The 60,948-nt window shown below is 45.6% G+C and overlaps 1 protein-coding gene across 3 annotated transcripts; it reads right to left on the reverse strand.

The window, feature by feature from the left end:
- Positions 1 to 2,423: 2,423 nt before the first annotated feature.
- Positions 2,424 to 60,736, reverse strand: XPNPEP1 (X-prolyl aminopeptidase 1). Of its 3 annotated transcripts, XM_047825671.1 has the most exons (22): positions 60,581 to 60,660; positions 57,400 to 57,511; positions 49,748 to 49,836; positions 42,460 to 42,584; positions 31,160 to 31,223; positions 29,657 to 29,761; positions 27,156 to 27,248; positions 26,673 to 26,816; positions 24,841 to 24,936; positions 21,760 to 21,841; positions 20,049 to 20,259; positions 18,163 to 18,252; positions 17,596 to 17,646; positions 15,975 to 16,033; positions 15,768 to 15,845; positions 13,789 to 13,860; positions 11,510 to 11,570; positions 9,951 to 10,020; positions 8,892 to 9,065; positions 7,894 to 7,970; positions 6,619 to 6,717; positions 2,424 to 2,977 (listed from the first exon to the last, which is right to left on the reverse strand). In XM_047825671.1, exons 2-22 carry the CDS (start codon positions 57,411 to 57,413, stop codon positions 2,849 to 2,851), a joined length of 1,983 nt encoding a protein of 660 aa, XP_047681627.1. In that variant the 5' UTR covers positions 57,414 to 57,511; positions 60,581 to 60,660; the 3' UTR covers positions 2,424 to 2,848. The 3 variants fall into 3 exon arrangements, with proteins under 3 accessions (XP_047681627.1, XP_047681626.1, XP_047681628.1); XM_047825670.1 differs by lacking the exon at positions 57,400 to 57,511 and having other exon boundaries at positions 60,581 to 60,736; XM_047825672.1 differs by lacking the exons at positions 49,748 to 49,836; positions 57,400 to 57,511 and having other exon boundaries at positions 60,581 to 60,706.
- Between the last annotated feature and the right edge of the window lie 212 nt (positions 60,737 to 60,948).

A 60,948-nucleotide genomic window follows, 5' to 3' on the forward strand; every position in this document is an offset into this window, starting at 1 on the left:
TGTCTCTTGGACTTAATGCCAAGACATGAAGATCCAGGCAGGACGCTCCAGGCACCCGGCACCAGGAAACTTTGCTTCTTGGGCTCGAGCCAATTAAATCAAACTTTGCTCTGAGGCTGCTTTGGGAAGTGACAGGCTTAACAGCCCAATGAACAAACGGTGGAGTTGCCATCACACTTGAGTTACGGTCTGTTTAAACTCTAACTCAACTGCAATTCACAGCTCCCACTTCCTGAGAGAGGGAAACCTTCAGGGTCTCGGAGGAGACGACAGTCTGAGTCCTAAAGGGGAGGTCTTCTGACTTTTACAGGGATGATGGAGGAGAAACATGATTAATACATCCTATCGTTTAAGGAGAAACTTCTTCCAAGTCCAATCCTATGGGACATAGAAATAGGAGTTTGTATGTGTGAAACAAACACAATTAAGAGTTGATCTTTGGTGGATCAAAATACATCCTGTTACTGGTAAGCCACATCACAAATACAACCTGAGAACTAGCCATGTATCTTGCTTTTTCCCACATTGCACGTTGGAATCAATGGTCCTCGAGAGAAAAGACGGGAGGAGGGACACTGGAAATGTTGGCAAGTGTTTTCAGACATTCTGTCAATTTCGGCCCATCCTATCAGTGAAACTTCCTAGGCTGGCACCCTGGTTCTGAATGGTAAAAATAGATTAGCTCATTTCATTTTCTGTTTCCCCAGCTGGAGAAAGTAACAGACATTGCCAACCACGCTTTGGTGAAATGTCCGAAATATGCTTATATTTATTCATCTTTCAAAGCCATCCAAATCCAAGATATGGTTTAAGATTTAATGAAACTAGTTTTAAAAAGAACCAGCCATACAATGACATAATCAAAACTAATCAGATGTATGTGCACTAATATGGAAAAACAATTTGGATATACTCCCAAGTTAAAAAAGCAAATTGTACAATAGGTATAGAATGACCCAATGTTTGTGCATGATGTGTGTATGTGTGCATATGCGTGCATATACATTTTCTTTCTTATGATTAAGGAGGTTAATTATAACATTTCTCAGATATTAAAATCATAAATTCATAAGCAGAAAATATTCACATATTAAAAAAACTTTCCTCAGTTTCAGAGAACTTAAATTCGAGTTTTGGATTGATAATCTCATCTTGATAGTAGAGAAGAGGAAGACATACTTTTGGAAGTTACTAATTAATCCATCAAAACAAACACAACTTCAATTTTCTAACAGATTAAAAACTACATTTAGGTTGTATGTACACAACACTGTCAATTCAAAAGGTTTCCATTTCTAATGTTCAGTGTTAAATTCAGACTGGAAACAGTTATCTCTTTTTTTCACTTGTTTTTAAATGAAGTATAATTGACACACAGTTATGTTAGTTTCTGGATACATATTCTTACATACACATATATTCATCCTACATGTTACTGAGTACTGAGCACAAAGAAAGAAGTTGGAGGAAATATAGAGCAGATTAGTAGCTGTATCTCCAGCCTATGTCTTAAGTTGTTCCTTCAAACAGCAGGCCCTAAGACAAGGGCATGCATGTCAATGGTTTATTGGGGGATGGCCCCAGGAAATGCTGGTGGGAGAAAGGGAAAGTCAAACCAAAGGAAAGGAAGAAAATAAAGGGTCCTAGAACAAGTTACCATGGTGGGAAGTGGGGCTTCATCCCGCTGAGCAACCCCATAACAGTATAGACGACACCCCAGACATCCCAGCCAAGGGTTGAAGAAGTCTATCCTCCCATGCCCAACCACGATGGTCTGAGGCCCTGGGGGCATTAGCTCTGCAGACTTTGGGAAGCTTGCCCCACACAGGAGAAAGCCCAACTGGGGCACCAGGGTGGCTCCGTCGGTTGAGCGTCAGACTTCAGCTCAGGTCGTGATTTCACGGTTCGTGGGTTCGAGCCCTGTGTGGGGCTCTGTGCTGACAGCTCGGAGCCTGGAGTCTGTTTCAGATGCTGTGTTTCCCTCTCTCTCTGTCCCTCCTCTGCTTGCACTCTGTCTCTCTCTCTCTCTCTCTCAAAAATAAATAAAAATTTTTTTGAAAAAAGAGAGAGAGAGATAGCCCAAGGACGGGGAGTTGCAGGCACTTGCCACAGAACACTGTGAACAAGTGACGAGACATGAGGACTGAGGCGCTATGGGGGAGACACCACACAACGTATGCTACAGGGTAGACCATGGAAGACTCACTTTCGACAGTATACTCACCAAAACACTGGATTTCCTAGAGAAAAGCAAGAGAGGCTTACAATTAAGTCAGACAATATGTGCGGAGGCCAGGGATCACTCCTCAAAGGGGACCGTCTATCTGGAAAACGCCTGCCCCAAAGGCCACCAGCCCTGGAGATGAGCTCGCCTAACACGCAGCGTGGACAGTGCTGTGAGGAAAGAGCCAGCCGAGACGAAGCACATTTTGACATTTTATTCACTGATCATAAATACAGTCTCATGAATCAAGGTGATCATGAATAATGTACTAGCACCTGAAACTTGGCCACCCCAGAGCAAGCGCTCAGTGCTTCACCATCACTGGCCAGACAACTCACTGCGGCTGATCAGGGCATCTCCCCGCATCGGCGTTTGGCTTTGTGCGGATCCTCCTTCTGGTGCAGCAATTTTATTCTCGGCTCGTTCTCAACAATTTAAAAAATCATAAAAGATTGAGTGTTTGCAAGAAAATATCAAAGAGGATCAGAAGATTTTCAGTTCTTCTTAGAATCTCAAAGTAAAAAGGGGAACTAAGGAAGGAGAGGGAAGGGGACAGATGGCAGGGATCCGCCAGGTTTCTTCCCTTCCTCAGAGCATTTTACAAAAACAAAAACCAGGGAGGCATTAACGCTGTTTGGAGATGGGTTGCGTCTCTCTGATGAGCCACTCGAGGGCTTCCTGGCGGCCCTGTTTCTGCAATTCCTTCCCGATCACATCCCTGCAGGTCAGGTGGTAGTTGTTGAGCCAGTCGCACTGCAAGAGGGGAGAAAGAAGAATGTGGTATTCACCATCACACCTCTCCCAGAGGCTAAACGGGCAAACGGAGAGGCGTGGCCCATGTGCGGAGATCACAAGTTGAGAGCAGAGATGCACAAAACTCCCCCCCACCCCGTTCAGGGACAAGTGACTTCTTTGTGCTCTATTTCCCTGGAAATCGACAGGACAAGGCCACATCGCTTATGGTAAAATGCGCCTAGAACAGTCTACATACAGCATGTGGACAATGACTGAAGGAACGGTAAACACCTGAGAGCAAGTCACGGCCTTGGCTTCCCTGAGTGCAGAGTAACCTGTAACCAGGTATCCTCTCAACAGGACCCCTGGAAGCCATACGCGCAGGACATCATAAGAAGGATGGGCAGGGGGGTCTGGTGGGTCCTTCACTCACCCATGTGGCCTCATTCCCGTACACCTGGGCCACCTCTGGGTGGCAGCGGAGGAGAAGGGTGCTTACCCTAGATGGCTGCTAAGATTCCTGCTAAGAGACACACGTGAAGGTGTCCCACCAACACACGGGCTTTCCTGTCCTAAGTCCGCTGACAAAGCTGAATAAACTAGAATCAGCTGAGCCCACGTGGGTCTTGTGAGCGTGGCTGTCTAGATGAACCCAAAACCTTGGGTGGCCAAGGACTGTGGTGCCACAGGGTGGGGTGGGGAGCTCAACTTTCCAACACTCAACTGAATGTGGCCACCGCCTCAGGAGATTTTTTAAAAGACGTAAGGAGGAAGGAGGTCTGATCCACAAGACCTGAGGGCCAAAGTTCTGCAGCCACACAAGGGTGAACTCTCCCCTCTGGGGCAGGGCGGTGCGAAGGCTGGAGGGAAGCAAGTTCTACCCAGAGGACAGCCACGCATTCTCTCCACTGTCCAGGAAGTGGGTCTGACCAGACGCAGCAAGGCTGGAGAGACTACCACCACCACCATGCAGTTGTTGTAATGAGCCAAACACCACCTGGGGAGGCAGTGGTGTTACAGAAGCACAGGCGTCAGGGACTACAGTCTGCACCAGGTACCAAACACCAGCTCAGGGTCGAGATGGGCACACAGATGCAGTGGTATTGCCACCTGGCTTTGACCCCTCCAGGGCTCCACTCCCCACCGATAAGAATCTACTAGCTCCTGCTGGAGCTGGGGAGCGGGGGAGGGTGTCAACAGCCAGCCAACTGCTATGGGTCAGCAGTGAGGCCGGGCAGGGCTACAAGACAGCCCGCAGTCCAAAGCGGCCAACCCCGGGGCCAGGAGGAAACTCCCAAAACCCTTTCAGCACACAGCCTCCGTGAGGCCTGACCAACTTCCCTAAGGCCCTGAAAACCTGCCGCTGCCCACGTTCACGAGCAAAGTCCTCAGCTGCCATCTGGTGACAAGTGATGGGAATGCAAGACCGAACCCAAAAAGCCCCTAAAGTAATTGTTAAGACAGTCTGTTTGGGAGACGGGAAAGGGCGTGACCAAGTATTTTAAAAGCCAAATGGACAGAATCTGGTTGTGGGGTACTACTGTGCCTTCAGACAGAACGAAGCCCCAGATTCATTAAGTGGTATATGGAAAGACGTTCTTTGGCCAAAAGAGATAATAAATGTACTCTGCCTGGTATGTTAAGTACATCTACTGTTATCTGTAGAAACTTGCTTATGATCTAAGGGTAAGAAGATATTATCTGCCCTATAAAAATTGACAGAAGAAACAGTTCAGTGAATTGGCTATGCAAGGTATGGTAATGAACCACAGATTAAGACAGAGCCACTGGGGGCGCCTGAGTGGCTCAGTCGGTTATATGTCCGACTCTTGATTTCGGCTCAGGTCAGGATCTCACGGTTTGTGAGATCAAGCACCAGATCAGGCTCTGAGCTGACAGCATGGAGCCTGCTTGGCATTCTCTCTCTCCCTCTCTTTCTGCCCCTGCCCCGCTCATGTGCACACACGCATGCACTCTAATAAATAAACATTAAAAAAAAAAAAAAAAAACCCACTGGTCTACGTCCAATGTCATGGGGTGGACTGTGAGGTTAACAAAACTCTTTCTCCCTCAAAGAAGAATGGTCTCACTCAACCTTCTTCATGCACTATTTCCCTGGATAAAGCAGAATGTCATTGGGAGAAATGCCTCCTGATTAGTTCATTTTATCTAGACAGCAAGGATTGCAAACCCTGGGTACAGGGTAGGAAGCCACGGCCTTGGTCTTCCAAGAGAGTAAAGTGACTTATTACTGAACAGTCCCTCGCTAAGACCCTGGAAGCGGTACCCAAGGCCACGGTAAGAGACAGTGGCTCCTGTGGTCACAAAGGATTTAAGCAGGGTAGCTTCCATGCCCACCTAGTGTTCTTGTCCCCTTTCACATTAGCCATCCCCTGCAGAGGCTGGAAAAGACCCCTGCAATGCTGGAGGGACTCTTCCCGCCACAGACACAGCTGACATTGCTGCTAACAGGCTATGTCCTGTCCAGCACCCTCTACAACCACATCAGTAGGACTCGTTTAGGTGCTGCGAGTGGGAATGTCTGGCGGGTCAAGGGCACTGACAGTTAAGCACAGATGTCCACACTAAGCAGGAGGTAGATGACATTTTCTGTCACCCATCTGTGAGCTGGATGAGGCAGAAGAGGCTTCTAGCTGCAGGAATTCCATCCCACAGTCTAATAGAAGGGGCCTCCTCAAGCCTGAGGCACTTTTCTCCAGGGCCGAGCATGAGGCCTAGGTGTGCACCACTGAGGATGCCTAAAGAGGCACTTCCAGGTCCCTGGAGTGGGGTCAGTGGCTGCTTTGAGTGATAAAAACATATTCCTATAGAACCTACCACACTTGTCCTGACTTTGGCTCCCATCAGTCATCTGCCTTTGCAGGGACTTCTGACCACCTACCCTGCTCTGGAACTTGTGTCCTTCTGACTTCTGTCTTCCTGGCTTGGGAGCAGTTTTGTCTGTCCAGTGTTGACCATTCCTGCCCTGTCTCTGACCCCTCTCTGCTCTGATGTTGATCACCTGGCCTGATCCCTCAAGGCTTACTCCAGGTCCTGGTGCCTGTTACCTCACCTGGCCGTGTGGGCCTGGGGACCCACCAGCGGACTTGAAGGGGTTTCAAGACCTGTTTCCTTCTGAGCTTGATAGGTGAGCACTATTGTGCTCCTAGCTTTGTGAAGTTTCACAGCCCAGAGTGACCGGAATAGTAGCTACCACCTCTCTCCTTTCTGTGTGGAAACTGGGCATATGATAATAGATTTTGCTTTTCATGCCCTTAATGTTTCATTCAACATTAGAAAACAATCTGGTATGCGCAATGGCCAACAGGCCCTTCCACCCATCTGGCTTCTCATAGGGGAGACACATGGCCCATGGTTTGCTAAACACGCCTCAGCGCAGATATGGCTCCTGCCCTCATGGAAAGCAATGGCAAATTATTCCCGCTCACGAAACCTTACAGCCCCACAATAGTGCAGGGAGGACCCCTACCTGGAGAGCCAACAAATACAGGAAAAACACCTACAGATCATAGGAGACCTAGAATCTTCAGACTCAGGTGGCACAGACCTCTAAATTAAAAAGTGAGAACAGACTAGAGAGCATAAGGTAGCTCCCCACCCCCACTTCCACTCTGTCACCTCCAAGCCACCCTCATTACCTCTTTGTCTGTAAGAGAATCCACATCTATCATTTTGGTCTGTATCGGAACCAAAGTTAAAGGTTCAAAGGTCAGGCTTCCCCGGTTATTGAAGTTGTACTGTTGGAAAAAGAAGAAAACAAAAGCTTTTACATCTCCCTCTCACAATGAACCACCATGAGGTCATTCCCACCAGCCAGGACCACCCCTCAGGGCCAGGTGTGACTGGGAACCAAGAAGGGGTCAGAGCATTTTCAATCGGCCCAGGAGGCACGATGAACCCAGCTGACGTGACTGTCCAAAAGCTGCTCCGCCGTGCAAACAGCAGCCATCAGAAGCCGAGGGGCTCTCAGCAGCAGGTCCACAGGCTAATGTCCACGGTGATGGAGAAGTAAGGAAACAACATGGCAGTGTCTGGATGAGGGGCATCACTGGTTTTGGTTCTCAAGACTCTACGGCGTATAAGTGCCCGACACCACTTTTATTTAACAGTTAACCGCGTGGCCTGTCCTGACCTGCTAGTCTCATCAGGTGACACATAACAGGTTTGTCCATCCTACATAGTATGGAACGGCCACGGCACCTGAGGGCATGCTGGGTCTCTGTTCCTGGCAAGGCCTCTGGGAGTGAGAAGAGAGGTCACTCTCACAGACAGTGACTTCAACATGCAGATCCCTGCAGGCCTAAGAAGCCACTTCTCTCCAACTGTTTGATTTCCAGTCACTCACAGAAGAGGAGTAAGCAGGTCTTCTAGGTAAAGCCTAGCACCTAGCATCCTCTTGTAACAGTGATGGGGAGAAGGAGGAGCCCGTCCTCTGCAGGGCACCGGACCTATCTTCTCGCCAGTCTGTGGGGCCTGACCCACAGTATAACTCATGGCTCCTCAGGTTTACCCAATAAAAATCATCTAGGGAATTTGTTGAAAATATAGTTTCCCGGCCCCAGCTCTGGGTCTGGGGTCTGGGAGGGGCCTTTAAATAAGCACCTCCCCCACCCCCTGCCCCTGTAGAGGAAGCATCATGACAAGAAGCTGCCTCTAGCAAACTCAGACCCAAATCACATCCAGCAGGGGCCTGCCTGGAGCTCCATGCATTCCAGTTCTGGGTCCCAGTTCATGAAGAATTTTCTTTTTGGCTTTGCAGAGGAGAGTGATTTCTAGGAAACTCTCCACTATGGGAAGGAAGCTCCATTTCAGCTCCAAAATGGCACACTCTTGGCTCCAAAAACAAACATCTTTATCTTCCCTCATTAGGAAATAATGAAAATTTTACAATAAATAAATACATAACTACCTACCTTGGTCTTCACAGGGACCACCAGGACAACATTTTCAATGCGAATTCCAAAAGCCCCATCTTCATAATACCCTGGCTCTAAAAGACACCAAACCCAGAAATGAGAAGCAGCCCATGATGAACGTGCACATGACCACTCCTGGGATGACAGCCCCACCCTGGAGGGGGAGAGGAAACAGGTGAACAGTCCCCTCAATCCAGGCCCAAGAGCCCAGAGATGCCTCCTCCTCCCACATGGCCACTTTCAATAGGTCTTCGAGGAACAGAAAGGAAGGTTCTGAAGTCCCTGAGTACAATAACAGGATCCACCACAGAGATCACAGCACATATTCATAAGCCATAATGATGCACGCATTACAATATATTCACAGAGATCTGTTAATGACGTGGGAAAAGGAAGTACATTAAGAAAGCAGAATACAAACACTATGTCCAGTATAATCTGAATGATTAGAAAAAAGATATATACACATATGAAAGACCAAAAGCTAATACATCAAAATGTTAAGTAGCATTTCCTATGGATGGCTGGATTACAAATGATTTTCATTTTCTTCCATATGCTGTTCCACTGTCTCACTTTTTCTAATTTTTTTTTTTAACGTTTATTTATTTTTGAGAGAGAGACAGAGACAGAGTGTGAGCAGGGAAGGGGCAGAGAGAGAAGGAAACACAGAATCCAAAGCAGGCTGCAGGCTCCAGGCTCCGAGCTGTCAGCACAGAGCCTGACGCAGGGCTCGAACTCACGAACCGCGAGATCATGACCTGAGCTGAAGTCAGATGCTTAACTGACTGAGCCACCCAGGTGCTCCCCATCTCACTTTTTCTAAAATGAACATGTGTCACTTTTATAATCATAAAAAGTTGTTCTTAATTCAAGGAGACAAGAGGGGGAAAGCATATCTAATTTACTTTAAAATAATTAATTATAAGAAACAACAGAGAGTGTTCAAACAGGCTCAGAGATCCATGCATGCACTGGGTGAGAGGGACACATACCGTCGGTGACGATCATGCCTGCTTCCAATGGCTCATCAGAGAACGTTTTATAACTGATGCCACAGGGACCCTCATGAACATTCAGGAAAGACCCAACACCGTGTCCCGTTCCGTGCAAGTAATCCAGGCCAGAATCCCATAAAGCTGAGCGGGCAAACGAGTCAAGAAGGTGTCCTGAAAGACACATAAGAACCACTTGATGATATTTGTCCAGTACTTTTTCAATTTGCAAAGCACTTTAGAGATTAGATTTATTATGTTTGGCTCCAGAAGGTGAAACAGAAACCAGCGTGTAAAAGTTACTGGAGGGTTCTGATTTCAACCTGGCACAAGGAAGAGCTAACAATCAGAGCTCCCAAGGAGGGCCGCTCCCCAGCCAATCAGAGCTCAGTCTGAAGCCTAAGGATTGTTTGTCCACGAAGCCAGCAAGGGGACGGCCGCCGGCAGCAGCTGAGGGTGTTGGCAATAGGGACATTCCCTTCCCAGTTCTGGGACCCGGAGGTTTCAGGATTAAAACCAGACTGCAATAAAAGGGATGCCCAGGGAGATGAGTGCAGGCTCCATCTAAGATTCAAGGTCCAGGTGTTGTCAACTCCCTCTCCAGTGCCCCATCCATCGGTCCTCAAGCAAACTGGCATATATCTGAAGTCAGGTTCCCAGTAAAATAAATCCCGACAAGGATCCCAACCAGGAGGCCTTGGCCCAGCACTGCAGGGCAGAAGGAGGCTGCACCAACTTCCACTTGGGCCCTGAGGCCTTCACGCCCGGCTGCACTCTCCTGGGAGCCACCTTTATGTGTCATCCGACACCTGAAGTGGTCAGGAGAGAGGTATACAGCCGACATCAAGCCCAAACCTCAGCCTGCTCCCTGGGAGGCCCTCTGAGCTCAGTCAGCGGGTCCAGGAGACTCACTTCCTGCGGCACACCCACCTGCCCTGGATGGGCCTGAAGGGACTGGGGCTGACACGACAAGAAAGGACATGTTCTTCCACTCACATTTAGACACGTTTGGTGTCTGAACAAGAACCAGCCTGTCACATGACAGAAGGAACCACCTACCTTTGGTTCCAGTTGGAAAAACGGCTGCGCTCACAGCTATGTGGCCCTTGAGGACATATGTGAAGCATTCCTGCCAAAGAAAACCCAGGGGGCGTGTTGCAGAACCGGGACAGAGGTGTTAGTCCTGTAGTTTTCCAGCAGTTCAGAAAACCTTGCTTCTGAAGGCTTTTAGCAATACCACAGAGAAAATCAGAGTGAAAAGAAAAAGAAATCTGGTGGAAAAAAAGCTTGGTCATAGGACCAATTTTCCAGAAAATCTTGAAATTAAATTGAGTAAAAGAGAACTGTCAGAGACACGATCCCACAGATCCTTCCCTGGTAATGAACATTCCAAAATACTCTGAGCACGAGAAAGCCTGGGAAAGTAAGAGAAAGTACTGGTGAAGCCAGCTAACATTTCCCGAGTGACTCCTCTGTGCCAGGCATGGTAGTAAACACTGATCATTTAATCCCACACTTCATGATGGAGATGCTGTGGTCATCCTCACTTGACAGAGAGATTAACCAGCATGCTGGGTGGCTCACTTCATAAGCAGCAGCATCTGGCCTTGAAGCCAGGCGGTCCTGCTTCGGCCTCTGTGCCCTGACCAATGTTATACTCAGGGGTTATCCCTAACTGCCCGGATGAAGAAAGTGCTGCTTGGAAGGTTAGGGGTTTGCTGGTAAGGTGCAGAGTTAGGACTAAACCCATACTCTTCAGTCTGGTCTGGAATTCTTTCTCCAGAACAAAAAAGAGTCTCACCAAAGGTATATGGACCCAAGGTCAAACTCCTCTGAGGTGCTCATGCCTACAAATAGATGAGGCACAGGACCTGAAGTATGAAGCTTGCTCTGCTGCACTGCCTAAAACTCTCTTCCTTGGATAAACTTCCTGCAGAAGTTCCCAGAAAAACAGATTCACTGAGAATCAACCAACATTCACTAGGTAGTGACTGATCCGGGAACTTGCAAGGTTCATGGAACATTTACAACCAGCCCTGGAGGCAGGTACTCTTATCCCCATTTCTGTGGATGTGTCTGTGTGCTTTACTCAGGGTCACAGAGCCAGTAAACAGCAGAGAAGACCTCAAGTCCAGACTCTAGACTCCTGGTGCACATCTCTCTACCTCACTGCTATCTCCTCCTTTCCAGGCCAGACAGACCAAAAACTGAGCAGTGTATATCATTTCAGAGGGTTCCTACAGTTAAGCCTATAAATGGAAATGCTGAACTTGAAAAAAGAAGGGGGTGGCTTTCAGAACCAAATCTAGATGCTGTTTGTAAAAAACGTACACTTCACTACCCCATTCCCATCCCTAGAGATTTCCTGACTCAAGAGAATACTACTGACGCTGTTAAACTTGAATCTGAGTTCCTTGACCTTAGCAGACAGAATGCTTTTAAAATGTCTCCAGTAATTAATTAAATGGACATCATAAAGCAGATAAGCCTGACTCCACAGTAATGAGCTATTTTACTATCCCACATACAAATTTTACTTAGTTACACAATTCCTTTTCATAAAAGCAATGCTCTTACGAAAGCAGAGAGGCCCTCTCAAGTTTTCTGCTCCACCTTACCTTCTCATAGGCTGTAGGGGTCCCAAAATGCATGGTCCGTGTCACATCTGTGGTTCCATCCCTTTCCAGAAGAAAGGACAAATTAGTTTTCACTCCAAATAAGCTTTTGCTCAAATATGAGGTAGGTGAGGCCACTGCTGGTGGCCACGTAAAATAGTGCAGCCACTTTGGAAAGTAATCTTCAGCTCCTTAAAAGGTTATAAATATGGAGTTACCACATGACCCAGCAATTCCACTCTCAGGTAAATGCCCAAGAGAAGTGAAAATCTAAAAACCTGTATACAGATGAACATAAGGGAAGGGAAGCAAAAATCACAAGGAGGGGGGCAAAACATAAGAGACTCTTAAATACAGAGAACAAACTGAAGGTTGCTGGAGGGGTTGTGGGTGGGGGGATGGGCTAAATGGGTAAGGGGCATTAGGGAGGACACTTGTTAGGATGAGCACTGGGTGTTACACGTAGGGGATGAATCACTGGAATCTACACCTGAAATCCTTACAGCACTATATGCTAACTAACTTGGATGTAAATTAAAAAATAAATTAAAATAAAATAAGAAAAACCTGTATACAAACGTTCATAGTAGCACTATTCATAAAACCCAAAAGGTAGAAACAACTTGAATGGCTATCAATGGATAAACAAAATGTGGTATCTATACAATGAATATTACTTAGTAATTACAAGGAACAAAGTACTGACACACACTAGGTCACGAATGAACCTTGAAGACAGAAGCCAGACAGAGAAAACCATGCATTATATATAATTCCATTTATAGGAAATGCCCAGAATAGGCAAACCCGTAGAGAGAAAGTATAGTAATGATTTCCTAGGTAGGAGAAAATGGGAAGTGACTGCTAATGGGAATGGGGTTTCTTTCTAAGGGTGATGAAAATGTTTCAAAATTGCTCGTGGTGATGGTTGCACAATTCTGTGAATATACTAAAAACCATTGATTGTATACTTAACGTGAGTAAACTGTATGGTATGTGAAGTATATCTCAATAAAGTCGCTTAAAAAAACTAAATGAGACAAAGTAGGAATGCAAGGATGGCCTCATGTACTGAGAGTAAACTCGTCAGGCCCTGACACGCACAATGCGAGGACTGTTTCATGGGAGACGCTGTCACTGGGGTCATAAACGAGGGGGAAGAGGACAAAGTAAACAGGAGGCTGCTTCTATCAAAAGAGGGCCGGGGCGCCTGGGTGGCTCGGTCAGTTAAACGTCCGACTTTGGCTCACAGTTTGTGAGTTTGAGCCCCGCATCTGGCTCTCTGCTGTCAGCACAGAGCCTGTCTAGGATCCTCCATCCCCCCTTTGTCTCGGCCCCTCCCCCATTTATGCTCCTCTCTCTCTTTCTCAAAAATAAACATGAAAAAGAAAAGAGAGAGAGCCAACCTCCAATTCCTCCCATCAGGACAACAAAAGACTGAACCCTAAAAATACCCAAAGGTATCTCTTAGAACACACTAATCCATACCTGTGACACAGAAAGGATAACTTCTAGAATCCTGCTAAAATTTAGAAGTGAACCAAAATTTACACCAGTAGCCAAATAATCTCAACACCCTCAGTTCTAGGCTGTTATCACGAATACCAACCCATGTGTCCCAAGGCTAGGCTGTGGTTTCCATGCACGGGGCGGAGCTCACTTAAAGATCAGGCTCCCCCTCAGCCATGGTCCCAACTGCAGTGGGAAAGGAGCATTTAAAAGGCCTTGCTCGTGCCCTCTTCATGCAGACAACACCTGTTCCAGCTCCCTCTCATGGCTTCCACATCAAGACCCAACCAACTCTTGGGTTCTTCTCTGAGAAACTTTCTAGAGGATGAGTGTGAAAAGGACCAAGATGTGAAGACAAAAATTCAGAAATTTGGGGGCAACCTAGTTTCTCATTCATTCATTCAAAATTAATCCCTTACCTCCCAAGGCCCTGAAGCCACTACAAGTCCAGAGAGCTAGCAGGTGGTTTATGAGCTAGAGCAGAAGCCTTTCCAGTGGTTTTGAAAGCTTGCTTTCAGTTATTTATTTAGTATTTAACAACACTCAGCCAAGAACTAAACATTCCTATCAAACAGTCTTTTATGGGAAGAGTCACCACTGGGCTCTTTCAACCATGGGTGGAAAAAAAGGACAAGACACGGGAATGAGTCCATTAGCGGCAGGTGCAGAGTGGGAGTCTCAGCTGAGTGCTCTCGGCTGGAGCCTGGCTTGCCCCCTATTCAACTGCTTTGACCCAACATCGTCAAGTTCTACGGCAGCCCTAGTTTACTTACTTGTATTGAGCTCCCGAGTCAATCAGGTACACCTCATCTAGCGACAAGGTCCTATTCGTCTCAGGGACTGGCCTAAGAAAGTTAATTAAAAATTAATTAGTCCACAAATGTAAACACTTCCTGAATCTGGGAGGGGGACAAATAAGAGTTCCTTATACTATTCTTACAACTTAGGTTAAGTCTGAAATTATATCAAAATTAAAAGTTACCAACTAAATTAATTATTCCAAATAATTTAATCTTCTAGAACTAGTCAAAGACCCAGTCGACCTATCTCCCCAACTGGATAAAGAGATCAAGAGAAGAAAGAACAACATATCTCTTTATATCTAGCTCCATATGTGCTTGGAACAAAAAAGATGTTCATGAATAATTGTAAAAGTTACAAAAATAATAATCATTAGATGCAGCAGGACCAAGCTAGAGTCCTCAGAACTGGGAATATAGCAGCCAGGAGTCACTTGTCTCTGGGTGTGGGGGTACCAGGCCCCGGCCTCAGCCTCCATGTAACTCCCTCAGTCCTGACCCCATCAGGAGCCTGCCCACTTGCTTCCTAGGCCACCAGACAGGCAGGAGGTAAATTCCTCAATTTGGGAGGAAAACTAAAGGGATTTTTACTGGGAAATGAAGTAGATCACAATGTTCTTATGCCAAAGCACTTTTTCTAAATGAACCCGAAGCACTTTTAAAAAGTGATCTGATTTCCCCAGGCCACTTCCAGACAGTGTCACTGCACTGGGAAATGCTACAACGAATAATAGCACTGCAAGTCTCTGCCCTGCCGCTGAGAGAAGGACTCCTTCATTTCCAGGCACCACCCCCTCTCCAGCACTACGGGCATCAGTGGCTACTTGGGCCGAACGACTGAAAAAGACAACCAGACATGGAAGCAACGTCCTGCTTCTCAACAGGCTTCCAGCAGCCCATTGTGAAAACATGCCAAAGTAGAAGCAGGCTTCTCCCCCATTTGATCGGAGTTCTTTTTAATGTGTTAATTACATGTAAAATTCTAGGATAGTATCCAGCCAAGAAATTCATCACCTGAATTAAACATAAGACAAAAACTGGAGTCCTTTTGATATTTTAATTTTGGAACAGAAGCATTAATACGAAAGAGCTGCACAATCACAGCTGTGACTGTCTCCCACACAGCTTCAAAATCTGCCCCAAGACTAAAAGCTCTAAAAGCAACTATTAAAAGGGGGTGGGGGTGAATCTCTGCCCAAGTACAGCCCAGTGAGACAGACCAAGTGATCTTCCCCCAGACTGTGTACCTCAGACATGGAGCAAAGAACTCAGAATGTCCAACACAAGGCAAATCCATTCAACTAGGCAATTCTGAAAGCTGAAGCCCGATAACCAAGCCAAGTTCCATTTCCCACCATCTCCACAGACAGATCAGCCCTAAACTTATCAGTGCCCCTCCCATCTCACAGTGCAGGGAATGCTCAGCTCTGTGAGTCCACAGGCTCTTATAGGTCATCTGCTAAAATGCCTCATAGGCTGGGTGCCAAGCCCACAAGGAGGGAAGAAAGGGTGCTGATTATCTCCCTAACCATAATAGTATGCTCAACAACCTCATGATAAGTTTTTTGGTATGGAGTGATGGAGCTCACAAAGATGTCTGGACTCCTGCATCAAGATGGCTGCCATTATCAAGAAAGACAAACACTGATCACCATGATCAAGAGCTATGAATACAGCTTCTGTAGACACAGAAAGGAAATGGGGACAACCCATTTGACTACATCGTGAAGAATGTCAGTGCCATACACCTGAGCCTAAGTGGAGGCTCCCAAAAGGCAGAGGAGTGGGAGATTGAGAGAAAACAAGACCTCATTTCACATATAAGAACAGCCTCAACAGACAACATGGGGGTGGGCACTGGGGCCTCTGGTAAAATAATGTCTCTCCCCTGCTCAGGCTCCTGTGCAGAAGCAGCAGCAAAGCCAGGCAGCGTGCTCCTCCGCATGCCTTACGCGTAGTGAATGATGGCGCCATTGGGTCCCGTACTGGAAATCGTTGGGAAGCTCAGGTCCACAAAGTCAGCCTGTTGTCTGGAACAGAAAGACACAGAGAGCACAGCGGCTTCCAGAATCTTATTGTGCCAGCAATCAGGGCCCTCTCAGCCTCATTTAAGTTGCCAAAGAAATGACCACAAGGTTCCTGCGCACACGGATCCGTACCTGCGAAATTCCTCAGCCTTGTCAGCAGCTGAGATCTCCGACACACCACCTTTGGGCACCTACAAGGAAGTTGCTCATAAGTCATCTGGAGTGATAAATTCACGTGTTTATTACATGTTAAAAGGGATGCATTAAAAGCGTATTTTTTTCCTCATTTCCCATGTCCTGGCTGTCCAACCTACGGGACACAGCTGAGGTCTTGTCTTCAACAAGGAAGGAACTTTCTAAGACTCTTACCAAAGCAATCTAAAGTAGAAGGGTTTAGGGGCCCCTGGGTGGCTCAGTCAGTTAAGCATCCAACTTCAGCTCAGGTCATGATCTCATGGTTTGTGAGTTCAAACCCCATGTCAGGGTCTGTGCTGACAGCAGCCTGGAGCCTGCTTCAGATTCTGTGTCTCACCCTCTCTCTGCCTCTCCCCCACTTGTGCTCTGTCTCTATCTCAAAAATAAATTAAAAATTAAAAAGAAAATTAAAGTAGAAGGGTTTCTATCCTTTCAATTTTTCACTTAACTCTCTGCCCCAGTGTTATACCCTAAAACCTCCCCAAACTTAATCCATCTAAGTTGAAAAATTCAAAACCATCTCCTGCTAGGATATTGTCCTGCGAAAGTCATCCTAAATACGTAAAGAAGATAAATGAAAGATATTATTACAGGGTGATTAATAACGGCCAGAAAATTAAAAAAGATCTAAACACCTGAAAATAGGAGCAATGGCAAATTGGTCTAACCACTAAACGCAACCTCTCTGCTTGGATCCTTCTGTTTGTTAAATTTTTTTTATTCAAGTATAGTTGACACACAGTGTTATGTTAGTTTCAGGTGCACAACACAGTGATTCGTCATCTCTATTTATGCTATGCTTGCCACAAGTGTAGCTACCATCTGTCACCTCACAATGCTTTTACAATTTGGATCCTTTTTTTAAGGCCTCAAAGCACATGGAAAATGCTCACGCTGTGGTGCTAATGGAATAAAATAAAATACAAAATCGTATGTATACACTGAGAGATGTGTAAAACTTATTTACACAGAAGGAAAATAGCCAGAGAGAATAAAATAGTTACACACAGGGTGATACCCTTCTTCCAGTTTAAGCTACTTTTAAAGAATTGTTTATATAATATTTAAAGGGAACATGTGATTGTTTAGTAATGACACAAAGAAATCCTCCTGCTGTCAACCATAAGGAATGAAAGGGCAAGAAACTAATGGCCAAGAGTCAATTTACTATGAAATAAAAAGTTTTTTAAGTCTTAAATTGAAGTACACAAAGATCTTTTTCTCTTAATATAATCAGCTTGCCTAGAATATTATTGTGAGTCATTTTTCCTCATAATGAAATTCCACTCAGTTATAAGACAATGCCTTGACCCAAAAAGGATCCTCTCTGTGAAGGAAATTCTGTCTTCATCTGTGATACTATTTTCTACAATTAAAAAAACTTCTAAATACACACACACCAAATTTCCAGAAAGAACTACCAAAAGTAAGGACTAAACTTAGATCAAGACCTTACACCTCGTGGTCACCAGAGCATGGAGGTGCCACGGTTTGAATCACATGTTGAGAACTTCTGAATAATCTACATCCATGTGTTAAAACAAGACGAAGAACCAACCTCTTTCTCCAGCCAGTTAAAGAGTTCACAGAGGGCAACAGCATCTTTAATCTGTGCAAAGAATAGAGACAATTTTTTTTAAGTTATTACTGAAAATCAGCTGGGCAAAATCAGTGCCCAGCCCTAACGTGGTTCTGAGAAAGTCGGACCCATCAGACACAACCAGGGAAGGGCCTGCCGAGAGCAAAGTCAAAAATCCCTCAGTGGATTCATTCCTGCCCTCCAGAGGCAGGAAAGACAAGCCACTGGCAAATGCCATCTGTGGGCCTCAAATCTTTCTAGACCCACCACTGGCCTTGAAACATACCTTGGGCCTTTTAAGAGGCATCACCTTCTTATTTTTCTTCTTCTCCATCATCATCATCATCGTCATCGTCGCCTTTTTTGTGTTATACATTGTACTTTATAAAGATCTAGCCCACTGAGTATTCTACTTCATTTTCTCACTAACGCTGGAAGGCTCAAAAAATTTCCAATTTTGTGCCAGGCTCAAAGCCACACAGCAGGTGAGGGACTGGGCCTTCCAACCACCATACACGCCCCCTTTGCACCGGCTGCTTTACTCACGTGAGCTCGCCGCATGCCTTCTGATTCGGCAGAATTCTTCACAGCTTTGGCGATGCAGATGGGGGTGTAAGGCATACAGCATCGATGATCCTAGGGGCAAAAGGCGTAGTATGGGAAACTGAGTCTGGCTCCACTCACCCAAGACCAAGGTAATCACCTCTTCACCCAGCACATCAAGACAGGTCACGTGAAGAGCTCCCATTCAGGACCCATGGAGCTGTGCCTGGGGATCGAAGTCCTGCCCCTTTTGGTTGATGACTCTGAGCATGACAAGAGGGGCTCGAACGCTTCCAAAAGGTAAAGTACATCAAACAAGATTATTTTTCTTCTGTCCCCCACATCTTCAGCTCTCTGGCACTGCTGGCTGCCGGCCATCAGGAAGACACTGCTTTTCAAGCTTCCATGGTCATGGCCAGAGCCCATTCACAGATCAAAGCTTGACTGAAATAACCCCTTTCTTGAAAAAGCACAAAGGAGGCTTTTTCCCACTGGGGACACACACGACTGAGGGAGGGCTCCCGCTCCTTCCCATCTTGCTCAGGGATCACAAATCACCTACTGTTCACGGTCTGATCGTGAAGGGCTGGGGAAGACCCTTCCCAAAGAGAACGAGTCAGAGGCCAGCCCTGCACTCCAGGAGGGGTGTTTCGGATCACCTTGCACTCGCACAGAGCTTGTTGAAAGGCTTTCATTCCTTCTAGGCTCCTTATTCCCTCGCTCCTACCTGCATAGCCCTCATGAAACAGAGAAGGCAGGCATGGTCCCCTAACTTAGGTCAAGGAAACAAATCTCTGAGCAGATGAGTGTCACACAGTGTGAGAGTGGCAGGGCGTACTGGCAAGCCAGGTCTCAGTGGGCCAGGCTTGGGCTCTTTCCAGGATGGAGAAGAGAGGAGACCCCTGGGCTTGCTAAAGGGCACTTGGCAGCCAGAGGCTCCAGACAGGATGTTCGAAAAGGCTACAATCCAAGGTGGCTTGGATTCCAGTCATGCCCTGGGCCCTAGTTAAAATGAGAGGACAGGTGTTCACTGCTTAGAATAACCCAACAGGGGCTGAGTAAAGGGCAGGGGTATCACTATCATTTGACTTTCAACAAGTCCCCAACTTCCCAAGCCCCTCTGGGCCTCCAGTCTCCTTAGCTGTAAAACGTGGTGAGGGAGGAGCACACGCAGAGTAGTGTTTCCCAGAGTTCTCCTACCACCTACACAGCTCTTACACCGGCTGCCAGCCCTCTAGACCTTTACTTTTCTTTAGACCATCTTTATTTAAAAAATATTTTTTTAAATGTTTATTTATTTTTCGAGAGAGAGACAAAGCACAAGCAGAGGAGGGGCAGAGAAAGAGGGAGACACAGAATCTGAAGCAGGCTCCAGGCTCTGAGCTGTCATGGGGCTCAAACTCACGAACGGCGAGATCATGACCTGAGCCAAAGTTGGACACTCAACCGACTGAGCCACCCAGGAGGCGCCCCTCTTTAGACCATCTTCAAATCAACTTAGTTTGTTAAATTCTGTCTTAAGAAACAATTTTTATATCATCATGGTCTCAAATACTAGAAATATTTTTTCTAGTATATGCTGAATTGCTTTTAAAACAGAGAATATTTAAATAAACCTAAGTATTAGTATATACCACCTAAAATCATCTCTCATGCCACACTCTGGACAACACAGGACTCAATGAGTTCTAAGGGCCCTAAGATTCTCAACATGGGTCTAGCCCAAAGGGCTCATCTAGGGAGAGGACATCTCTGATCTGACAATCAGTCCCCGAGATCTTCCAAAACAACCTCTGTTTCAAAGACAAAGCTGCATGATGCCACAACTGGGAAGGGGCTGGCAGCTGGAATGTGGCTGACTTTGGATGGGCCTCAGCAGGGCTACCAACCTTGGGGATGGTCTCGCTTACAGCGTAGCTGGCCTTGTCGCTGACCCACACCTTCTCCCTTGGGGAGAGATTGGCACACAGAGCCTTGAGCTCGCCCAGGATGGACTTGTAGGGAAGCACCTGGATTCTGTATTCGGCTTCTAGGCCCAAGTCAAAAAGCAGATGCTCCTTCACATTGGGGGCATCTATGCGGTCACCATCAATGAAGAGCCTGCAGAGGGGCCAGGGGTGAGGTGACAGAAAAAGGAGGGCATGTGAGTGAGGGGGGGAAGCACACACCCACACATACACAACAGGCTCCACCTTCTAGCAACCAAAACCAAGCAGTTCCCCTTCCTCCCCATTCCCTTCTCAAATCCTGCTCCCCAAACTGTGCCCCTATCCCCGTGTATGTTATCACCATCCACTCCATTCCCCCAGCCGGGACGTGGACACTGTCCCTTCCCTCCACTAAGATCTTTGGGCCTATAGTGTAAATCCTGATCAAATCTGTCCAGCTTTGACCGTGGCCTTGCCTAGTCACCAGCCAGGTTCAGGCTGCCCCCATCTCTCTGCTGGATTAGCACCAGAGCCTCCTAACTGGTCTCTGCATCCAGTCTTGCCCCAGCCAGCACAGTTTCCCCAGCCATAGTATTCTTTATGATTTACAAACCTGATCATGTGAAAAAAGTCATTCAATAGCTCCCCAGTGTCCTCAGGATAAAGGTCCGAGCTCCCGGACACTGCTCATGGGCCTTCCTTTATGTGGCCCCTGCTCACCTTCCAGCCTCACACTCTATGTTCCCACCACACTGAACCACTCCAGGCCCTCCTCAGGCAGCGTGCTCTCTCCTGTCCAGAGCCACTGAAAATGTCATGCCCTCTGCTTAGACCACCATTCTCCTCACTCCCCGCTCACCTAGCCAACGCACATGCGCTCTTGATCTCTGCTTCGATATTACTTTCCCCAAGAGTCTCCTCTGATGCCCAAGTTTAGGTCAGACCCCTCCTGTAACATCCATACCCATCCCACTGACGAGTCAGTACCCACTTACATGCCCTGAAGCCCCTGAAGAGACATTTATCCCCCAACTCCAGCCCAGCACCCTGTCTCATTCACCCTAGCACCCAACAGAGACCCTATCAACTTAATAAATGTTATCTGAATAAAGAGCCATCCAAATAAAAGAACAACTGCAGGAAGGCCACAAGCAATGCTTTAATACATAAAGTTTGACCGGGGGGGGGGGGGGGGGGGGGCTTCCGGTGTCATTTCTGACCTTCCAAATGCCTGGGTTTATTTGAACTATGGCCCCAAGACTGTATAACTGAGCTGTACATCCCTTTGCACTGGCTACTACAAAATTTAGAATCAAATGTGTGGCCTGACCAAGACTTTGCAGCAGGAATTTTGTGAAATAGCTTCATTCTGGTTTTGTTCTGATGTCCTGCCTGGTTTGTTTGGTTTTTTTCCTATCTTCTAGTACTAGAGAGACTTTCATAGATTTCAAGTTATTTGGAAGATTAAGAGAGAGGCAGGATGTAAAAAAAAATACCTGCTGTTAAGGAAGACAAGAAGGGAAAGGAAAGAGGAGTGGGAAAGGGAGAAAGCAGAAGAAAAGCAGTCCATCAGCGGGACGTCAGGTAGTGATGGGGTCGACCAGCAAGGGGAGATGGGGAATCTGAGGAGCTGTGAGGAAGGAAGGACTTTCCAGTGTGGCCCAACACTCACATGATCGTCTCCAATCCTATGATTGCATAGGAGAAAAACACCGGATTGTGCTCCACATCTGATCCTCGGAGATTGAACAGCCCTTAAAAAAAAAAATAAAAGCCCCGTCACTTGCCCGACTTGAGATTACAAGAGAGAGCCTGTAGGGGGAGGGAAACGCTTCAACATCCATGGAAGGCTTCCATGGAAGGATTCCGTGGCATCTCTCAGAAAAGCCGGAAACCTCACTTCCTCGTTCCACTTGGAGCTGCAGTCACTCATGCCCGCCAAATGATGGCACCAAAACTGTTTCTTATGCTACCATATTGCTGTCCCGGGAACAGAATGGAAGTTAGTCAAAAAAGAGGAGGATTACCCTCCAAAGAGTTGAAATTGTCCCCCTGGTGGTGACCTGCCAGACCTGGCCTTGCTGCAGCAAACTGGCATTCCCAAGTAAAGGGAAAGGAGCCAAGCACTCTATCCCTTCTGAAGCAAACAACGTCCTGGGGTAGAAAGACTGAGACCCACCCAGGATGGTGAGGGAGCCCAACAAGGCCCTCCGGCTAAGAGTCAAGGAGCCCCGAGGAGGCGGAGCTTCCCAGCAGAGGAACAAAAGCAGGGAGTGAGTGGTAGTGGCCTTTAAGCCCAAGAATGAAACCCATATCGGAGCCCACCCAAGGGTCAGCTATGATACCGAACTGGAGTGGAGGCCCCACCTACAGCCAGTGTTAAAGGTGTTTGGGGAGATCACTGTATGTTTGAAGGAGTTCGGGGAGATCACTGTATGTTTAAAGTCTGGGGAGATCATTGTATGTTTAAGAAACTAAAGTGGCCAGCAGAGAGAATAGCTAGGGTCTCAAAGCTTCCAGATGCCTAATGCTTGCTCTCCTGAAGAATACAGTATTTAAAAACTCCTAGTGAGAAAAGCTCTACATCTATTTTAAAATAATGGCTTCTCATAACAAAGCAATGAAGCTTTACCTATCAGACGAGCAGTTTAAAAATGACATTACCAGGGCACCTGGGTGATTCAGTCAGTTAAGTGTCTGTCTGACTTCGGCTCAGGTCATGATCTCACGGTTTCTGAGTTCGAGCCCTGCTTTGGGCTCTCTGCTGTCAGCACAGAGCCTGCTTCAGATCCTCTGTCCCCCTCTACCTCTCTGCCCCTTTGCTGCTCTCTCTCTCTCTCTCTCTCTCAAAAAATAAATAAACATTACAAAAATTTTTTTGATAAAATTTTAAAAAATAAAAATGCCACTACTTGGGACTGGGAAGGGTGTGGCAAGACAGGCATATTCCTATCCACTGTAAACAATTCTAGCAGGTAAATGGCAAGATGGGTCCAAAGGCCTACCATGTGCACACCCTCTAACCCATAATACCACCCCTGAAAGCAACCAGAAATAGAAGAAAATCATCAGAAACCAAGACACAGATTTTGATGCACTAAGATTTTGATGGCGGCATCATAATAAAATCATGAGAAAATCAAAAATAACCTAAGGTCATCCTTAAGGGAATGGGTAAAGTAAATTATGGTATAACCAACCATATGATGGGATATTTATATTTACTTAAGTTACGATTATATATGCTTAAAGTATGCTGATACTTTGGAAAAAATCAAGCTTCAAAATTATATACGCACCAAATATTAACAGTGATGATCTCTGGGTAACAAAAAATAGGTGCTTTTTTTTCTTTTTCTTTTTACTTCCTCTACATTTTCCAGGTTTTCCACAATGGGAATGTGTTTTCTTAAAACCAAAGGGAGAAATTAATTTTATATATGTTATTTTCCCTGATGTCGAGGTTATTAATTAATTAAGGATATAAGTCACTGACACATGTCAAGTATCACTGATATCTGACAAAGTTTTGGGGCTGGGGACTGGAGACATAGGACACTGTGTAGTAGGGTCTCTTTCGCTAATGAGAAAATTTAAAAATGAGGTAGTGCCTCTTCTCAGTCACCCTGGGTCAAACCCAGTCAGAAAAGGAAGACGGAACAGGAAGATTCACCAAGATTCCTTCAGGTTCTAGAGGATGACAGGTACTAAACAATTGCATGCAGGTTGTTTAAGGTCTAAAGATTCAGAAACTGCTATTGTATCAGAAAAGCTGGTGAAAAATATTTATAGTTCCTGAGTTTTCTGAGGTACAAATATTTCTAGAACATGGGGCGCCTGGGTGGCTCAGTCAATTAAGTATCCAACTCTTTTAATTTATTTGTATTTTTTTTACGTTTATTTATTTTTGAGAGAGACAGAGATAGAGAGAAACAGAACACGAGTAGGGGAGGGGCAGAGAGAGACACATAATCTAAAGCAGGCTCCAGGCTCTGAGCTGTCAGCACAGAGCCCAACACAGGGCTCGAACTCACAAACCACAGGGTCATGACCTGAGCTAAAGTCAACACTTAACCAACTGAGCCATCCAGGCGCCCCATAAGCTTCCAACTCTTGATCTTGGCTCTGGTCATGTTCTCATGGTTCATGAGTTCAAGCCCCATATCAGGCTGTGCACTGACAGTGTGGAGCCTGCTTGGGATTCTATCCCTCTCTCTCTGCCCTTCCCTTGCTTGCTCTCTCTCTCTCTCTCTCTTTCTAAATAAGTAAATAAAAACAAAAATTTTTTTAAAAAGAGAAATATTTCTAGAACATTCTCACTGTGAAGAACACAGTGACCTACAGAAAAAGTACAGAGAAAAAAATAATCTCCTATGGTGCCACTTCTACAGCTATAAAGAGACATGAATATTGACAGACACACAAATACTGACAGACATTAAGTGTTAGGAAGGAATGTCCTTCCTCAGAGGTGTCCCAGTCCTGAAGAGACTGCTCAGAGGTGGACATCCACCATAGATTTAACATCAGCCCCTGGCTGTAATACCACTTTGGGCAAAGCTACATTCCCCTCTCCCATCCTCTATAATTCTTTCTCCATCCTACTTGGTGCATCATATACCCATTTGGTGACATAAGTCTTTTGTTTATTCCCTGGCCACTCAGAAAGCTGATCTGCACAAACACACAGATTCCCAGAGAACCAAGGGAGAGACCGGGTAACATGCCCAAACAGTAAAACCAGAGCACTCACACGCAATCTCATCCAGGGCAGTGACCACAAACCACACGACGTTCCTCTCGGCCATTTTCAACCGAAGGTCTGCAACCTTGTCCTTCCAGGAAATGCCTGCAAGAAACAAACGTGCTTGCGGCTCTGGCCCTGGTTCCAGGGACCCACGGGAGCCAACTGAAAGAACCCATCCCAAACATTCTGAGCCAGCACCACCTATTATAGGGAGCATGTTGGTTGAGCAAACAGGAGGCCTGGATTTAAGCCTCTGTCCAAACCTGTTGACTTTCAAGAGCCCTGACTGCCTCACCGACAAAACTAATACATTTGTTCATCCAACAAATGTCTATGAAGCACCTAGACTTCCCAGGCATAGATATCTGCCAGGCATTGTGCTGGTCACCATGGCTACAGCTCTGAGTTATACCCAGTCCCTGCCCTCAGGGGGCTTACAACCTAGATGGGAAGGCAAATAATTAAACCAGCAACAGTTACACTTCCGTGTAAGAACTGGCACAACAGCAGAGGCACAGGGAGCTACGAGAACATACTGCCCAGGAGGGAAAACTCACCCAGTCTTACAGGCCGGGGGAATACCACCCACTTTACGTTCTTGGAGCCGAGAGACTCGCCCTTTGGTGCTAAGACCTAGGTACTCCCTGCAATCTGACTCACTGGGACCACTACTTCTAAATCACACTTGCCCTGTCATGGCCAGGGCCTCCCTATGGCTCTCCAGATGGAATGGTAGCCCTGGGGAAGCTCACCCCATCACCACCACGACCACCACCATCCCCACCACGAAACAGTACTTTCAACTCCGGTTACAGCCACCTGGGAACAGGACGACCCTCTGTCTTATTCACCCAGCACCTGGCACAGTGTCCTGCACATAGTAGGTACTCGTGTTTGTTGAACACAAGTCTTAACCTCAAAGTCTGCTCTCCCCTCTCCTACAAGTAATAGGTCAGCGCCTCTGATTCAGCTTCTAAAAAACTCAAAACATGCGAACGGAAAATGTCTAGCTGACCCTGGGCCACTCCCTGGACCTATCCCCCTGAATCTGAGCTACCCTCCGGTGAGGGCATCACAAGGAGAGCAAGCTGGGGGCTGCCCCCACAACCAACACCGCTTTGAAGATCAGCTCGGGAATGCTGTTTAAAACTTGGCAAGAGTCTAGGCTGTAATGCTTTCTTCCCAGGACCCCTCTGGGCAATCTGCCTACATTCCAGACATCCCCCATCCACCTCTACTCTGCTGTTTCTACCATACAACTCCCTCCCCTTCAGCCCCACCTCCCTGGCCTCTCTCTGTATCCCTCACTCATAAATCCACACTTTCAGCTCCCACAAATGGTTCGCAGAACTTGCTCCACACCGACCACTATCATACAGGCCTAAGAAACCCATGCCCAAAGCCACTACAGCAGAAAGTACGAGAAGGGGGGGGGGGGGGGGGGGGAGGGCCTGAGGAGGTAAATCTACAAACTCGGGCAAAAGAAAAAGAAATGGAAGCTAGAAACCCCTCGGCCCTGTTTCCAATATCAGACACGTGAGAGAGGCAGTGAGCAACAGCATAGTAAAAAAGCTATCTTAGCAGCAGCCAAAGGTCTGCCCAGAAGAGCAGGGCAAGAATAAATTATGCAAAGTAGGTGGTAAGTAGGTGCCAACCCTGGAAACAAATAAAGCTCCTGCCTTCATGAAATACCCCACCAGTGCCAGTGCCAGCATGGGGCAGAATCCTCCCGTGAGCTCAATCAAGCTCAACTCTGATTCAGGACAGCGATGAAGACAAAGGTGACAGGTGGAAGGGACGATGGCTGGGGGCCCTGCTGCATGCAGCACAGTTCTGACCTGTGTAATCGAGGCCCAGGGTGAGGAGGGGCTTGCACGGGCGCTCAGGACGGTCTGTCCAGATTTTGTCCACAAGGTTCTCCTTGACAGGAATGAGGTGGTGGCCTGCACTTCTCAGAACCTTGGCCATCTTCTTCCAGTAATCTGGGGAGAAATACACGTGGCCCAGCCATGCATGAACTGAACGCCATCTCGGCCAAGGCAGGCAGCAGAGCCTTGAGAGCCCAGAGCCTTCTGAAAGGCGATCCTCCCGTGGCCTAGCGCTGAGTGCGTAGGACGCAGAACTGCAAAGAGGTGATCTTCACCACCAACTGCCTTCCCCTGCCTCTCTGCCAGAACTCCTCTCCTCACCTTGATCTTTACCATGACGTCAAGTCACGCCAAGCCCCCAGAGGATCCACGTCCCACAAACAAAGAAGGACAATGGAGAGGCATCTAGAACCCACTTCCTCCCCCAAGCTGGAAGGACCCGAGCTCACTCACCAGTAGGAATGATCAGTGGGTCCACACCAACCCTGGATCCTTCAGGAAGTACACTCACCAGCCAGTCTTCCTGAGTTGGTGTGTCCTTCAGACCTACAGAGGGAAGAACAGAGAAGAAACAATTCCCAGTGGAACCAAGCTCACGGTCCTACCCAGAAGGAAGCAATTCACCAAGATCATGATAACAGGGCCTTTATTAAACACCTTCTCTAAGGTAGATTGGTGGCACTTGAAAAAATCTGAACTTCCCTTAATCTTGGAAGGCTGCAAGAAGTATAAGATGGTGTGTTTTTCTTTTCTTTTTTTTTTCTTTTTTGAGAGAGAGAGAGAGAGAGAGAGAGAGAGAGAGAGAAAGAGAGAGGAGGGAATGCACAAGCAGGGGAGGGGCAGACAGGGAGAACGAGAGTCCCAAGCAGGGTCTGTGCTGTTGGCGCAGAGCCCAATGCAGGGCTCGATCTCATGAACCGCAAAATCGTGACCTGAGCCGAAATCAAGACTCAGACGCTTAACTGAGTCACCCAGGTGCCCCTTAACACCCAGGTGTATTAAGACGGAAGCATACGATAAGAGTAAGAAGACAACAAAAAGAAAAGGCAAGATTTTCATTCGACTCCTGGTCAAAACAGCACCCCGGGAATCACTGCAACATAGGTACACGTGTCACTGCAAACAACATCTTCTCCGCCATCAGTCACTTTACCACCAGTGGTCACTTAAAGAGCACTTGGGTGGTGACTGGTGAAGGCTGGGAGCTGGGGGCCTCCCTCACATCCCACACCAGGTAAGAGAAACACACGCCATGGTACTCTCCCCTCACTGGAAGGCAGGGTGGCAGAGAGAAGGCTCCCACCCCTCAACCAGGCCTGACTGGAGGGCTGAACACAAGCCTTTGCAGCAAAGAAATCTTTCCAAAGATTAAGACAGGAACATACAGGTACCCGTCACCATCATCTTTACAATGGCTCCCTGGCTTTCCAACTCCTGAGAGCAAACAGCCCTTCCCGTTTCTTCCGAGCGATTCGTCATAGGACACCAAACAAGCTCCAAGAAAGGAACTGAAGTTATTTTTGATATTCCAGTTTTTCTTTAATCCAAGCCAATACCTTCTATGTTTGGATGCGTGCTTCTTAACTGATGAGATTTTTATTAAAAACTTAACAGCTTGGTGAAATACATGTATATTTAGAGTGAAAGTTCATATATTCTAAACCAGTACTTATCTTCACTATTTTCCCTACGGACTGCTGATAACCACATAACCACAGAGGGAAAGTTCAAAGATTTATAAAGAAATGAGCTCACGAACTTCAATTCCAAAAACTGCCTAAAAGCTGGCACTGAGCTGTTATTTTGCTATTTGATTCTTGGCTATTTTTTTCCCAAACCGCTAAAAAGCCACTTACTAACGAAGTTTCTTTTAATGCCCCTCGTATGACTTTTATAGGATGAAGTCATGCTATTTCCTAGCAGACAGATATCTGGCAAAACCCCAGGGATGAATCACTCCCCAACCAAACCCACCAGAATTTCCCTATGCAGGAGAAATGCCTGAGGAAAGAGGGGCTCAGGCAAACTAGAGACAGACTTGGAAAGAAGGAAGATTCATTCCCCGGGGAAACCAAATACCTACTTGAAGGAATGAGCAGAATTTGCTCCTCTGACACTCTGCCCCCCGCAAAGTGCTAACAGACCTGACAGCTGGAGATGTGGGCTCCAAGGAGAGATGCCCATACCCCAGGGGTACACTGACTGATCCACCAGGGCGCAAACAGAAAATTTTAGGAGGTCTATTTGTATTCATTTTTTCTAAAAAACAAAGAAATTAATTTTTGTTCACATTTGAAATGCAGATGGACAGCAGCACGTATATCTAGACACATAAACAAGTATACATATATGTTGAGGGTGCATGAGCCATTAACGGAGCCATGCAATCAGAAAGTTTAAAGGTCACTAGCCTGTTCATTTATAACAGCCCCACAGCCCCAAATGCATGCTTGTGTGTGTGTGTGTGTGCATGTAAATGTGAGAGAAAGAGGGTTTTCTGGTGCCACGTTGGTGTCCCCCAAATTCACATGTTGAAGCCCCAACCTCAATGTGACTGTATCTGGACAGAAGGATTTTAGGAGGTAATTAAGATTAAATGAAGTCAAAAAGGTGGAATTCTAATCTGATAGGATTGGTGGCCCTTTAAAAAGAAGAAAAGAGATCTATCTCTCTGCCGTGTAAGGACACAGTGAGAAGGCAGCCGTCTGCAAATCAGAAGGAGGGCTGACACCAGAACCTGACTATACTGACACCCTGATCTTAGACTTCCAGCCTTCGGAACTGAGAAAACAAACTTGTGCTGTTTAGGCCACCTGGTCTCTGGTATTTTGTTATGGCAGCCAAAGCCGACTAAGATACCCTGAAATCTCAAAAGGGTCCATGACCTCATAAAACCCTAGGGTCCCTTCCCAAAGCTGGCCAACTGAAGTTGGGCTGGCCATGTCTCTACACACCCATCTTCATGAGCGTCCAGTTGCTGTCCATCTGCTTGGCAGCCTGGAGAAAGTAACGTCCATCGGTCCACATGGCCGCATGCTCTTCCGTAATGATGGCTGTGCCTGCAGCAGGGGAGTAAACAAACAAAAGAGAAACGTTTCTGACAACCACGCAGAAGCTGCACACGGTGGTGGCAGGCAGGCAAGCACAGTGAGCCCTGGGGCCCAGCCTCCCACCACCCCTCACTCCAGCGGCGCAGATGGGCCTTTGACTCCAGAGAAAGCTCCAGGCAAAAGAACACAAAGCCACTGAGATCAAGCTGTGGGCCAAGCTCTGAAGGCTGCCTGAGGCCTGGTCCCTGCACAGTACCCCATCTGCACAGCTCAAGTCAAGGCCAACAGAACAGAGGACTGTGCACCTATGGTCAAAATGGCCTCATAATCAACAACACGGAGGTGAAAACGATTCCAGCACAGTGATCTGCTCTACTCCAGAGGAATGGTCTCACCTTTTCTGAGAAACCCACTGGACTCTACATATTCACGGTGACTCACTGGTCACCAGCAGGGGTTGACATCTCCCACCCCTACCTGCCCTCAGTTCCTACAGGCCTGGCAGAACTCAAGGCTTTCGGCAGAGGTGCCAGCCAAAAGCAATCCTAAGGGGCTGACCAACACAAGCACATACACAAAAGGAAGTGGTTCTTGCCGAGTCTAACTAGCCTAATGATGGGAGTCTGAAGGGGGAAAAATCACCCTACAACTCAAGGACAGGGCAGTTTTGGAAAAGTTAGGGCAGGGCACCAATGTAGCTCAATGTTCACCTTTATTATTTAAGTTTTTTAATGTTTATTTATTTTTGAGAGGGAGAGAGAGCCTAAGTGGGGGAAGGCCAGAGAGAGAGGCAGACACAGAATCCCAAGCAGGCTCCAGGCTCTGAGCTGTCAGCACACAGCCTGACACGGGGCACAAATCCATGAACCGTGAGATAACAACCTGAGCCGAAGTCGGACACTTAACCAACTGAGCCACCCAGGTGTCCCCACCTTTATTATTTACACTGAAAGTGAAATCACCCAGAAGCCAAGCAAGCACTTGGAGAATTACACAGGACCAGCAAGCTAAGGTGAGGGTTCTGGGGTACAGTTAGTAACCATTACTTATAGAGTGCCATTGACACAGATATCTTCAGTTTAATGAATACAGTTTTCTGTACATATATTATCTTCAATGAAAAGTTCAAAAACATTTTTAAATGAAAATTATTTAAAACTGTAATAGCAAATAAATAAATAAATACAATAAAACTTTAACAGCAAAAGCATAGAGAAAAGGGCCACTAAAAGCTGACCTTAGGGAACTGGGGGATGCTGGGAATTCACACCTTTCTGCAGAGGTTCAAGGGCGAGTGTCCGGCTTGCATTCTCTTTTGGGCCCTATCACAGGCTGAAGCCTGGCCCCGTTATCTTTGGGAAGTGAACAAAAGTACAGAAAGAACAGACAGAGCAGTTAGCAACTCACCCGCAGAGCCATCAAATCCAGAGACGAAGGCCCGCCGACAGTCACATGGAGCAATGTACTCACTCTGGAAAACAAAAGGGAGGGCGAACTGGACCTCAACCAGTCACGTGCCAACTGCTCTCCACGTGCTCAGCTATGTGCGAGGCCCCGCAGGGACACGAAGGCTGGCGGACCTTCAAGGAACAGTCTAGCTAAAAAGTCAAACTGAACATGAAAAAAATTAGCGCACAATCCAGAAGACCCCAATTAATTAAGGGCTAAAAGAGCTGCTCCTGCCAGCCTCTATTTCTTCTTCCGCAGAACAAAAAGAGTCAGGATGAAACAGATCAAAACTGCTCTTTCCTCACTGAGATCTTGAAAAACAAACCAGTAGCCTTCTCCCTTCCTTGCCACTGGCATTTAGGCATCTGTTATTTTTCTGAAAAGAAAGGCTGAATTTCTGTTTTAGGCGCCAATAGTTCTCTCACTTAGATCTCTTTGGCATTGGCTTGTTTCTGAACTTCCCGAAGTGTGTGTTCTTCTCCAAGGTAGCAGCCCCAATCGCTCCCACGCAGACCCTGTCCCTTCCTGTTGGGGAATAAATGGAAACGCTTCCTCATATCCAGGAGGCTTCAGCAAAAGAAAACGTCATGTCCCAAACCAGGTCTTGCCCATCCCCCTGCCTCTAAGCGGAAGGGGTTAGAGACTGCGGAACACAGAAGGTTCTCATTCCTGTGCAGAGGGCACAGGGCCGTGGCATGCCACTTCTGGTGACAGCCCATGACACACAGAGAACGAAGGAATCTCCCCAAGGTCACGCACATAGCAGAGGCAGGATTTGAACTTGGGCTCTGAAGCGCCAGGCCATGCTGCTCCCACAGGACACATTCTCCCTCTCCAGGATATAGCGAAGTGTGAAGGAAGACAGACTCTCTAAGCAACTTGCCCACTCACAGGTCAACAGCACGGCCCGGATCTGGCACACGCACCTCCACAGCTGCTGCTCCTTCTACCGTTAGCGGGTTTCTCCCGAGCTAAAGGACCCGGCAGGGCTCAGAATGCTGAGGATGGAGAACGGGGCTGCCGGACCAAGGCGTTTTTAGGTCAACACGATGAAGGGGTGAGAAGCCGTCGATGTTCTGCTCCTGCCCCTTTCACCAGGGCAGCTGCAGTCACAGCCTCAAACCAGGCACAGACACACTACCCACGGAGATGCCGGAGGGCCAGTGCAGAGAGCTGTGACAGGTCTAGGTCACACCTGGCCTCCAGCAGGCCCAGCTCTCTGCAACAAGTCTCACTGCGTCTCTCAGGCTCAGTTGTTCATTTCTAAAACAGGTCCCTTCACACCGCTGAAAGCAACACCAGGCACATGTTTTATCCCCAAACCATAGAGGAACATTTAACAGGCAGCACGAAGAATGCAGAAGGAAACGGCCGCCAGCAGCATTTATGAACTGGAGACTTCTCATTTGATTATAAACCCAGCAATCACTGGGTGCAAAACTAAAGAGAAGTAAAGCAAAAACGGAGGGTAGGGAGGAGTTCCCACCCTTCTCCCAGGATTGCTGTGAGGAACAGTAAGTTAATGTTTAAAACAGAAAACTCACCAGAAACCTGAGAGTGCTGCATATATGCAATGGAACAGATAGTATCAGTTTCTTCCTAAATGCTGAAAAAGCATCCAAGAGGCCGGGAAAACTAAGTAAACAAAAATAACTCTTATACTAAAAATCACAGTACACAATGGAGAAGACACAGGAGATGCTCCTGATGGATGAGGAGGGTCCCCTGCTTGAGGCTCATCCACCTGTGACACACAGTGAGATTGCTAGCAAAGGGCTGGCAGAGAAGGTATTGCTCATCTCGGCCCAGCTAGTCTCCACTCAGGGATCAGCTCTCGAGGAATGTCCCACCCCTACTGGGGCAAGCCCGAGAGGAGGGACAGGGCCTCTCAAAGCAGCTGCCCATTGGCAAAGGCAGGAGGCAGGTTTCTCCAAAAGGAGGTGGAATTAACGGCAGGTGGACATGTTTGGTTTGGGATCAAGACGAGGTCTGGGCAAAAATGTCTAGACATGACCTAAGTAGTCAACATGCCAGAAAGCCGTCACTGACCAAAGCTGTCACCTCCACACCAACAGGCTAGGCAGAGAGGCCAGACAAGCACTGGGCCTGGGCCTCCCACTCTTCCCCCAGCAATGAAGCTGGCAAAACCCAAGAACACTCTCCCCAGAGAACAGCAAAAGGTCTAAAACAAGCCAAAGCCTTAGCATACGGGGGAAAAGGCACAAGGAAGCAGAGCTATCGGCTTTCTCTCCAAAACCACCGTTTCTCTCCACCTGAGACCAGCATTCAATCCAAGCCTCCACCATCTCCCCATGGACCACAAACCCTACAATCCATTCTTCACACACACAGAGTGAGCTTTCCAAAATGTCTGTATGCACCATGTTAGCACCCTGCTCAAAACTCACCATAGCTTCCCGTCATACTTAGGATAGAACCCAAACCCCAGCCCATCCCCAATGCACTGCTTGATCGGACCCTGCTGTCCTCTCAGAACCCCCCTCTCCCAGCCACCCGAGATGTTCAAGCCACCTCGCCTGCTTTCTGTATTTTGTACTTCCAAAGCTCATTCCTACTTCAGGGCCTTTGCACATGCTTTTCCTTGTGCCTATCAAAGTCCCTTTCTGATCGTGGCATGGCCAGCTCCTTCTCATCATTACACTGCAGATCAGATGTCACCTCCGCAGAGGGGCTTGCCTGGACTATCCAAAGTGGCCACCTGGCCTTTACCTCTCTGTATAGCACATTTTTCTAGATGCTTCTCTTCTTGAGCTTTTTTTATATCATTATGGTATTATCTTGCCCCAAAATACCAGTTGCATGAGATGGGGGTATTTGTCTTTGTTCATCACTGTCCCTGTCCCTATCATGGTATAGGTGTAGGTAACCTATGGTATAGGTAACACACAGTAGGTCCTTAACCAACATTTGCTGAATAAATGAACAAGCAGAAGGAAACATGAACCTTTGTCCTTCAACCTAGTTAAAACCTTAGCCATCTCTTTGAAGATGGAAGAAGGGACACAACCCAAGAAATGCAGGTAGCCTCTAGAAACTGGAAAAGGCAAGGAAATAAGATCTTCCTCTGGAGCCTCCAGAAAAAAAACATAGCCCTACTGACCCACTGTAGACTCCAGACCTCCAGAACTGAAAGATAATAGATTTGTGTTATTGTAAGCCACTAAGTTTGTGGTAATTTGTTACAGCGGCAGCAGGAAACTAATACATTATCAAGACCAGAAGGGATCATTAACTGGGGTTTAAACTCATTAAATGTGTTAGGGTACAGGCAAGTAAACTAAACAAGTAAAGCAGGATAAGGAAGTGACTCTTCCAGAGAGAGCAGCTCTTTCAGCTCTGAATTCTGTTATGCCGGAATGCAGGCCGCATGTTGCCAACCCTCAGTAATTCAGGAGAGGCTAAATATATGTGTTCATGAGAGATCACCCAACTTTTAAGTGTTGACATCTAATTCAAACAATGTAAATAATACACAGCCAAATAAGGCACATCTGTAAACCAGAAAAGAAGAGGGGAAAAAAAAAAAAAAAAAAAGCCTTAGCCATCTCTCAAAATCCAGCTCAAATATGCCCTCTTCCACAAAGTTTTCTGACCCACTCCACTCAGAGACCTCCCACATCAGAATTTTACAGAAGCATCCACACTGACATTTGTCCATGCCTGCCTTGGGTGATAACAGATACTAGTAGCTACATTTACTAAACCCCTACTATATTGCCAACAACTGTATTTCCATCTAGGACTTCATTTCCCATGCCCCCTTGCATCTAAGTGGGCTCACATGAGTAGTTCTCATAAATGGAATGTGGGGTCGAGGTGATGTCTGGGTCAGGAGAGTAAAAGCTGGGTGTGCCCTCTCCACACTCCTCCCCCTTCCACCAGCCGGAATGGTGGCATCAGAGGATGGAAAGAGCCTGGAACTCCAAATCGCTCTCTTACTAGTGGAAGAAAGTCAGCCACCAACCAAGAACACCCATTCCAGACTGCTACATAAACAAGAGTAAAGGCTCCACAGTACCCGGCCACTGAAACGTTGAGATCTGTTACCATAGCTAGCATTACTCTAATTAATACAGTGGATAAAATCACTCTGTGATAAAAATCACTGCTCCACCCTAGGAGAGAGTCTGTTTAAGAAATACAAAACAGGAAGCCAACTCCAGGAAGAATGGGAATAGGACAGAGTTTAGGAAAATCTGATTCAAGTCTTCCAGAAGGAAGAACCATAAAAATAGCCAAAAACTCAAGTTGGCACAGTCACCTCTGACAGAACATGACCCTTCGATTAAACTACCCCCAGGAACAGAATATAAAACCTTACAGATGGGAAGGATAAAGAATTTGGATTTCTTAAAGGCAGAGCTGGCACAACTCTGGCCCCAACCAATGATTCTCCTGACATGGGACCAATGGCGCCCACAAATCCCAATGTTTGACTTAGATGGTACATGAAAGCATCCAGATTACCAGAAAGAATGGACAATTCCTCACCTCAAAAGTCTCCCTGGGCCCAAACTCATGATACCGCAACCCTTATTCTGGGTTTACAGAGAAAGAACCCCTCAGAGTTGCAGAGGACAGTGAGGACCAGACCCCTGGAGTGCCAGGTCCCTGTGTAATTACGCACTTGGGGTGCATTTTCTCTCTAGCACGGAACAGTGCATGGGTGTGTGTATTTGTGTTTTGGAAAGTACACAAAGGACAGAATTCAAGATTTTCCTTCATTCTCCAACACCCTCCCTTCCCCACCCGTAGGAGAAATTCCATCAACTCTGAATCTAGCCTGAAATGAAACAATTAGGAACAAGAGCCACAGAGAACAGCAGCCTCTCTATTACCGAGAAGGCTGCTGCAGCAGGTCACACACAAAGCCGAGCCTTCCTTCTTGTCCTCACAGTCCTGGCAAGGCCCCAGAGTCCCACTTAGCAGTCACCCCAACTCTGCCCCACCTCTCCACAGGAACCGAGAAAGGGACTCGGGACTTCTCATTTGCTTCTCTGGACGGCATCACAAACCCTCTCAGGTTCCAACCTTCCCAAACCCCTCTGCCATCTGCCTGTCAGGTCCAAACTCAGTCTGTGTTCTACAGCTTCTCCTCCAATCCTTCCCCTCTTCTCTGCTCCTAAGGCCAGCATCACGTCCCACCCCTCTGTATCCTGACTCTGGGATCCTGCAATGGCCTCCCAATGGCTTCTCAGTCTCCAGTATCTCCCTTCTCCAATCCATACTAACCCCTGGTCCTTCCCTTGTTCAAAATCCCTCCATTCTCTTGTTCAAAATCCCTCAATGGGTCCCGACTTGTCTGACCAAAGCCTCAATTCCTGACTCTCAGTTACTCATCCAGGGAGAAGCCATCCAATTCTGATATTCTGGGACCATTAGCAGGAGATGAAGGGCTGATGAGAGCCTGTTACATCACCTGCCGTTTGGCCAACCTCACTGCCATTCCCAAAGTTTAGCAAGGAAGACAAGTTTATCAGGCCATTGGACCAGAAACAGCTTTATAATGACCAAAACCAAAAACCAAAAACCCAAACTGGCTGACGAACAGCACCCAGAACCAAGGTTATCAAGATAAACTTGGCCTGTCTTGGCTACAAGAATATCCCCTGCTAGTAAACAGATAGATTATATTCTAACTCCAGGCAGAATAAAACAAACTGAAATACCAACAGTGCAAAGCTTGTCACACCCCTTACCCAGAAACTTTCAACTTTTAATTCAAATAACACTCATGGATCCAGTCTTTCACACACCTGAGGCCTCTCCCTGAGGTGAACCGTAAGGAGTCCTTTCTTTTTTTTTTTTTTTTTTTTTTTTTCTTTTTTAAGCAGGCTTCAGGCTTCACACCCAGTACAGAGCCCAACGTGGGGCTTGAACTCTTGACCCTGAGATCAAGACCCGAGGTGAGAGCAAGAGTCAGACGCTTAATCAGCTGGACCACCCAGGCGCCCCAAACTGTTAGAATCTTTAGCTGGGGCTCTATGACGGCCTGTGAGACTCTCTCAGAGGAGAGACCCAATTTCAGACAACAGTGCTAGGAGACTGTGATGGTTAATTTTATGAGCCACTTGACCTCAGACCATCTCCAGATAGCTAGCTGGTAAGACATTATTTCTGGCTGTGTCTGTAAGGTGGTTCCTGGAAGAGATAACATTTGCGTCAGTATGCAGCACCTGGGTAGCTCAGCTAGTTGAATGTCCGACTCTTGGTTTCGGCTCAGGTCATGATCTCACAGTTTATGAGACTGAGCCCCACATCGGGCTCCAGGCTGAGAGCATGGAGCCTGCTTGGGATCCTCTCTCTCTCTCTCTCTCTCTCTCTCTCTCTCTCTTAAAAAAATAAACTTAAAAAAAAAATTTTGCATCGGTAGACGGACTAAAGATCATCCTACCAATGCAATCATCATCCAATCCACTGAGGGTGTGAAGAGATCAAAAGAGTAGAGGAAAGTGAAATTTGCTCCCTCGTTTGAGTGGAGGCATTCATCTTCTCCCGCCCTCGGACATCAGCATTCTTGATTCTCGGGCCTTTAACTCAGACAGGGACATACAGCACTGGGTAACCACAAGCTGGGGGAAGCAGAACGCCAGTGGTGTGGCTCCAGCTCAAACCCAAAGGTCTGAGAACCAGGGGAACTACTGTGGGAGCCCTCCCTCATGATACGTCCCTCTACACACATGGACATCTCTATACAATTTTATTGGTTCTGTCTGGAGAAGCCAGACTGATCCAGGAACTCACAGAAGACCCCACACCAACTGCCATATAATGTGCTCCCACCGCAGGAACCAGCATCCTGCTCAATATGGAGATACAAGAGCAGCAACCAAATCAGTCCAGGGCAACTGCCTGATGCTTGAGAGGCAGAAAATGAAAAATATCACTGGTACGTCGGCACGGAATCCATGTGACATGAAGCCCAAGTCCAGAGGCTAAAGCCTGGGACTGACTGGAGACAGGGAACACCCATCAGAGGAGCCTGGACAGGAGGGGAAAGAAAGGACCTCCTCAGGGACAAGGCTAGAGTCTGCCCTTCCTAAATGCTGGGGTGCCTGCTACCTGTATCTCCTACCAGGACTCAGGCCCAGGTTGTGTGGGGCCAAACTACTTACTCATCTAGCCCTTAGCCAACAGGAAACTTTGGTTCCCACGAAGGTGGTGAATCTTGTTAGTCCATTCTAGAGGACACAGGTGAAAGGAAGAATTGTCACCAACCCCCACCCTAAACTGCACCCACCTCCCCTGCCCCCACCTACGCCTACTAAATCTAACAGTAACATACCCGCCACCCTGGCTTCCTCACATGCCACCCCCGTTCCGACTGAATCTTCTACTTCTCCTATACTCACATCTCGCACTCTCTCGCCTCCCTCTTCATCCACTTTTGCAGGCAGAACCCTAGTCTTCAGTGGCTTCCTCTTGACACAAGGATCTCCCTTTCCCCTCACCTCTTCAATCCAGTTCTAACCCATCATGGCATGAAAAGTGTTGTTGTGGATCAATGGAGCAAGGAATTCCATGGAACACTGAGTCCCTTACCCTACCCCTAAGATGACTGAGGGAAATCCATGGACATTTAATTTAAGTCTAGGAAATGCTGAATACTTCTTCCTCTCCTTAGAGTTGCACATTAAAGTGCAACTTTACAGTGCACATTAGCATTTAAAGGCCCCGAGAAGTCCTGCAGTTAAGAAACTGGTCAAATGGGCAAAGGACTCAAACAGACATTTCTCCAAAAGAGACATACAGAGGGCCAACAAACATATGAAAAGATGCTCAACATCACTAACCATCAGGAAAATGCAAATCAAAACCACAATGAAAAAAAAATGCAATATTACCTCATATCTGTTAGGATTCCACTATAGGGGGGAAAAAAACCAGAAAATAAGTGTTGGCAACCCTTGTGCACTGTTGGTGAAAATGTAAAATGGCATAGCCACCATGGAAAGCAGTATGGAGGCTCCTCAAAAAATGAGAATTACTGGGGCACCTGGCTTGCTCAGTCTGTAGAGCATGTCACCCTTGATCTTGGGGTCATGACTTCAAGCCCCACATTGGGGTTAAGAAGTTAAGAGTTTACTTAAAAAAAAAAAAAACAAAAAAACTAGGGGCACCTGACTTCAGCTCAGGTCACTAACTCATGGATCGTGACTTTGAGCCTTGTGTTGGGTTCTGTGCTGACAGGTCAGAGCCTGGAGCCTGCTTTGGATTGATTCTGTCTCTCTCTCTCTCTCTCTCTCTCTCTCTCTCTGGTCCCACTCCCCAACTCATCCTCTCTCTCTCTCTCTCTCAAAAATAAATAAAGATTTAAAAAAATTATAAAAAACAAAAAATAAATAGAATTACTATATGATCCAGAGATCCCACTTCTGCGTATATATCCAAAAGAACTGAAACTGTATTCCAAAGAGACATTTACACACCCATGTTCCCTGCATTATTCACAAAAGCCAAGAACTGGATGCAACCCAAATGTTCATGAACAGATGAAAAGATTTTTTTCAAATGTGGCATATAAAAACAAAATGTGGTATAGGGACACCTGGGTAGCTAAATCAGTTAAGCGTCCAACTCTTGATCTTGGCTGAGGTCATGATCTCACGGTTCCTAGGTTCGAACGCCACACTGGGCTTTGTGCAGACAGTGTCGAACCTGCTTGGGATTCTGTCTTTCCTTCTCTCTGCTCCTTCTCCACTTGTTCGTGTGTGCTCTCTCACTCTCTCTCTCTCTCTGCTCCCTCAAAATAAAAATAAACTTTAAAAAATAAGGTGGTATATACATACAATGAATTATCATTCAGCCTTTAGACAGGAAATCCTATCATAAGCTACACCATGGATGAACCTAAAAAACATTATGCAAAGTGAAATAAGCCAGTCACAAAAAGACAATACTGTATGATTCCACTTACGGGAGGTGTATAAAGTAGTCATCTCTTTGAAAGTAGAGTGGAGAGTGGTGAGTGTGAGTAGTGGGAGGTAGGACTGGGGGGTTATTCAATGGGTATAGAGTTTCAGTTCTGTAAGATGAAAAAGTTCTAGAGATCTTTTACACAACAATGTGCATATAGTTAACCCACTGTACTGCATACTTGAAAATAGGATGATAAATTTTATGCTGAACTTTGTTATCGTAAAGATAGAAACTGTTTAGCTCATTTCACTATATTCTTAACCACTGAATACACTTTTTACAGAACACCTTATGAGACACAACAGGAATACTACAGAATACTGTTTGGGGAATACCGCTCTAAACATCAAAGTACACCGAACTGCAGGCTGTTGCCTCTAATTATCCAATCCCTTTGGTTATTTACTTCAGCCCTTCATCGGTTCCTGAGGCCACGAAATCTTATGTTTCCAGGCAGGGGTCCAATCTTCATGCTGTCCCAGGTTAACACTGGCCTGATATTGTCACAACCATGTGGTCTGGCACCCTTGAGGAGGGGCAGAAAAGCGGCCAGTGAAAGTGAACATCTTTTGAGAACTTTGCTCAACTTACAGTAATACTCTTATGTGCCACCCCTCCATCATGATAGACCCTTATCAGTCATCATCAGTCATGTCTGTACCACATGCCATACCACACATGTGTGTACACACACACACACACACACCCCCCAATGATAAACACCAAGCTGCTATGCTAATCAAGTTCTCAACCAGGACTCTGGACTTGGGATTAAGGTTCTAGCTCAATCTGGTATCTTGAAAGTAAAAGATCAAAAGATATAAATGTGGGAACTATTGGTTGGCCCCTGTTTACTGTCTACCATGTTCCCTAAGAAAGGGAGAAACTGATCTACGGCAAGAACTGAAACCCTTCCCATCTCAGTTGTTCTTGGCCAGCTGCATTCCTGCCCTCAGGTTCCACGAGCCACCCCATCTGAGGCCCTGACATCGCACAACTCCAGAGACCACCATTCACAACCTAGAGTTCTGCCAGCGCAGTGGCCCTGCCCATAAACCCTTATAAAGCCTTTTATTGTTCAAAGGACCTCAGGGCGGTTTCTGTTACCTGCCCCTGAAGGATCAGAGAGCACCAGCTGTATTCCCACTATCGCTTATTACCTGCCTGGGCTTCTGCCAGGGGCACTTGCCATGTTGTTTCTCAAAAGCACTCCAACCTTCCCTGCCCTGCTCCTCGGCCTTTGCTCCCACTAATCTCCCTGCCTAGAATCCTCTCCGTCCTTCCTCTATTTATCCAACTCTACCCATCCTTCAACATCCAGTTCAAATGCCTCCCCTACTCATAAAGCCCTCAGTCATCTTTCCCTCTCAACCCTAAACTTGCAAAACGCTTTGCCCATATTTTCTTGAAGGCATTTCCACATTCCACCTTGTAATACAGACACATGTGTATGTATCTTTACTCCATTACTCAACTGTATGTTCTTGGGAGCAGGACCATTCTAATCTTTGTCACATACCACACCTAAGGCAGTGCCTCGCACGTAAGCAAAGGTTATAAAAAATATATATGTATAGATGACTCTATGGGAGAACAGTACTTTGTATACTGTCTCATCTCTCTACTAAACCATCAGCATAGTGAGGGCAGAAATTCAATCTTAAAATTCAATCTTAAATTCATCTTTGTAACCCTGCAGGAGCATGACCATGGTACAGGTGGGAGATTGCCCCACCACATGCAATCTCCACCTCTCCAAACCCGATTCTCCCATATTTAGCTCACCAGTGTTTTCAGAGGTAAAGGTCACTTACTGAGTTACTTCCATCAAAGGTAGTGGTTGCGGGGGGAAGGAGGGTGTTATTCAGAACTACCCCTAAAACCTGCTAAGGTAGAGATCCGTGACAACTTTCTGGCTGCTCTTCTGGCCATGTCAGAGGGACAGGACAGTCTGCATGGGGAGAGGAGAAGGGAGGCAGAACAGACAATTCTGCTAAGGATAGGGTGTGGCAGAGGAGAGGAGGTTAGGTGTGTCAGCGAAAGAAAGGTCCAGATCTCTGCCCCTTCATTTGTCCATCAATGCTTCCACAAGTTATTAAAAGCTGGCTATATTCACTGGAAATAAGGAAGCCAGGGCCAAAGCAACAAGCATTCAGTGAGACCCTACTAGACACAGGTCCCTGGTGCCAAGCCCTGGAGGACACACTCGGTTGTGGACTGACAGCTAGAATCCTACAAACACACTGGGGATGGAGGAAAAGAATGACAACAGAGGACAGGCTGATGAGATCCAACCCTGGCCCATCTCCACTTAGTACCTGGTGGGCGTCTCCTGATGGGATGATGTAGGCCTGGATCGGCTCTGTCACATACTCCGTGTTCCTCATGGCTTGTCTCAGCTGCCGAAGCAGCTCTGAGGTTACCTTTGGAGCCATTCTGCCGTCTGCAACAACAGGAGAGTTTGTTCCAAAACCAGCTTGCCCGGGGCAACTCAGTGACTAGTTCAAAGGCAGCCCTAGGGATGGGCCTGCCAGCTGCCCCACCCTAGCTGCATTTTCAAACTGACCACCCCCCACCACACCAACACCAAAGGTCCCAGGAACTCTACAGTTTACAGTTCTTAAATACCACTTCCCAATAGCCATTTGCGGCATGGAAAGTTGAGCTACTGATACTCATTTCCAAATTGATCAGTTACCTCTTCCACTTCCACGGCTATATTCTAAAGAGATAAACAGATGCACAAAGATACCTGTCTATCTTTGTTGATAGTAAAAAAAAAAAAAAAAAAAGTGGAGGAAAATACACAATTGGGTAAATGAACTATAATATATACAACAGGACACTACAAAATCGTTAAAAATTACAGACCAAAAAAAAATTACACTGACCTATATTTAACTGGCAAAGACACCAAAACCACTGGTGGTTGATTAAAAACAAATTACAAAAAAAGATGTACAGATTGTTCTTACCTGGAAATCTGTATGTGTATATTCAGAGAGAAGTTTCTAGAAGTCCAGTCACCCAAGTGTTAATTAGTGGCTACCTTTGGAGAGGGGGACTTGGAGTGATTTTTCTTTTCTTTTTCTGATGTTTTACTGCTTAAGTTTGACCGCATTAAAAGTAGTACATTTTAGGGGTGCCTGGGTGGCTCAGTCGGTTAAGCGTCCGATTCCTGATCTCAGCTCAGGTCATGATCTCATGGTTTGTGAAATCAGGCTCTGCGCTGACAGCACGGAGCCTGCTTGGAATTCTCTCTCCCTCTCCCTGCTCCTACCCAACTCGTGCTCTCTCTCTCTCTCTCTCTCTCAAAATAAATAAATAAACTTAAAATATCATATTACAATATTTTTGTTAGCCAACCACAGATTAGGAGATCAGTCCACTACAAGTTAGAAGTCTAAGTCACGTGATCTAGTGAATACCTACTGTCAACTGGGTGTGCAACCTCAGGGAGAAGGGGAGTGGGGTCTCAGTGTCTGTGTTCACCTCTCTAAAATATGGTGGTTGCAGAGTAGATCCAGGGTTTTCCAAACGAGCCCTGAAAAAGTCCCAGGGGTCCCTAAGAGTCTATCCCAATAAAACTAGAGCTGGAGTCACCAGCTCAAGAAAATACAAAACTGAAACAAATACGAAAATCATTTTAAAAAGAAAATGTTAAATGTAGTCTTACAAGAAATTCTTACACTTCATACTTTTACTAATTTCTAGTAAAGAAATCATCAAAAGAAATACTCAAATCAAAAATGTATTCTTGCCTCCTGATGAGTACAAGAGACAATCTCTATGTGATAAAGGACATAATGCAAACTTTCAAATCATTTCAGCTGGTTTTTCAAAAAACTTTTCTCAAAAACTACTGACATCAGCGAACGGTTCTGATAACTCATACGTAAGATAACTATAGATATATGACTAGATAATGACTATATCATAGTTATAGTCCCATAGGCATATAACAAAACAACTTCACAAAAACTCAATTATAAAACAGGGACCATACATATTTTTCCACACCCCATATACTGGCACAAAACTATACTATTAGAATTCAAGTAGAATAATGAGTTTTTCCAGCTCATTTTTAAAATAGATTTTACTTTTTTAGAACAGTTACAGATTCACAGCAAAACTGAGCAGAAAACACAGAGTTCCCATATACCTCTCTTTTCCAACATACACACAGCCTCCCCCACAACCAAGATTCCCCACCAATGGAGCCAGAAAGCATTATGCTAAGTGAATTAAGTCAGTCAGAGAAAGACAACAACCATATGATTTCACTCATATGTGGAATTTAAGAAACAAAACAAACGTACATAGTGGAGAAAAAGAGGAATACCAAGAAACAGACTCTTAACTATAGAGAAAAAACTGATGGTGACCAGAGGGGAGGCCGGGGGAAGGCAGGGTGGGATCATAGGTTAAATAAGTGATGGGGATTAAGGAGGGCACTCATGATGAGCACTGGGTACTGTAAGTAAGTGTTGAATCACTAAACCATACACCTGAAACTAAAATTACACTGTATGGTACCTCACTGGAACTTAAATAAAAACTTGAAAAAAAAAATAAAATAAATTGAATTTAAAAAACAAAAAAAGATCACCCACCAGAGTGGTACATTGGTTACCACTGATAAACCTACACAGACACATTATTATCCCCCTAAGCCCACAGTTCATTTTAGAATTCACTCTTGGTGTGGTACATTCTACGGGTTTTGACAAATGCATGTCACGTATCTAGCATTATAGCATCATACGAAACCGCTTAATAGTTTTCATTGCCCTAAAAGTCCTCTCTGCTCGGTCTTTTTATCCCTCTGCCTCACTGCCCCCCAACCCCCGGCAGTGACTAATCTTTTTACTGTCTGCACAGTGTTGCCTTTTCCAGAAATTCAGACGGCTGGAATCACACAACACATAGCCTTTTCAGATTGGCTTCTTTCACTTAGCAATATATATTTAAGGTTCTTCCACATCTTTTCTTGATAGCTCATTTCTTTTTAGTGATGAATAATATCCCATTGTCTGGATGTACCACAGGTTATGTATACATCTAGCTACCGAAGGTCATCATGGTTGCTTCCAAGTTGTGGCTGTTGTGTATGAAGCTGCCATAAACATCCATGTACAGGTTTTTGCATGGACTTAAGTTTCCAACTCCTTTGGGTAAATACCAAGGAGAATGACCACTGGATCCTAAGGTAAGAATACATTTGGTTTTGTAAGAAACTGCCAAACTTGTCTTCAAAGTGGCTATACCATTTTGCACTCCCACCATTAATGAATGAAAGTTCCTGCTGCTCTACTCCCTCACCAACATTTGGTGTCTCCAGTGTTTCGTATTTTGCCAACCCATTTTTTAAACAAATAAAAAATATTTTACTTAACTATACATGTCCTAACATACAATGTTGGAAGTAATGAAGAGTGACAATGGAGCCATTATACGACCAGTATGGTCAAGGACTGACAGCCTGACTCAGTGTGGCTTGAACTCTGCTAGATGTGGATCTGTTTAGGTTTGTCTTCCACATTTTTATCTGCTTCTTCTCCATCATCACCAGCATCTGGGGCTACAGAAGTCTCAGTCATTACAGTTACCTCCAATAGACTCCCCTGTGAGGTACCATGTTGATCTTGGGACTCACTGAAGAAGTGCTCCATTCTTAATTTGCCAGGGTAGCATCGACCACCGGCACCAGGGCTCCATCTCAGGAGTCTCCACAGGACAGCAAGTACTTAATGACAGAGTCACTGGAAACAGTCCTATTCACAATTCAAACATTCCCATGTTCCTTGCATTATAGCTGCCTCTGAATACTTTTCAGAGAGGCATCCTTTCCTTTGGTCTAATCTGTTTAACCTGTGATTTCTCTTCTATCTAAGAAGGATCATAATTATCTGATCCGACCTAAGTTTATATGTCAACACCTCCATTGGGTTCAAAATGAAGCCTACTGCAACCTTGTAAGCTTGCCAGCATCTGAAACTTTACTGTGACATCTTTCAGGGGCTTCAAACCATATTTCTGAGCAAGTTGACATTGAAAAGAGTCAAGTCAAAATGCAGACTTTCTCGGAGCAGTATTTCCACCTTGGCCGCACAACAGAACTACCTGGGGGACTTCTAATTTAATTAGTCTGGAGTACAGCCTGGGCATCTGGAATTTTAAAAAAAGCAAATACATGATAGCAGCCAATGTATTTTCTGTCAAGATCTTCAATTTCCTTACAGGATTTGGCTTCTATTTGGGCACATTCTGACTTAAAGATTTTGATGGCACTGACTGGGAGTTTATAGCACTGACCAGAGTACATATCAACCTTATCAGTCACTGACTTCATCAATATAGTCAACAGAACTAACGGCAAGCACAAAATCCTCAATTCCAAACTGAAAATCATCACAGGCAAAATGGAACTGGCCAAGGACATCCTCTGCCTCATGGTCACCATAACCTGCCTCCTCACCACCAGATTCTGACCTTCATCACCATCTCTGCCTCATCCTCACCTTTCCCCTCTTGACCGGCCTCCTCGGAAACATCAGCACTGCAGGCCTTACTCTACTCCACACCCCGCACTTCCCTACACAATGCCACCTGCCGTCACCACCTTCCCTGCTCCCTTCTTCTCTTCCTTCACATTTGGTTGGTGTCCTTGGTCAGATGCAGCCACTTCTTTGTCACCCATATCAGACACAAAGAAAGCGCTCCCCAGACCGCAACCCACAGTCAGGACATGGTAAGTGGCAGCGGCAGCCACAGCAAAGGTGAAGAAGATAGTGATAGGCAATGACTAAAGCGATGGGCTGGGGCATTGGAAGTGGCTTCCAGGCACGAAGATGGCTGGAGCAGCTGTGGCCGCAAGCACAACAGGCCCTGAAAGCAATTGAATGGGTGTGCAGCTAGCCGAGGAGGGGACGAAGCTTACAGAATTACCAGACCCAGCCATGAAGGTGGCAGCACTTGAAAACGCAGCCAAGATGGAGGAGATGAGAGTCTCGGCTGGTTACCCTCGCCAGGTGACTTTTATGAGGGTTAGATAGGTTACTATATACAAAGCACTTAGAAACAGTGTCACACACACAGTAAATGTTATGTGTGTGCAATTAATAGAGAGAGATACACATTAACTAACTACGAAGGCAATGTGATAAATAGCGCAACAGGCGTATATATTGTTTCTCCCTAAGAGGGACCATGCCATCCTCATTCCCGAATCCATGTATCTAGCCCACCACCTAACACATACATATGCTCACTCAAAGAGGGCTGAGTCAAGGTCACAACTTTATGTCCTGATCTTTTATCAACCAGACTCAGTATAACCAACAGCAATGAATCTTCAGTGAAAGAAGAAAGCTAGGATCTTAGATGTCATATTACAGCATCTGCTCACTCCACATTCCATTACTTTTAGAAATTTAGAAGCAGCCAAGAGTTAATCAGGGTGTGCAGGGAAGAAAGAAGCCAAGAGCAACAAGCCTAGACCATGATGTAACATTAGCCCATACGCTGCCAGGTATTTTTAAATCATGCTTTAAAGAGAATGACTCACTTAAAAGTCTCTTGTACATGCGGGCCTGCTTTTAGAAATAAGTTTCTAAACCTTCAGCCTTTATCATAAACAAAACTTCACTGCTTAGAAGTACATGAAAAGCACACCATATTTACCTCACTGGGTGGCTAGAAGAATTTAACTTGACATCATGTGTTAGAGCACCATGCACAGCATCTAGTACATTATAAAAGCTCAAGGAATATTATTTGAGTCTGGATCTGAAGCACCAGCTGGGTTTCCTACACAACTTGTTGTAAGAATAGAAGGGGCTGGTTTACTCCGATTTCAGCATCTTAACACATGCAAAGATGCCAGGCTGCTCTTCCAGCATCAACAGCTTTAGAGGCAGTGGTTTCCTTCTCTGTCTCACTGCGGAGTGAGGACTGAGGGCTTTACACACATTAGTGGTTAGTTCTCACAATAACCCTCCAAGGGAGGTTTCGCTATTCCCATTTCATAAAGGAACAGGAGTTAAATACTTGCCCCAGACAACTGGATCATCAGGCACCAAGACCCAATATCTATCTAATTCCCAAGTCTATGCTCTACTATAACATATTATCTAGGGGATGTAATAGAGGCCCTCTTCAAAGTATTCTAAGACCAATGGAGTCAAACAAGTGGGTTCTAGTTTCCAGCTGGGATCAGCAACCTCAGACAACTGATGTTCCCTGGACCTCTCTTTCTTCATACATAATAAAGAGAAGTTCTCTTTAAACTCTAAATTTGATCATTCGATCACTTTTTCCCTTTACTTACTTATTTCTCATTCCTTCTTCCTTCTTCCTCCCCTCCCAATGTGACCCAAAATGTGTTGGATACATTTATCTATATTTTTAAAGAAAAGGGACCTAACTGCATGCAATTATAGCACTGCTCTTCCAAAGAGAGACCAGTCACGGCTTATGTGCTTCAGGTGATCAATTCTTTTCAGTCAACTAAAAGGAAATGCTGTGGTTCTCCTGGGTGGTCCTCAGAAAAGCGTTAGCTTTCAAGGGATAGAAATGCACTTAAATACCACTTTTCAGAATTCAGGATTCTGGCAACCCAACAATATAATCAGCCAGTTCTGGGAAGACAGTATGGTTCCAGAAATTTCTCCCAAAAAGATTTTCCTGGGGCGCCTGGGTGGCGCAGTCGGTTAAGCGTCCGACTTCAGCCAGGTCACCATCTCGCGGTCCGTGAGTTCGAGCCCCGCGTCGGGCTCTGGGCTGATGGCTCGGAGCCTGGAGCCTGTTTCCGATCCTGTGTCTCCCTCTCTCTCTCTGCCCCTCCCCGTTCATGCTCTGTCTCTCTCTGTCCCAAAAATAAATAAAAAACGTTGAAAAAAAAATTAAAAAAAAAAAAAAAAAAGATTTTCCTGAATGTACATTCAATGTATACAGTAGAGTACTATACTATAAACTTTTCTCATTTCATAATCTTAAGACAAAAATTGGAGGCCACTCTCTAAGGTAGTCAATTAAAGTTTACAATAGAGAGTAGAAAAACCAGAAGAGGCCATTTCCAAAAAATAACCTATCTCCTCTTCCACCACCACCCAATCCCCAGAAACAGGAAATACAAAAACTAAAATTCTCTAATGTGTTCCCTAAAAAAGTGGTAAATATAGACAGAAATAGTAACCAACAATCCAGAAGCCAAAAGACAAAATGGTTTTTAATTTCCACATATATATCTACCCAATTAGTCCCAACCATGAGCAATTATTAATCCTTTACCCCCTCTTCTCTCCCACTTGGAGTTAGAGTATGGGGACCTAAAATTCTTTTGAGGGGTGCCTGGGTGGCTCAGTCGGTTGGGCGTCCAACTTCAGCTCAGGTCATGATCTCACAGTTTGTGAGTTCGAACCCCGCATCAGGCTCTGTGCTGACAGCTCAGAGCCTGGAGCCTGCTTCGGATTCTGTGTCTCCTTCTCTCTCTGCCCCTCCCCAACTTGTGCTCTATGTCTCTCAAAAAATAAATAAATGTAAAAAAAAATTGTTTTTAATTCTTTTGAGATGTTCCATCTAATTAATAGCCAAAATTATTACCTGTTTCCGTGCCTGGGTCACCAGAGTATGCCACCTCGTTAGGCTCAATTATTCTTAAATTTTTCAGCTGAAAATCCTGGTGATTCGCCCTTAAGAAGAGAAAGAACAGGATATTGCAGACTTTGACCATAGGATATGTGGCAAGGCTTATTTAGAGAGGATATCTACTTGACTTAGCAATTTTCCTTCATGAGTCAGAAGGACTCTCACCCCGATATCAAAACGAAATTAAGTAAAAGTTTCAGATAAAACCTGCAGCTAAAACAGCACCATAGCAGGCAAACCTTCTCAGATCTAACCTCTTAATTCATGAATTCTCTTCAATTATGTCTAATCCCTAACTAGTCTAAAAAGATTTTATTGGCAACAACTCTATTTTTCACGTGTACAAATTCTATTTGGTTTGTTTGGGGTTTTGTTTGTTTGTTTGTTTGTTTGTTTTTAGAGAGAGAGGGCAGGAGAGAACAGAAGGAGAGAAAGAGAATCTTAAGCAAGCTCCACGCTCACCATGGAGCCCAATCCCATGACCCTAGGATCGTGACCTGAGCCAAAATCAAGAGTCAGACACTCAATGACTAAGCCACCCAGGCACTCCTGTTTTTTGTTTTCTTTTGTTTTTTAATTTGCCTGCTCTTTCTTCATGGTGTCCCATTCTTTCACTATGGTTTCTACTCCTTCTCTTAACTTCAATTATTTGGGGCCCTTATTTTAGAATTCATTTCAGACGTAGAAGGTCTTAGAACCAACTAATCTTTGACAAAGCAGGAAAGAATATCCAATGGAAAAAATACAGTCTCTTCAGCAAACAGTGTTGGGAAAACTGGACAGCGACATGCAGAAGAATGAACCTGGACCCCTTTCTTACACCACACACAAAAATAAACTCAAAACGGATGAGAGACCTAAACGTAAGACAGGAAACCATCAAAATCCTAGAGGAGAAAGCAGGCAAAAAACCTCTTTGACCTTAGCTGCAACAACTTCTTACTCAACACGTCTCTGGAGTCAAGGGAAACAAAAGCAAAAATGAACTACTGGGACCTCATCAAGATAAAATCTTCTGCACAGCCAAGGAAACAATCAGCAAAACTAAAAAGCAACCAACGGAATGGAAGAAGATATTTGCAAATGACATGTCAGACAAAGGGTTAGTATCCAAAATCTGTAAAGAACTTCTCAAACTCAACACCCAAAAAACAAATCATCCAGTGAAGAAATGGGCAAAAGACAGGAACAGACACTTCTCCAAAGAAGACATCCAGATGGCCAACCGACACATGAAAAAATGCTCAACATTACTCATCATCAGGGAATTACAAATCAAACCCACAATGAGATACCACTTCACACCTGTCAGAATGGCTAACATTAACAACTCGGGCAACAACTCAGATGTTGGCGAGGATGCAGAGAAAGAGGATCTCTTTCGCACTGCTGGTGGGAATGCAAACTGGTGCAGCCACTCTGGAAAACAGTATGGAGGTTTCTCAAAAAGTTAAAAATAGAACTACCCTACGACCCAGCAACTGCACTACTAGGTATTTACCCAAAGGACACAGGAGTGCTGTTTCAAAGGGGCACATGCATATCAATGTTTATAGCAGCACTATCGACAATAGCCAAAGTATGGAAAGAGCCCAAATGTCCATCGATGGATGAATGGATAAAGAAGATGTGGTATATATATACAATGGAGTATTACTAGGCAATCAAAAAGAGTGAAATCTTGCCATTTGCAACGACATGGATGGAACTAGAGTGTATTATGCTAAGCAAAATTGGTCAGTCAGAGAAAGACAAATAACATATGACTTCTCATGTGTGAAATTTAAGATACAAACGGACGAACATCAAGGAAGGGAAGCAAAAATAATATTAAAAACAGGGAGGGAGATAAACCATAAGAGACTCTTTAATAGAACAAACAGGATTGCTGGAGGCATCTTGGGTGGGGGGATGAGCTAAATGGGCAAGGGGCATTAAGGAGGACACTTGCTGGGATGAGCACTGGGTGTTATATGTAAGTGATGAATCACTAAATTCTATATAATGATTCTGAAACCATTATTATGCTACATGTTAACTAACTTGGAGGTAAATTTTAAAAAATTAAAAATTAAATTAAAGAAAGAAGGTCTTGGGATAGTAAACTTCAAGTTTGGTGGGCCTGCTGGCTCCCTCTTAGTAAGTTATTCCTTGTGTGTTTTGCAATCTTTTATTAAGAACTTATCTTCAGTAGAAACTATTTTATCTGTGAAATGTCCTGGTTGTACCAGTACCACTGTCACTGTCGTTTGCTTATGAGACTAATCTCCACTTTAATTTCTTAGCTAGGAGATTTACACACAAATCTCCTATCCCCATCTAGGGATAGTCTGATGCCCTGGACCCCAGGTAAGAAGGCCTATAGAGTCTGATAACTTCCCCAGGCTCGGCTTACCAGCTACCATTTAAGCTTTAAGTTCCCCTAAATTTCCGGCACCTGACAATTTCTCTTTCTTTCAAGACTTTTCTATAATTGAGGCCCTACTCTAGACACAACAATGAACAAAACAGACAACATCTCTGACCTCAGGAGGTTTACGTGGGTAGGGGGATAGGGGCTCGAGGATGCAGAACGAAGAGGATCCAGGAGGAGAGGCATTAGACACAAAACGAGAACACAGTCTGTCAGGGAGTTCTGTGAAGAAAAGTAAAGCGGGGCAAGGGGAAGAGTGTCAGAGAGGGAAAGGGAAAGGTCATTTTATATGGGGTTGCTAGGCAAGGTCTCTCTGCTAACAGATGACAGTTTAGCAGTCCTAAAAAAAAAAAAAAAGTGACAGATCAAGCCATGTGAATGTCTGAGAACATTCTAGAGAAGGGGACTAGTAAGTGCAAAGTCCCTAAGGCAGGAGTATGCCTGGTATACTGGCAAGGAGGCCAGTGTGGTGTGACCGTGTGTGCTGGCAGGTGGGGAGGTAAGTGGTTAGGAGACAAGAACAGAGGCAACAAGGAGCCTGCTGTAGGTCATACAAAGGGTTTGGATTTTATTCAGTTTTAAACTTAAAGGTAATTTTGTCATAATTTTACATTTTTATGTATTAGTAGAGGGACAGGAGCCCACATTAGCTCAATTCACCACATAGCCAGAACGAGAAGACCAGACATTTTCACCAATCTTTCCAGGCCTACTCTCTGATGGCTGCTACTTTAATCTTGTTGGACAGAATGAGATGTTCTTTATTGAGGATCATATATTCTTTCATTAAAAAGACGTCAATATTTCTTATAAATCTAAGTGCAAATATCCTCAGCAAAATACTAGCAAAACTGAATACATTAACATATAAAAAAGATCATATACCATCACCAAGTGGGATTTATCCCATAAATGCAAGATGGGTTCAACATACAAAAATTAATGTAATACACAGTATCAATAGAATAAAGAATAAAAGCTGCATGATGACATCAGAAGACACAGAAAAAGCATTTTGACAAAATCCAACACCTCTTCATGATAAAAGTACTCAGTAAACTAGAAGAGAAATTCTTCAACCTGATCAAGAATATTACAAAAATCCACAGCTAACATCATCTTTCTTTTTTTTTTTTTTAATTTTTTAATGTTTACTTATTTTGGGGAAAGAAAGAGACAGAGACAGAGTACGAGTAGGGGAGGGGAGGGGCGGAGAGAGAGGGAGACACACAATCTGTAGCAGGCTCCAGGCCCTGAGCAAGTGTTCAGCACAGAACCTAACGCGGGGCTTGAACCCATGAACCGCGAGATCATGACCTGAGCCAAAGTTGGACACTTAATCGACTGAGCCACCCAGGCGCCCCAACAGCTAACATCATCTTTAATGTTAAAAGGTTGAACACTTTCTATCTAAGATAAAGAACAGGACAAAGATGTCCAATCTTGCTACTTTAGTCAACACTATACTGGAGGTTCTATCCAGGGCAATTAGGCAAAAAAGTGAAATAGAAAGCATCAAGATTAGAAAAGAAGTAAAATTATCTCTACTTGCAAATAGCAGTATCTTCAATATAGAAAATCTTGAAGAACCTACACAAAAGAATTAGAACAAAGAAGACTGCAATCAAGACTGCAGGATACCAAATCAATATACTGTAATTAATTGTATTTCTATATACTTGCAATGAACAATCCAAAAATAAAACTAAGAAAAGTTCATTTACAACAGCATCAAAAGAATGACTACCTAGGAATATATTTAACAAAACAGATGCAAAGCTTATACTCCAAAAACTACAAAACATTGTGAAAGAAATTAAAATAGACCTAAATAAATGGAAAGACATTCTATGTTCACGGATTGGAAGACTCAGTATTGTTAAAATTGCAATGCTCCCCCAAAATAATCTAGAGGTAAATCCCTATCAAATTTCAGCTAGCTTGTATGTGCAGAAATTGACAAGCAAATCCTAAAATTCATATGGAAATGCATGGAATCCAGAACAGCCACATCAATCTTGAAAAAGAACAACACTGGAGGATTCATCCTTCCTGATTTCAAAACTAATAAAACTACAGTAATCAAGACAGTGTGGTATTGGCATATAAATCAATGAGACAGAATTAGTTCAGAAATAAACTCTCACACTTATTGCCAGTTTTTGACAACAGTGCCAAAACTATTCAATGGAGGAAAAAAAAAAAAGACTGTCTTCAACAAATAATGCTAGGACAACGGGGAATCCACATGCAAAAGAACGAAACTGAACCCCTACCCTCACACCAAAAATGAAAATTAACTTAAAATGGATCACAGACATAAATGTTTTCTTGGAAGAATACACAGGCACAAATCTGCTTGACCTTGGATTAGGCAATGATTTCTTAGATACGACGTCAAAAGTATAAGCAACCGAAGGAAACAGATACACTGGGCTTTATTAAAGACTTTTTTACTTCAGAGGATACCATCAAGAAAGTGAAAAGACAGGGCACCTGGCTGGCTCAGTGGGTACAGCATGAGACTCTTGACCTCAGGGTCATGAGTTGAGCCCCACATTGGGTATGAAGGCTACTTAAAATAAAACGGTTAAAAAGAGAGAGAGAGAGAGAGAGAGAGAGAGAGAGAGAGAAAGTGAAAAGACAACTGATAAAATGAGAGAAAATATTTGCAACTCATATCTGAGAAGAGGCTAACATCCAGAGTATTGCGAGACACCTGGGTGCCTCAGTCGGTTGAACACCCAACTCTTGATTTCTGCTCAGGGTGTGGGATAGAGCCCCGTGTCAGGCTCCACACGGAGTGTGGAGCCTATTTAAGAGTTTCTTTCACCCTCTCCCTCTGCCCCTCTCCCCTACTCACACTCTCTCTAAAATATAATAATAATAATAAATTAAAATAAAATAAATTTTAAAAAAGAACTATTGCAACTCAACAATAAAAAGGCCACCCCAGGGGCGCCTGGGTGGCTCAGTCGGTTAAGCAGCCAACATCGGCTCGGGTCACGATCTCACAGTTTGTGAGTTTGAGCCCCACGTCGGGCTCTGTGCTGAGTGGGGCTCTGTGCTGACAGTTCAAACCCTGAAGCCTGCTTTAGATTCTGTGTCTGCCTCTCTCTCTGACCCTCCCCTGCTTGCTCTTTCTCTCTCTCTCTCTCTCTCTCTCTCTCTCTCTCTCAAAAATAAATAAACATTTTAAAAAATTAAAACAAAAAAAGACAACCCAATTTTTTTTGAGAAAGAGAGAAAGAGAAAGAGAACATACATGAGAGGAGCAGAGGGAGAGAATCCCAAGCAAGCTTCACATCCATCACAGAGCCCAGTGTGGGGCTCGATCCCACAACAGTGAGATCACAACCTGAGCCGAAATCAAGAGCTGGATGCTGACCCAATTGAGCCACCCAGGCATCCCATGACAACCCAATTTTAAAATGGTCAAGGGCATCTGAATAGACATTTTCAAACACACATTTTTCCTAAGAAGATATTCAAAGAGTGAATGAGCACATGAAAAGATTTTCAGTATCTTTATCCGTTAGAGAAATGCCAATCAAAATCACAATGAGATATAAGTTCACATCCACTAGGAAGGTTATAATCAAAAAGAACAGAAATAACAAGTGTAGGAAAGGATGTGAAAAAATTGGAACCCTCAGACATTGCTGGTGGGAATATAAAATGGTGTAGTGACTTTGGAAAACAGTCCAGTATTCCTCAAAAGGTTAAATATGGAATTATCCTATAACGGGGCGCCTGGTGGCTCAGTCAGTTGAGGGTCTGACCCCTGATCTCAGCTCAGGTCATGATCTCACGGTTCCTGGGCTAGAGCCCCCACATAGGGCTCTGCACTGACAGCTCGGAACCTGCTGGGACCCCCTCTCCCTCTCTCTCTCTCCTCTCCCCCACTCACATACACATGTACTCTCTCAACACTCTCTCTCAAAATTAACAAATAAACATTTAGTAAATAATAATAATTATTATCCTATGACCCAGCAATTCCACTCCTAGGTATGAAAAATTAAAAACACAAGCCCACATAAAAACTTGTATATGAATCTTCATAGCAGCATGTTCATAAAAGCCACAAAGTAGAAACAACCAAAATGTCCATCAACTGATGAAAGGATAAATACCTGGTCTATCCATACAATGGAATATTATTTGGCAATAAAAAGGAATCAAGTATTGATGACTTGGTACAGCATAGTAAACTCTGAAAACATTTTATGCTAAGTGAAAAAAGCTGGTCACAGAAGACCGTATGTTGTACGTCCAGAACAGGCAAATCCATAGAGACAGAAAGTAAATTGGCAACCACCTACCAGTGGGGTGAAGTTGGAGAAAATGAGGAGCACCTACCAATGTGTACAGGATTTCCTCTGGCAAGGGGTAAGGATGTTCTAACACTGAGTGTAGTGTTGGTTGTACAACTCTAGGATTATTCCAAAAATCACTGAAATGTATGTTTTATTTTATTTTTTTAGTGTTTTATTTTATCTTTGAGAGAGACAGAGCGGGCGGCGGGGAGGGACAGAGAAAGAGGGAGACACAGAATCTGAAGCAGGCTCTGTGCTGTCGCAGAGAGCCCGACGCGGTGCTCAAACTCACGAACCGCGAGATCATGACCTGAGTCGAAGTCGGACGCTTAACGAACTGAGCCACCCAGGTGCCCCAAAATGTATGTCTTAAATAGGTGAATAATGTGGTACATGAATTATATCTCAATAAAGCTGCTATAGTATTTTACAAGGTAAGAAACCTCTTTTTCTTGGACAGAGATCTATGTCACAGTCTCACCTGATTCCCCTTGACTTCATATACCTGTTTAGCAGATGGTGAGCCAAGGAAGTCACTTTCTCTATACATTCAAAGTTAACTAATCAGGGCACAGAACAAGAGGGCTGGAGGGAAGTTATTCAGAAGTAGCTCTATTCTTTCACTTTTTACAAGAGAAGGTACAAAGATAACTTGCCAGAGGCCATACACTCAGTAGCTGCGAAGCCAAGACAAGAAGTCGGGTCTGACGGGCGAAGCTCACAGATTTTCAATTCAAGCTCGCTCTCTGAGCATCACTACCTCCACCTTCCTGGCAGGATCAAAGGGGCCACAAAGCAGCTAAACATTACAGTTGTTCTGTTCCTGTCACACCCTGGTGTCTGCAGGATCCAAGACCCAGCCACCCTTCACTTACCTGGACAGATACATTCTCAGGCTCTCAGTTGAAGCAGGGCTACCCTTAAATGTTAGAGGTACAATGCACTTCAGGGACCGTCCAACTCAGCTCCCTCCTCTAGACAAAGGAACTGAGAAACAGAGACCAAATGACTTGTTCAAAGCCTCGCAGCTAGCTGGGTGACAGAGCTAGTCTAGAACTACAGTCCAGGCCTCCCAACTTCCAACACAGAGCTTCCTCGACCTATACGTTCTCAACATCGTGATGTGCCAAGAGGTGGGTAAGGGGAAAAATCGTGCAGAGAACTTCCCGTTCAATCTTCGCATAAGATGGGAGGGGCACATCTTTCTCCCATTTTATAAAGAAACGCCGGCAGGGTTGTGCTTACTCTCCCCCTTACCCGGGTCGGTGATGAGAATCACGCACAATTATCATTCAGGATGGGACAAAACAAGGATCAAGATCCTGAATCACAACATGGGGCACCTGGGTGGCTCAGTCAATTAAGCATCCAGCTCTTGGTTACGGTTCAGGTCATGATGTCACGGTTCCTGGGTTCAAGCCCCGTGTCAGGCTCTGTGCTAATGGTGCAGGGCCTGTTTGGAGAATCTCTCCCTCTCTCTCTGCCCCGCCTCCGTGCCCTCGCCCTCTCTCTCTCTCTCTCTCTCTCTCTCTCTCTCTCTCTCCCTTCCTCTCTCTCTCTCTCTCTCAAAATAAATAAAATAAACTTAAAAAAAAAAGATGCTCAATCACGTCTAATAAGGTAAGGGTGGACTGAAATAAGTTTTAACATGCAGAAGTGGGAAATGTGGTCTTTTCCTACCCCAAATCCATCCCTCCCTCCTTCCTTTGGTCAAAGCACAATGGTTTCCATCTAAGACAGTGTCATGTCCATTTTCCGTCCACAGAGTTGGTATGAATCTCATCCCCTCACCCACCAACTTCTGGGACCCACACCTGGGCAATCTATCCCTGCGATCACAACGACTAGTTCAGGGATAAACATTAGGTCAAGTCAGCCTACTGGAAATCAGATCTGGGATTTGTGCTCCAGCCATTAGGAAAGAAGTCTCTATTTCTGCTGGGGCTGCCAGCTTAGAACCATCATACCTCCCATAAGGACAAAGTCTGCCTGAGAACGAAGCCAATACTTAAGAAAACAGAGCCAAGATGGGAATGCAAGCTAGTGCAGCCACTCTGGAAAACAGTATGGAGGTTCCTCAAAAAACTAAAAATAGAACTACCCTACGACCCAGCAATTGCACTACTAGGCATTTATCCAAGGGATACAGGTGTGCTGTTTCGAAGGGACACATGCACCCTCATGTTTATAGCAGCGCTATCAACAATAGCCAAAGTATGGAAAGAGCCCGAATGTCCATCGATGGATGAATGGATAAAGAAGATGTGGTATATACATACAATGGAGTATTACTCGGTAATCAAAAAGAATGAAATCTTGCCATTTGCAATTACATGGATGGAACTGGAGGGTATTATGCTAAGTGAAATTAGTCAGAGAAAGACAAAACTCATATGCCTTCACTCATATGAGGACTTTAAGAGAAAAAAACAGATGAACATAAGGGAAGGGAAATAAAAATAATATAAAAACAGGGAGGCGGACAAAACAGAAGAGACTCATAAATATGGAGAACAAACTGAGGGTTACTGGAGGGGCTGTGGGAGGGGGGGATGGGCTAAATGGGTAAGAGGCACTAAGGAATCTACTCCTGAAATCATTGTTGCACTATATGCTAACTAATTTGGATGTAAATTTTAAAAAATAAAAAAGAAAACTACGAAAAAAAAAAAAGAAAACAGAGCCAAGAGATACAAAAAAAAAGAGGCCAAGTCTCATGCCAGTGTTGGTCTCCTGGACTGAGCTGCACTAGAAGTCAGCTCAACCCCTTTTTTACCTAAATCAATTTTACCTGAAATGCAAGAAGTTCTCATTTTTACACTGAATAGCACTCAAATTCTGCCACTAGGGGAGGGGCCTGGGGCAAATGTCCCTTCTCAGTCTCTCAGTTGCCTTCTGCGTGTGGAGGCTTTGCCAACTGATGACAAAGATCCTTCTGCCCCTAAAATGTTGTGATTCTATAATCTAATCTTGGTCCTCAAAGCTACTTATGGGTCTAGGACCTAACTCACATTAACCTAACCCCATTTCCAGCACTTAACATACTGGCAACTCCTTCCACACCAGGTTTGCCACAAGGCCCCACATCCTTCCACAAGCCAGGTCTGCTTTTCTACTCATCCCAAGCATGCCATAGAAAGCCCAAGGCCAGGTCAAGGTCAGCTCTGGATCTGTCCACTCACAATCACAAGTACAAGCCATGGTCCGAGTTCAGCAAGTGGGACCGGCCATGCTGCCAGGTGTATTTAGTCAAGTCTCAACTGGTCTGAGGATGGCTGATCCCGTGTGCATGGCAGGGAATTTGGCTTCCGGCCTTTGTGGTCTCTGAACGTTTCTCAGTCTCCCACTTTGTTAGCTGCTGTAATAAGTATACCCTGGTTGTGGGGGGAGTACAAACTGAAATGTGTTTGAGACCAGGAGATTATCCTACTCACCTCCCTGTGCCCAGGGAGAGCCCGGGGCAGGTTACTGGTGGGATCTTTCTAGAGATTATGCCGAAGTATTCCCTTACACAGTCTCTGAAACCAATTGGGTGGGGATGGGCCTGCGGCTCCCCATCTTCGTGGCGGCTGCGATCAGTAAGGCGAATTGCCGGTATCAGTATTGTCAGGGTTGTAATTTGAGAATTATATTCCCCGGGAAGAGGGCGAGAGCAGGGGCTCTTCCACTTCCCAGGACACCTGGAGGCGCCTGGAGGGGCCAACTTCCTGCAACAGCCTAGGCCTTCCCGCAGGGCCAGGGGGAGAGGTGGGACACGGCCACCGCCCCTCCGACCCAGCGATGCCGCTCCGCGGACATGCTCATCCGGGAACCGGGACCAGGCTGCCCGAGGGTGCCCGCAGCCCTCCTGAAACGAAACGGAACTTGCCCGGTTGCATGGCTCCCTCCCCCTGCTCCCGCTTGGGGGTCTCCCGAAAGCCAGGGCCCTCGCCGGACTGTGATGGGCCGCCTGCCGCTTCTCACCCTCTAGTTCCAGCCCTCCGGGGTGCCACATGCGCGCCCGGCGCCCGGAATCACGCGCTGCCCAGACGCCGGCTCCCCGGCAGAGTCCCTCACCTTACTCGCGGTGCCTTTCTGGAGGCTGCCATTCGGCGGTGACGTGCCCCGGCCCACGTCAGGGGAGCGCAGACCAGCTGATCACCCTGGGAAGAGCAGGAAGGAGCGAGGCAGGCGCGCAGGCTGCAAGCGCGCGAGCCGAGGGGCCACGCCCCCTTCTGTGACGTGCGCTCGCGCCGCGGCCCCGCCCGCCCGAGGGCCCCGCCCACAAGCCCGCAGCTCCCAGGCTTCCTGTCAGGGAGGCGGGAAGCAGGAAGTGTGTCCGGGTTTCCACCCCAGCAGGCCTTGCCTCTTCCCCTGCGGCGGGTTAAGGGGTGGAGGCCGTGCCACGGAGCATCATTTCTGTTGGTTTTTCTCGCCTTTTCCCA

This window comes from Prionailurus viverrinus, chromosome D2 (assembly GCF_022837055.1).
Source record: "Prionailurus viverrinus isolate Anna chromosome D2, UM_Priviv_1.0, whole genome shotgun sequence".
In the NCBI taxonomy this organism is placed as follows: Eukaryota; Metazoa; Chordata; class Mammalia; order Carnivora; family Felidae; genus Prionailurus; species Prionailurus viverrinus.

Excerpts from the sequence above, each read along its gene's own strand:
- XPNPEP1 (XM_047825670.1), bottom strand. The coding sequence starts at position 60,612 with ATGGCAGCCTCCAGAAAGGCACCGCGAGTAAG. Across the intron at positions 21,842-24,840 it reads TGCCCTGGATGAGATTGCGT|GGCTGTTCAATCTCCGAGGA; the intron begins GTGAGTGCTCTG and ends TTTTTTTTTAAG. Across the intron at positions 2,978-6,618 it reads ATTCTCTTACAGACAAAGAG|TGCGACTGGCTCAACAACTA; the intron begins GTAATGAGGGTG and ends CCCCTCTTGCAG.